General features: G+C 34.1%; 5 protein-coding genes across 6 annotated transcripts; 3 read left to right on the top strand and 2 right to left on the bottom strand.

The window, feature by feature from the left end:
• Positions 1–24887: 24887 nt before the first annotated feature.
• On the bottom strand, positions 24888–34732 carry LOC112025386 (probable sodium/metabolite cotransporter BASS4, chloroplastic). Its single transcript, XM_024058055.2, has 15 exons — positions 34467–34732; positions 34098–34203; positions 33871–33978; positions 33701–33768; positions 32727–32805; positions 31727–31785; positions 31565–31633; positions 30285–30398; positions 28575–28596; positions 27994–28061; positions 26955–27040; positions 26090–26219; positions 25773–25874; positions 25590–25690; positions 24888–25126 (listed from the first exon to the last, which is right to left on the bottom strand). Exons 1-14 carry the CDS (start codon positions 34668–34670, stop codon positions 25616–25618), a joined length of 1290 nt encoding a protein of 429 aa, XP_023913823.1. The 5' UTR covers positions 34671–34732; the 3' UTR covers positions 24888–25126; positions 25590–25615.
• A 2464-nt stretch (positions 34733–37196) lies between these two features.
• Positions 37197–39723, bottom strand: LOC112025371 (ferredoxin, root R-B1). 2 transcript variants are annotated; one of them, XM_024058040.2, is made up of 2 exons: positions 39452–39723; positions 37197–37951 (listed from the first exon to the last, which is right to left on the bottom strand). In XM_024058040.2, the coding sequence occupies exon 2, from the start codon at positions 37935–37937 to the stop codon at positions 37473–37475; it is 465 nt and encodes a 154-aa protein (XP_023913808.1). In that variant the 5' UTR covers positions 37938–37951; positions 39452–39723; the 3' UTR covers positions 37197–37472. The 2 variants fall into 2 exon arrangements, with proteins under 2 accessions (XP_023913808.1, XP_023913807.1); XM_024058039.2 differs by having other exon boundaries at positions 39479–39711.
• Positions 39724–53835: 14112 nt separating this feature from the next.
• LOC112025366 (small ribosomal subunit protein eS25w) lies at positions 53836–56143 on the top strand. Its single transcript, XM_024058030.2, has 4 exons — positions 53836–53951; positions 54064–54138; positions 54447–54581; positions 55842–56143. The coding sequence occupies exons 1-4, from the start codon at positions 53949–53951 to the stop codon at positions 55953–55955; spliced, it is 327 nt and encodes a 108-aa protein (XP_023913798.1). The 5' UTR covers positions 53836–53948; the 3' UTR covers positions 55956–56143.
• Positions 56144–59257: 3114 nt separating this feature from the next.
• Positions 59258–62154, top strand: LOC112025387 (replication protein A 14 kDa subunit B). The gene is made up of 3 exons (XM_024058057.2): positions 59258–59533; positions 61313–61571; positions 61910–62154. The coding sequence occupies exons 2-3, from the start codon at positions 61316–61318 to the stop codon at positions 61972–61974; spliced, it is 321 nt and encodes a 106-aa protein (XP_023913825.2). The 5' UTR covers positions 59258–59533; positions 61313–61315; the 3' UTR covers positions 61975–62154.
• A 2917-nt stretch (positions 62155–65071) lies between these two features.
• LOC136061087 (replication protein A 14 kDa subunit B-like) lies at positions 65072–67333 on the top strand. The gene is made up of 3 exons (XM_065759999.1): positions 65072–65187; positions 66492–66750; positions 67089–67333. The coding sequence occupies exons 2-3, from the start codon at positions 66495–66497 to the stop codon at positions 67151–67153; spliced, it is 321 nt and encodes a 106-aa protein (XP_065616071.1). The 5' UTR covers positions 65072–65187; positions 66492–66494; the 3' UTR covers positions 67154–67333.
• The last annotated feature ends 4756 nt before the right edge of the window (positions 67334–72089 follow it).

Genomic DNA, 72089 nt, shown 5'->3' with positions numbered 1-72089 from the left:
AAAGGCATTACCTTGTAGCAGTAAAGCCCTTGGCTTGTGATGAAGGTAGTTTTTTCCTGGTCCTCTTTTGCCGTATTTATCTGATTGTATCCCAAGAATGCATCCATGAACGTCAGTAACTTATGCCCTGCTGTGGAATCCATCAATTGATTTATCCTTGACAAAGGGAAACTGTCCTTTGGGTAGGCTTTGTTTAGGTCCGTGGAATCTGTGCACATCCTCCATTTCCCATTGGCTTTCTTTACCAAGACGACATTGGTGAGCCAATCTGGGTAGTAGACCTCAAGAATAAAACTCATCGATAATAGCTTGTTGACCTCGTCTGTGATAGCTTGGTTCCATTCTAAAGCAAAGACTCGTCATCTCTGCTGGATAAGCTTCCTCTCGGGGTCTACGTTCAGCCTATGTAGGATAACCTTTGTGGATATCCCTATCATGTCCTCGTGGCTCCATGTGAAGACGTCCAGCTTCTCTTTAAGGAACTGGACTAGTCTCGACTTCATCTCAGGACTCAAAGTCGTCCCTATCCTGGTCGTCTTTGTTGTTTTTCCGTCAACTAACTCCACTATCTTTTGGGCTTCCACTTTCTCTTTTTCTTTCTCCTCGATCATCCATGTATGGTTTTCCTTTACAGTTAACATGGCCTGGTAGCATTCCCTGGCTAGCACTTGATCTCTTTTGGGCTCGCCTACATTATTTTCTGTTGGGAATTTTACCTCCAGGCAATAGGTGGACGTGGCTGCCTTCCAATGATTGAGTGTATGCCTCCCAATGATTACATTGTAAAAGGAAGGATAGTCTATTACTAGGAAGTCTAGTTGACGAGCCAGTTGTTTCAGGTAAGACCCCACTGTGACTTGATAGGCCAAGAATGTATTGACCTCTTGTGATGAATTAATTGATTAATTAGCCATGTTTATTAATTAATCAAATTCACATGGAAAATACGTGGTAGCATAAACAAATCACCAATTATCTAAAGTACGCTACAGAAAATAAATTGACATGGTGATTTGTTTATAAATGGGGAAAACCTACATGGCAAAAACCCTACCGGGTGATTTTAAGGTCATCACTCCCGAGAATCCACTATTATTAAAACAAGCGGTTACTAGTAAAGGAATCCAAGTACCTTATACTAGCCTATAGTTGAACCCTTACCCCAATACCCAATTGGACTTGTTCTGAAGTGAAAATCTCTCCTTTCAATACACGGCTCCCAGTACGTGACTAACTAATTGTGCGAATCCTAGTACGCGACTTAATCACCAACTTGAGAAGGATGTTAGCTGCAAAGTTCTTCAGTTTATCACATGATAAAGATTAAGAAATTGCTTGATCACAAAACCCTATGGTGTACAAACACAGCAACTTCTTCAAGAGAAAGAAGAACTAGGGCAAACTAGGTTTTCGATCACACTTTTCTTCACACTTGTAGAATTATGCTATTGTGCAATTGTGCGTAACCTTTACGACCCTTAAAATAATCTTTATATATGTTTAGGGTTGTGAGAAAAGAAAGCCCAAACAAACATTCACGGATTGGATGAAAAACAGCTTTGAAAAAAACTGAGTTTCATAAACCTTGATAGATAGCCATCTATCAAGCTAGCTGTCGAGTCACGGGCTTCAGCAACTTTTCAACCTCGATAGATGCTAGCTATCGAGGTTTAAAATCCAGCACTTTCTCACTTGATTCTTGGACAGACTTGCATGGCTTTAACACTTGAACTTGAAACCTTGTTTCTTGAAGCATTAAACACATCCTTGATCTACCCAAATACAAGTAAAATGTGTTTTGTCAAAGGATTAGCCAATTACATAAAATAGTGACATATGTTCCTAACATTGAATCACATGTCCTAACAATCTCCCCTTTTGGCAATTCATGACAAAACCACAACAAACAAATAAACATATGAGAGAAGTCATAAATCACTAACTCATATTCACTTGTTGAATACAATAAAATCTATCTTAACACAAACTCTTGAAAAATTTTGCAAGAAGAGAGTTTATGGTAAGAAGACTTTGACAACCTATATTTCTAAAACACTTTAAACAAAACTAATCACAGCATCTTAGTGCGAAACAGAAATATAAGATTGCATACAATATATAAGAAAAATGTGTATAAAGATAGAAAAATAACAACACTTGGAGAGCTAGGTGAAAGAACATACATCAAAGAATATATAAATCAAATATAAATACAATGTATGTCAAAATGGTCACAAGACTAGTATACAAGATGTAATGTATCTAAAATAGAAGAGAAAAGAAAAGATACAAAAATTCTCACTACATCCCTCAATATACACTCCCCCTATCTCCTATACTAACCCTGCCCCTATGAGTATGACTACTCTCATCTCAAAACTACTCTCCCTTTTTGTCATAAGTGACAAAGGGCAAGTATATCAAGTAGACATCTCATCATCACTAGGTGAGCCATCATCATCATCCTCATCAGCATCATCAGCACTGCCAGAGCCATCGTCTCTCTCATTCTCAGAAGCCTCGGGAGAAGGAGAGGAAGCCACTGTAAAACCACCCATCACAGCCTGTCATTGTGCGATACGACCAACACAGGTGCTCACCTAACACAACTCATCACTGAGAGTATCAAGGAGAACATCCATGCGCATAGGCTATGCCATGATGGCCTCAAGTGTCATTACACCCGCTGAAAAAGAAGAAGTAAAGGTGGATGGAGTGGTAGAAGTTGGAGGAGCTATTGTCTCTGTTTGGGGTTGCCTTGAGTGAAGCTGTGCAAGACTTTGCTTAACGGTAGCAACGTCAATGGCACATATAAACGTGAAGTGGGGAGACTTGAGACAGGAGACAGAAAAATGGTGAAAGAGCCATGTGATAGCTGAAGGAAAAATGAGCTTATCACGGATTGCCATATCCTTATAAACATCTATAAGGGAGAGTATGAAGTGAGAGGGAAAGTAAATAGTAAGTCCCTCAATGAGGGATAACAAAAATCGAGCACGAGGCTCTGTGATAGTGTTACAGTGAGACAATGGATGGAGAATGAATGTCATCACCATGTTAAGGAATCTTGAACCTTTAGCAAAGGCCGAGCAAGCGGTGTTTTGTTGGTCACCCTAAGAAGATAATGTCTCACTAAATAGAGACAGAGTTCGTCTTTGGACACTGTCCTCAAAAGCTCATAGCCAGGGTAGTCAGGATGCGCTACCCTAGGCACGTGTAGTACCTTGGATACAATACCCGGAGTGACTACCATGCGTATACCCTGAATGCGAGTAACAAACTAGGTTATAAAGTAATCAAATTTGTGCATATTGGAGTAGAACTCTTGTATGATCACCGAAGGGCATGTGACCGAGATGCCACATAGTGACTCCCAACCCCTACTGTAGATGACAGTGGGTAGGTCAGTGTCAGAAAAATCTAACAGAATGACTTGGCATTCCGAATGAATGCCATGTCGTGAAAAGTTTTTTGAGAAGTCTGATTTGGTCTTTTCATCATGGAACCGAACGTGAGATGGAGTGGGGTCAGATGGAGAAGAAGAAGAAGATGTCCCGGAATGAAGAGGATTTCGGGACGGAATTGATTTACGTTTAGGTGCCATGACGCAACTAACATAAGAGGGAGAGAAAGAGAGAAAGAGAGGGAGACAATTAGAAAAGTACCAAACAAAAAATATATCAAAATATATAGAATTGAAGTTACGTATGCATGAGCACGCATGAACATGTGATATGCAAATATAAATTCATCATGGGCTCAGCCCAATCCAAACCTACCAGCACATAACATAGCAACAATGTAAACACACATCTAAAATGCATGAAACATTGTTATAATGCACATGTGATGCAATGCATGAAGTTTAAAGATCATTTTAACAAAAACCCATCCCAAAATTTTAACAAAAATTCAAAAGTTTTGAAAAAACTCAAACAATTTCAAAAATCCCAAAAGTTAGGTCAAAGATCATGAAAATGCATGATAAAGATGAACAGAGTATCATACCAGATAAGGAACAAAGATCTTGAGATAAAAAATGAAGTGAGGAAGAAGTTTAGAGTGCTTGAGAAGTGTTTTGGGAGGTGAAGAGGTTGAAAGTATCGAGAGAGATCAAGGGAATGAGATCTGAAATCGTGATGCCTCTTTATATAGAAACTTCATAAAGCTCAATCGATCGAGAGCTATCAAGAGCTATTGAGCTTTAAAAAGGCATGTTTTAGCTATCGAACCAGCTATCGAGGATCTAATGATAGGTTTTCAAAACAATGGAGCTCGATGGATCAAGGTAGCCATCAAGTAGCTATTAAGGAGACAGAAAGTTTCTTGATTGATCGAACTAGCTATCAACAACTATCGAGATTGTGATAAAAAGAAGCTGAAGGGTCTCGATAGATAGCCTAGCTGTCGAGAGATATCGAGAAGCTATCGAGATTGCTTAAAAATAGTTTTTTAAATAAGAGAAAAACACAAATATGAATGCAATCAAGTATGCTATTCAACCAAAGATCCAAACAACATTTTAAGCCTTTAAAAACATCTTTCAACATGAAAAATGTCAAGCATTTAGATCCAAAACACACACACACATTAAACAAGTCTAACCAATTTTATATTTCAAAAACAAGTTTAAACAGTTTGATGAGCATACATTAACACATGTATTCCTTGTGATGACCAAATCACATTGTACCTGCACATGTATCAAAAGTAGCAAAGAATATTGCGTGTTGTGTGTGAAAAATATTGCAAGATTGCATTAGTGTCTACATGTTATGATGATTTAAGATATGAGAAAATCACTTTAACTCACACACTATCATAACTATTTGATGGGGATTATCACCTTCGAGGTACATCTTATAACTCATACATCTCTTAGAATACACGCTTGCAATCATATATAAAGCATTTTGATCTTTTTGCTTTTATTTTTCTTTCCATATTTTTCTTCTAAGCAATCCATGCATAGGCATATATGAGAGAGAAAAGAAATACCCAATGATGTTAAGCATTTGACATTCCACTTTTGCTATGCCGAAGCATACAAATGTCATTTCATGATCGGTGGGCAACAATGGTGAGATGGTTATTTATGTCATTCTCTTAGGATTTTCTAGTCTTTCTTGTCAAAAAGAGTGATACTAGTGTTAAGTACAAGAGATTACTTAATCCTACTCATCACAAACACGAGCCACAAAACTCACTTGCTTAGTTATGTATAGAGATGCTCATCAAAGCTACAAAAGATACAAAATTTAGAAAATTTTGTTTCAATGACTATCCAAGGTACATAGGTACCAATGTACACAAATACACACTGTTTTTATATTTTTCTGATTTTTCAATTTTTTTTTTAATTTTATATGAAAAACAAAATAAACCAAAACTGAAATGAAAACAAACTAAAACAAGTTAAACAAAGCAATGCATAAAACTAGACTGACTCAAAATAATAAAGCAAAACACACAAGTAATGCAAAACAAAAACACGAGAGAGAGAGAGAGAGAGAGAGAGAGAGAGAGAGAGAGAGAGAGAGAGAGAATAAGTGACAGAATCACTTGGAGCCATTTTCCTTCCACACCTTGGAGGAACCTTTCCATTTAGTAAACCCTTGATTCAATGATGAGGGGGAAGAGTTAAAACCGTTCAAGTTCGAAAGGAATATGAGGGCTTTGAGAAGATCTCTAAGAGGAGCAAAAGAGGATGGAAGCTAATTCTGGTTTCCCGACGTGATCATGTTGTTACTCTGTTGAGTGGCTAACCACTTATAGCAAGTAGGTCGAGTATGTCCAACTGCACCACAATGATGATAGAAATGCTACTTTTTTTGTTTAGGCTTTTGATTATTTCCCTTCTTAGCCCTAAGGTTCTTAATCTCTTTCTTATCAAGCTTAAAGGTGCTCCTAAGATAGATTTACCCTTTTCTATGTTCTTACTAGCTAATTCATTCTTAACATCATTGTTCTTAATTTCAACATTATTAGCAGCAGGAACAAAAATAGTAGTACTAGTAGAAGCAATATTAGAAGAAGATAAATCATACCCTAAACTAGTTCGATTAAAAGCCGATTTCTGAAGACTGAGCATCTCATCGAGCTTAGCACTTGAAGAAGTCCTTTCCAACTGAGCTCTAACTTGGAATAGTTCTGCCTCAAGCTTTTTGGTCTTTTCAACCAAGAAATTATTCTCAAATCTCAGTGCTCCAATAGTCTGATTGACTTCATCAAACTTTGTAGAGATTTATTCTCGCTCAAGCTCCTTATCACTAAGCTTCTTGGTGGCCAACCTATATAACTTCTCATGCTAATCAGAGACCTTGTATAACTTTACATAGGCTATATGGATGTTATCTTATTCATCCATCTTTTCAAACTTAGACTCCACCAATTCATCTTCTTCATCTACATCTTCAACAATCCCTTCGGTAGGATTTATGGTGGCAGTGAAGGCATTTAGGATTCCATCATCCTCATTATCAGAGTCATTCTCAGGCTCAGTGTCGCTCATGGTAGCAGCAAGTGCCTTGCTTTTTCCAATGGTCTTGAGATAAGTAGGGTACTCTTGTTTCATGTGACTAAAACCTTGACACCCGAAGCACTTTGGTCCTGAGGGTACAGTGTATAGTCCTTGTCAAAGCCCTTTGTCTTGGCTCTTAGACTGAGAAGAACTTGACTATCTACGGTCCTTGTCAAAGCCCTTTGCATTGGCATTCTTTATGAACTTCTTGAATTGCCTGGTGATGTAGGACTTCATCTTAGAATCTTCATCATCAGAAGACTCATTAGTGTCACTGCTTTTGGCCTTTAGTGCCATACTCTTGTTCTTGCTCGATTTCCCGATCCTAGACAAATCCAACTCATAGGTCTACAGATTGCCAACTAGCTCAGTTAAAGGAATTTTGTCAATATCTTTTGATTCCTCAATGGCAGTGATCTTGGCATGGAATCTCTCGAGTAGAGATCTGAGCACCTTTCTCACAATCTTGGATTCAGGTATGGTTTCCCCAAGATTAAAGGGTAAGCTCACTATGTCTTTGAGCTTGGCATAGAACTCATTGAACAACTCATTCTCCTCCATCTTGATCTTTTCAAAACTTGCAATGAGCCTCTAAAACTTTGAATCCTTGACAACCTTGGTTCCCTTATAAGTTGTTTGGAGAATAGTCCATGCTTCCTTAGTAGTTTCAGTGGGATATCTTCTTGAACTCCTCATTCATGACTGCACTGAATAGAGCATTCAATGCCCTACTGTTGAAGTTTTTCACCTTGATCTTAACATCATCCCAGTCAGCCAGTGCTTCCATAGGCGTAGTCCAGCCTATCTCCACAGCTTGCCACACTTTCTCATCTAAAGACTACAAGAAAGCTCTGATGCGTACTTTCCAGTATGCGTAGTTAGTGACATCAAATAAATGAGGTATAATAAGAGACTGTCCTCTATCCATGACAAACAGGGGTTAATGGATTATACAACAAAGATTAACCCTAATCAGGGTGTGCCTGCACTGATACCACTTGACAGGCTAAGAATGACCCCTTGTGATGAATTAATTGATTAATTAGTCAAATTTATTAATTAATCAAATTAACATGCAAAATGCATGGTAGCACAAACAAATCACTAATTATCTAAAGTATGTAGCGGAAAATAAATTGACACAGTGATTTATTTATGAATGGGGAAAACCTACACGACAAAAATCCTACCGGGTGATTTTAAGGTCACCACTCCCAAGAATCCACTATTATCAAAACAAACGGTTACAAGTAAAGGAATCTCAGTACCTTATACCAACCTACAGTTGAACTTTTACTCCAATACCCAATTAGACTTGTTTTGAAGTGACAATCTCTTCTTTTAATGCACGGCTCTCGACACGTGACTAACCAATTGTGCGAATCCCAGTACGCGACCTAATCACCAGTTTGAGAAGGATGTTGGCTGTAAAGTTCTTCAATTCATCACACAATGAAGATCAAGAAGTTGCTTGGTCACAAAACCCTATGGTGTACAAACACATCAGCTTCTTCAAGGGAAAGAAGAATTAGGGCAAACTAGGTTTCCAGTCACACTTTTCTTTAAACTTATGGAATTGTGCTCTTATGCAACTGTGCGTAACCTTTTACAGCCCTTAAAATAATCCTTATATATGTTTAGGGTTGTGAGAAAAGAAAACCCAAACATACATTTACGGATTGGATGAAAAACAGCTCTACAAAACTGAGTTTCATAAATCTCGATAGATATCCATCTATCGAGCTAGCTGCTGAGTCACGGGCATCAGCAGCTTTTCAATCTCGATAGATGCTAGCTGTCGAGCTTTAAAATCCAGCACTTTCTCACTTGATTTTTGGACAGACTTGTATGGCTTTAACATTTGAACTTGAAACCTTGTTTCTTGAAGCATTAAACACATTCTAGATCTACACAAATACAAGTAAAGTGTGTTTTGTCAAAGAATTAGCCAATTACATAAAATAGTGACATATGTTCATAACATTGAATCACATATGTCCTAAACATGACCGTCAATGTTAGTATGCCTTTAGGATACATTCTGTCTCCACTGAAGTTGACGAGTAGGGAGTCAAAGGGACGCAGTCTCTCGGTGGCCACCTTCAACTGTTGAAAAGCATAAAGGTATATGATGTCCACAGAACTACCGTTGTCCACAAGGATTCTCCTCTAGCATCTTCCTCTAAGAACAAGATATCCCTGTCCGTCCGTCTTTACTTTAGGGGTGGTATCCTATGGATGCTGTTCACTTGTCTTTAGTATGACTTCTTGAGGGATCTGAACGACCCCCCCTATGGATAGCCCTCCTATGATCGTCTTTATTTCTCTTATTGCACTATGCTGACAATGTGGCTTATGGTCGTTGTACCTTGGAAAGGCTTCTGGCTTGTCTCTGCCATCATCCCTGGGCCTGTTGAAATCTCCCTTCTTTACAAATTTTTATAGCTTCCCTCTATGTATGAGTTCTTCTATCTTCTCCTTCAGATATCTGTAGTCTTCTATGTAATAGCCGTGATCTTTATGAAAACGGCAGTATTTCCTCTTATCACTGACATTGGGTGATGAGTGCAATGGCCTTAGCCACTTGAGGTAGTGCTCATCTTTAATCTATGCCAGAATTTTATCAACAGGCATACTTAAAGGAGTGAATTTTACCGTTCAAGGAGTTTTATCGTCTTTCCTCTTGTTCCTGTTAGTACTTTGACAATTTGCCCACTCCCTTTTCCATCCTCTCCGATCATCTCTCTTTCTTTCCCTCTCATTAGGCTTTTCTACCTCTTCGATGGCTGCTAAAGCGTCCTCAGCGTTCATGTACTTCTAAGCCTTCAGGAGCATTTCCACCATTGTTCGTGAGGGATTCTTCACGAGCAAGACCACAAACTCCCTGGACTTCAACCCAGCTTTAAAGGCCGTCAGCTGCACTTTGTCATCCACTTCATCCACCTCTAAAGTTTCTCAAGTGAAACGCTTCAAGTACGATCTTAGGGTCTCATTTTCTCCTTGTTTAATTGTAAGTAGGTGGTCTGCTAGCCTTTTTAGGTTTTGTCCTCCAACAAAGTAGCATAAGAAGGAGCAGCTCAGCTGCTCAAAGTCATCGATGGACAAAGTTGGTAACTTTGTGAACCATTCCCTCGCAACCCTTTTGAGGGTAGTCAGGAAGGAATGACATAATATCTCATCAGGGGGTTGCTGAAGACCCAACGTTGTCTTGAAGGTGTTAAGGTGATCCAAAGGATCCTTCAACCCGTCAAACAGTTCGAGCTGTGGTAGGCGAAACTTCAAGGGCACTGGGCACTCTAAGACTGCTGTGGTGAAGGGTGAATCTGTCCTCCTGATCATATGATCTAAGCTTCGGTCTGTTTTTTCCTTTATTGCACTCCTCAACTCGTCCATCTCCTTTCTCATTTCCCTGAGGAGATCTGGGCTCAATTCTTGTGGGGTGGTAGGTCGTCGGTGTTTGTCCCTTCTTTGGCTGTCCCCATCATCATCCCAGTTAGTCCCAGACCAGTTCTCCTCTTGCTGTAGCTGCAATCTCATTTCTTGGTTTTGTAGGGTAAGCTCTTCCACGCTGGCTGTAAGTGTTTGGATTTGCAGAGCTAATGTTGCAGAATCCTGGGGAGTGTTGGTCTCCATCTTGACTTGTGAGTTGAATGGAACTACGTCCTCGAACCTAAGTACGAAAATATCGTCCCCACAAAAGGCGCCAAACTGATGAAGCAAAAATCGTTAGTCAAGTGGACTTGTCCAGATGAGCCAGCAGCCTCATCCATGTACCTGAAAATGTCGCACAAAGCCTTCTTTAGGTGGTCACCAGTGTGCTGCCTACCAAAGAGTCTCCGATGATAAAGTCAACGTATGGAAGTTTCAAGAGAGTATCAGAGATTAGAGTTATGACATATTTTTTGTATTTTAGATTGTGTGTACCTTGTATTGGTTCTGTGGAGTGTTTATATATGGTTCCACAGCATCTAGCCATTTTGGCTTTTATTGTGGCTTTAATGCCTCTCTGGGTAACGCTTTCATGCTTAGTAATGCAGGCTTTGATGGGCTTCCAATGGTCTATACAATTGGTCTTGTAACCATCCGAGGTATTGTCTATTACATTAAATGACTTTCCTCCGTTCGTCAGTGACGTGGAGAGGTGAACGGAGATGTCTGATTAGTTTGTCTAAGCAAAAGGGTTTGTTGGCCCCATCACAGTCAACACATATTTAAATAATACTGAACACTCACCTGAAAAGCATCCTGGAGTGGTGAAATGGATTGCAATAGCTAAAAGCGCCGAAATTTTGTATTCTAAGAGAGTTTTTGCAATTGGGGTTTGTTGTTCTTCTATCAGATATTGATATTGTATATTTGCAAAATTCTTTTCATTATCTTTATCACGATTTAGATGTGAAGTCCATGACTGATGGTCATAATAATATGAAAGCTTATGGGTATAATGATGTCTTTGATGAACCTGCAATGGGTTGGGCTCGATATGCTCATACAATGCAGATATGGGTCTATAACTCTGGTTTCTTCTATTCAATTGAGCTTCTGGTTTCTTAATCATTAGACCAATAACTCTGGTTTCTTAATTTTTACAAAAACCTTACCTTTTGATTTTATTTCCTCTTATTATTTTATTTTATTTTTATGTTTTGAAAGGAGAGAGACATAAAAAAATGACTAAAATACACATTTAGCCTCATTTTTAACAAGATGGGTAACAGTACTCATACTGAGCTAATCTCAGGTGGGTAAAGTGTCAAATTTCAAACCACGGATAGATAACTTAAATTTTGTTCAAACCACAAGTGGGTAAGTTCGAATTAGCCCTATATATATATATATATATATTAGTAACATAGTTAGCTTTTTAATAAAAATAGGCAATATCTATTGAAATAAAAGTTCATCAATTTTTTTAAAAAGAACAAAAGTGAAAATGGGTGAAACTGTGAGAGTTAAGTCCCTTAATGAGAATTCATGCATGCTCTTCATTTGTTCATATGCAATTCATGAATTAATCATATGTTAGATCTTAAATTGTCATTAAATCATGAAATAGTATGTTTGTTCTTGCCATGTTCTTATATTCTCAATCATGCAATAAAATGTTTCTTTTTTAAATCTTTTCTATGGTCATATGTTAATCATCATCAATTCCATGCCAAAACATGTTTCTCTTTTAATTTCTTGAGTCAAGATGAAGTCATAATTTTTAATCATTAATTGTATGTAATCACATGTTATGTTCGTATGTTCCATTGCATAGTTTATTTTATTTTATTTTATTTATTTTTTATTCATGTTCACATGTTTCAAAATTTGCAGTTTTAATCAAGATAGTCAATTTCGTACCGGAGTGTGTTTCAATTTGACTAAGGGAACTATATTTCAGTACCGGTCAATAACAGTGTATTATTTGAGAGTTACCGCTATATGTGTGTGTGTGTGTGTGTGTGTTAGAAACAAAATTTAATAAATGAAAATTTACTATAATATATATTTTGTAAAATGCTAAAAATATTACAAATTTTACTAATATAATTGGTAAATATTTATAACATAATAAATAAATATTAAAATTATTTTTTATGATTAGTGAGATATTAATTTGTAAAAATTTAATAGTAAAATCTGTAATATTTATTTATACCATCATTTGTAACTCTCTAAATTGCTCTCTCTCTCTCTCTCTCTCTCTCTCTCTCTCTCTCTCTCTCTCTCTCTCTCTCTCTCTCTCTCTCTCTTAAAAAAAAAAAAAAAAAAGGTATGAATAGTTATGTGTTAACGATGTAGCCATGTAGGCCACGAGATTCGTACCAATTGTGAATCTGCTATACATAGCTGTTGGATCATTAATTCACAAATATTCATACTGACTCCAGCAGCGACGTATCACAATTGGTAGTAATGGTTGTGGCCTACATCATTAACTCAACTTGGGGGTCAAGGCCCAAGGAGAAGAAGATCTTACATTTAAAAGATATGAGGGGACTTTAACGTACAAAATAACAAACAAAAAAAATTACACTTTACCTTTTTAAATTTTTAAAATGTATGATTACTTTCCTAAATTATAACTCATATTTAACTTTAATTTGCACCTTGCTTTTTAGTACTCATTTCTCTTTCCCTTTCCCTGATGTATGTGTCTTGTTTCTCAAAAAAAAAAAACTTTGCACTTTGCTGTCAATTGGACTGTTAACAACTCAATTTATATCATTATTGTGTTGTCACATTATTGCACTAATTTTATTTGTAATAAGGTCTGGTTAATGTATGCCTTAAGAGCATACATTAACTATTTATTTTGAGAAAACTTTTATGAAGAATTGAAAACGCTGTCAAAACAGTTAATCACTTTTTCATTTTTCTATAAAAAATTTCCTAAAATAGTTTACTAATGTATGCCCTAAAGGCACAAGGTTTATAAAACCTTGTAATAAAACACTAACTCGGTAACTCCTATTTTTTTTTTCTTTCTTTTTTCCCTCTTTTTGTAGGTTGAGACTATCAGGTGATCATCTTATTATTAGGTAAATTTTCAATGGTGTCTTTTTATAGTATAGATAGTGTTTCTTTTATTTGTAATTTTTTTCATACAAATGTTTGCTATAAAATATGTATCTTAATATGAAAAAATTTAAAAGAAAAAAATAAGATTAGAATAATTAGTTGAAAATCAAAAAAGATCTCTTGATAAAATTGATACTAGCAATAAACAAAATATAATAGAAAAATTAGGTGAAAACCTTACAATGGTAAAAAAATAAAATAAAATAAAATTAATAGATAAGAGCTGGAAGATAAAAATGGAAATAATTATAAAGTTAAAATTCAAAAAATCTTATCTAAGATCGACTATGTCACAAGAAAAATTAAGTGAGCTAGCTAAATTATCATTTGAAAAAGAGATGTTAGGAGAACTTGAATATAAAAACTTAATTAATAATTTTGCACCTCAAAGACAAGAAAAATATATTTAAAATAAAATATTATATATAAATTTAATAATATTTAATAGAGATATAAATAATAGAAAATACCATTTTAAATAGTGTCACCTTAGGCCCCAAAATACCTTGAGTCAGTGATTTCAATCATATTACCTATGGTACCAAAATACCTTGAGTCGGCGCTTTCAATCATAAAATTACCTAGTTCTACCATGGAAGAAAACTTGAGGTTCCCTATTTATAGTAAGAAAAAAAAAAAAAAAACCAAAAAGGTGTTGGATATAATTATAAGCAAAACACAATAAGATGTGATAGACAAAATAATAAATAGATACTGTATATATAAGATAAATTTTGTAAAATAATTAAAAACTCACAAACTAAATGTGTGAAGAATGAATAATACAAATCAAATATTGTGTTTTACATAATCTCTTTAAAGCAGATTTCACCCCTCACACAATTTGCAATGCTTAGAGACTCATGGACATTTGCCTTCCAAGATAAAATGATCTACAGCCCGAAGAAAAAAGCAATACAAGATTTGTGCTCTGCGAACTGAACTATGTCTCTTTCTCTCTCTTTGACTCGAATGCGAATGCACAAAATATTCTCTCTAGGGGAGTTTCTCCAAAAATTTATTTTTATGAATAAGAGACTATGAAATAATAAAATAATTAAATAATAAGGAAACCGAAAAAACTCACTGAAATCGACCGAAACCAAAACAAACTGAAACCGACGGTTTTTCAACTATTTCAATCGATTTCAGTTGAGAATTTCAAAAACTGAAAATTTCGATTTCAATTGGTCAACACTTAAAAAACTGACCGAAACCAAACCGATAGACTGTACTCATTACTCACACATTCGAAGAGATAATCTTCTTAGAAGTCAGGCTTGCATGAAGCCACGTTCAGTCTTGGCCTGGCCACTAATAAAGGGTCCCCAGTTATTCCAGGGAATTAATGCCCTCACCTTCTGTCTTCGAACATCATTGTGCATTGTACAATATATATGACATTTTGTCCTTGTCCTTGTTGCCTCAGTAACAGTTAATACATTTTAAGTTGCTGGGCCTACCCCAACAATGCTGGGCCAGCCTTGGTTACCGACCCTAGGTCCTTACAGCTATCATGATGATCACAGTGTATAATACTCTGTACAATAAAACAAGTTGAGTGCAAAGTAATAAATGCAATTTTCATGGAAGTTTCGCCAGTGATACTACGGACTGCTGAGCTACCAACTCAATAATTCCACAACCAATTTTAACGACAAAATTTAATTGAAAAATTGTTTACAATTCTCATCTAAGTCTACTATAGGCATTATTTTTTTTTCCAACCACTAACAGCTAGCTATCTAAATTTTATTGTGAAATTATTATAAAAATTTTGTACTTAATAGCTTTATTCTTTGGATTTAAGTAGTGAAAATGTTCTACTTTAATGAAATATAGTATCTGTTTGAATCCGCGTTTGTTGCGTTTTGCGTTTGCCTCTTTTTTTTTCTTTTTCTTTTTCTGCAGCAATGTTTCAGAGATGACAAATTTCACTATTCATGCTACTATTTATGAACAGTAGCCGTATATATTTGACTTTTCATCAATTTTTTAATTAAAAATAGGTCTCACGATACTATTCACACATTTAAAAATTATTTTGCTACAGTGTTTTTAGTTTTCAGTTTTCAGCAAAAATAAGTTGTATCCAAATGGACCTATAATATTTTAGTATGGCTGGATATTAAAATTTAAGTTGAAATCAGACAAATCAAAACTCAAACCATGTACACCAGATATATATATATATATATGAAAAATATACAAAACATAATTTAATAAAAAGATTTAAATTACATAATTATAATTTTGTTTTATATAAATGGGGAATATGTTATTAAAATGACTTTTTTTAAATATAGCATAATTGGTTTACTAGTTTGAGCATATCCAAAAATATGTAAAACAAAAATATACACCCTCATTCCATAGAACACTTATAACATGTTACATTTGTAGACAGGGAAAATTCCCGACCTATCACAAGTTAACACGTCATACTATTAAGTCCACAAAATACGGCCAATTACAAAGCGCCGCGTATTGCTGCTAGGTTTTGCTATCATTACTCAAAAACCAACAGAAATTTGCCAAGTGTCATGCAAAAACCAATCACACATAATCAGCTTCGCACGTGTAAGCGATGACATAATCAGCCTCGCACGTGTAAGCGATGACATAAGCGGACCAATCAAGCTCTGCCACATGTCACCAATCAAGCTCTGCCACATGTCACCAATCAAACTCCGCCACGTGTCGCTTACCTACTCCTAAACTCCTATAAATAGAAGCCTTCCTAAGGCATTTGAAGGGGGATCTGAGGAGGAGCTGAGGAGATCTAGAGATTTGGAGAGGGGACCAAACCATTTGAAGCACTCAGAAGTCCAGAAGCTCTGCCGGAATCAAGCTCTAAAGCCTCCAAGAACTTCAAGAACTTCAACCTTCAAATACGAAGAACATTCAAAGCAGAATCATCCAAATTACCTGCCTAGATCTCAAAGTTCACTGGAATCAAACTCAAAAGCCTCCAGAAACCTCAACAAACCACAAATCAGTGAAGCTCTACGGATCAAGCCTCTAAAGCCCCGAAGAACTTCCACCACAAACCTTCGAATACAAAGAACATTCGAAGAGGAATCATCCAAATCATATTCCTAGATCTCAAAGTTCACTGGAATCAAGCTCAAAAGCCTCCAGAAACCTCAACAAACCACAAATCAGTGAAGCTCTACGGATCAAGCCTCTAAAGCCCGAAGAACTTCCACCACAAACCTTCAAGTACGAAGAACATTCAAAGAGGAATCATCCAAATCATATTCCTAGATCTCAAAGTTCACTGGAATCAAGCTCAAAAGCCTCCAGAAACATCACAAACCACAAATCAGCGAAGCTCTACGGATTCAAGCCTCTAAAGCCCCGAAGAACTTCCACCACAAACCTTCGAAGACGAAGAACACATCAAGAACACGAAGAACACACGAAGAACACGAAGAACGTGAAGAATAAGGGATTTCTAACAAGCTCATAGCCAGAGATTCATTGTAATTCTGTTTCAACAATCTTCGATCTATCCCTCAACCAAATTAAAGGATATTTTGTGTTCAAATCAAAATCACATTACCACAAATCCAATTAACAAATCTTTCAAGGAGATCGAATCAGAGGATAACTCTTTTGTAATCAACAGAGAATTGTACCACACAATCATCAATACAAATTCGCATTTGTACAACTATTTTACTTGTTTGACTTATTTCGAACCGAGAAATTTAGTCGTCCACAACATTTAATTTAAATTAAATTATTATATAAGTTTAGAATTGTAATTTTTTTTTTCCAAATATAAGTATAATGTCAATATTATTGAAATCTGAATTTTAAGGCTATCTTTTGAATGTTTATCATTTTTATTGTTTTTTATGGCCCATAGCTCTCATTTTTAATGCTTATTTTATTTCTATTTTTTAATCCAAAACCAAAGAGTTTGGCCTAAATAGAATAAAATTTCATACTTTTCAACTCAAAAATTAAAAAGAAAAAATAAATAATTTTGAGCCCAAAATTGAAAATGCAACCTACAAAAAGAATCAACTTAAGGCCCAATTAGTCCAAAATAGACCGAAATGGATTTAATGGATTGAAGTGGACTAAATGGATAGAATTGGATCAAATAGACTGAAGTAGAATGAAATAGACCGAAGTGGAGTGAAAGGGACCGAAGTAGCTCAAATGGACCAAAGTGGACCAAAATATTATACTGATGTGGTCAAAAAGAGTGTAGTAATAATAAATGTTACGCTTCAATTTTTAGATATTTTATAGACTTGTAAGACTTGTATGTAGTAAAATTTGTACTAACTACAACATTACTATAAAATAATTATGAATTTGTTTATTATATTGTTAATGTGAAACTAACCAATTATGTCACTTTGTAAATTTTTTTAGTTGGTAAAGATATCATTTAAATGTGCTTTTTACTATTAAAATTTTAAATGAAAACATTCATAAGATGCATTATTTAAAGATCTTGTTTGATTAATATTGATTTAAAAAAAAATAAATGACTTCATGTACTAATAGATTTGGACAAAATAATTAAATTAACACATTTACTAGATCTTACAATTTAAATGGACCAAATAGAACTAAATGGATCGAAATGCTACGCTGATATAGTTCAACAGGAGTGCAGCAATAATAAATACCACTCTTCAACTTTTAGATATTAAATATATGAGAAATGTTGACAGATGTCCTAAGGGCATTAGTTTAGGAATTGTTTTTAAAGACATTTTATAGAAAAATGATAAAGCAATTAATTTTTTTAACAGCTTCTTATATTTCTCATATGATGTCAAAACTTTCTTAATATAGTTTATTAACAATTACTCTAAGTACACCCATTAACATGACCCTAAGTAGATATAGTGGGAATGAAACAAGGATTTATGCTACTTTATACACGAATTTTGTACCAAGATTCATCTTATTCCATCCTCTCTCTCTCTCTCTCTCTCTCTCTCTCTAGCATGGGTTGGCACACGCATGTTGAAAAGGGGCACATTCAACTTCATAGAATTGACATCAATTTGTATTCTTTTGTAATTAGAAGAACGTAGTTACGTAGCCATTACAAGATGAATATATACGGACTAGTCCTGAGGAAAGAAAAAGCGTTAACACCAATAAGAATGAGAAATAGTATTGACTTAATTCAGATGTTATGCAAACCAAAAATGGAACAATGTCCGTTCAAAACTTGAGGCCTTATGACGAGATTGCTCCTCCATAACCATAGGAAAAACCTGGGTTCAACTTCAAATCCCACTCTGTCACTTGTTATAAATAAATAAATAAAAATAAAACTTGGAAGAGTGATATATCATATATGGACTCAGTCTCTACCTTCTAATTTCTAAACCTTGTTCAAACTTGTTGGTGGTACTGCTAAGTTAAAGATTTGCATCAAGTTAAACAAGTTTCGATCATCTAAAGTTTAGAGTACTTTACACAGACGTTAATATCAATCAGCCTCAGAACCAAAAGAGAACATATGTAAAGGAAGAAAAAGCATAGTGCCAATATGGCTTTGCTATGGCGGGAGAGAGAAAACCTCAAGAAGTTGAAATGAGTAGTTGAACTAAGACAACGTACCTCTCTTCAGTCTTCACTAGTAGGAGCTTATATGCATAGAGCATATATAATAGGAACAATAAGAAGAAGAAAGAATGAGAAAAACTACATGCGAAGGCCTAGAATTTATACCAAGATCACAGGAATTTAGTTTTGTCAATTAAAGTCTTAAATTTATAAAACCATTCAAGTCTATTTATCATAAAATTATTAGGTATTTTTAGAGTATAATAACATGACATTCTCTTCTTACATGGATGCGAATTCTACTATGAATTTAATTAGTAAATCTCATATCATATGAGATAAACGAGTATTGAATAATTACTCATATCCATCACTTTCTCTATTTAGTGGCTAAATTCTAACTAAAATACATAAACCTTAAAGGTTGACACCACAAATTCCAACTCAAAAACCATATTTTTATGTTGGGCAAACCTTAGATACAGTACCTTAAATTCCCTACTTAAAATTTTGACAACGGTCTAATTTAACAAACTAAGAGCATTCACATCAGCATGTGTATTTTACACATACATTTTTACACTAAAAACCTACTTTTTTCTATTTTACACAATCACTTTTACAAAACACCTACATCAATTCATTTATTTTACAAGATATTTCAATAAAATATTCATTATACTCTATTTTTTTATTATTTCTCTCTACCTACCTGCCTTAAATACCCGCGCTCTCTCTCTCTCTCTACCATTTTCTGATTTCTTTTCTCTCACTCTCTCTCTCTCTCTACACCCATCTCTCTGGTCTTCTCTTCCAAATCACAAAACCCATCCGCCACAGCTCCGATCCACCAAACGCCACCGATCCACCACCAAAGCTCCGCATCACTGATCTCCACAGCTCCGCATCACCGATCCACCACCAAATCACAAAACCGATCCGCCACAGCTCCGATCCACCAAACACCCCCGATCCACCACCAAATCTCCACCACCAAAGCTCCGCATCACTGATCTCCATAGCTCCGCATCACCGATCCACAGCTCAGCCGATCTCCGAGCTCCGATCCACCACGCTGAAACCGATCTCCGATCTACGCTCCGATCCAATCTCCGAGCTGATCTACGCCACCAAACGCCGCAGCTCCGAACCACCGCTCTGATCCACCACCAAATCTCAGTCGATCTCCGATCTACGCTCCGATCCAATCTCCAAGCTGATCTACGCCACCAAACGCCATAGCTCCGAACCACTGCTCCGATCCACCACCAAATCTCAGCCAATCTCCGATCTCCGAGTTTGTGTATCTCTGTGTTTCTTTTTTTTTTTTTTAAGCAAGTGTATCTCTATTGATTTTTCTGGATGTGTTTGTGTGTGAATGTGATTGTGTGCATCTTAGGAAAAAGAAAAAGATGAGAAGTTAGTTTACTGAGTTTGTTGAGCCGGAGAAGAGAGAGAAAAAAACTAGCGAACGGAAATTATTAAAATATTCTTTACACGAGCTACAGTAACCGTGTATATTTACACGGTTACTGTAGCTCATGTAAAGAAATACACATTTTTATACAATTTTAGAAGAGCTGATGGAGAGCATTTTTGAACAAAAATGTGTAAAAACTGTGTTTTACATGATTTTAAAGGCACTGATGCGAATTCTCTAAGGAAACGGGGTTAAAAGGTAAAAATATCTTCTTTCTTTTTTTTAATTTCCTTCTTCCTTCTTTTTTGCCGTACCTGCAAACGGCTTTTCTTCCAAACCCATAACCTTTCTCTTCCAAACCACCCATGACCCTTTTCTTCCAAATCCAAAACCCATATTTCCTTCTTCCTTCTTTTTCCTGTACCTGCAAATGGCTTCTCTTCCAAACCCCAAACCTTTCTCTTCCAAACCACTCATGACCCTTCTCTTTCAAACCCAAAACCAAAAATAAATAAATAAATAAATGAACAAAGTTCTAAACTTTGACAGCTAAGAATTTTGAAACTCAACACCCCTCCTGATGTTTCATCCGAAAACCCAGTTTCAAATCCAACTCATTAAGTAAAAAAATCTAAACTTTGACAAAGATAGATATGTGGGTCCCAAAGGTTAACACGAAGGGAAAAAGTTTAACCTGTACTTATGCTGATGTTGAGTTTGAACTTCAGCTTGATATTTGGTCTTACAGGTATCAAGAGGGTACAAGACGGTGGTGCTAACAAGAGCTCCAATGGCCCCTGAAGTGGCCTCTGACAAAGATTTGAGGTTAATGCCCACTTTTAAAGGTTTATTCAAAGAATATCTCATACCTCTCTCTCTCGGTGTGTGTGTGTGATCTGTGATTCTTTCTTTTCTAATCTATTATTCTTTCTTTCTCTCTATCTCTCTCTCTCTCAGTGTGTGTGTATGTGTATCTGTTTTAGCTTTATTGATGTTAGGTGTGAAAGTTTCGGGTATAGCTGAAATGGGTCATTTTTTGGTTTAAACCCAGTAAATTTGGCTTTTATTTTTTCATTTTTCCTGTTTGGTTACTAAGAAAATGAGGGAAAAGGGTCTTTTTGGGATTTTTTAGAAAATAACCATCAAACCCAAACAATATCATTAGTTAGGCAAACTTTCAAACTAATTTCGTTTCTAACAATTCGAGTCCTCTGGAGTTGAGTTCACTGTAGCTATTCCTGTTTTGCCAGGAGCTTAGGTGGATGTAGGCCAGAAAACGAGTCCAATGGACTTGCTTTCTATACATAGAAATCGAGTCCACTTCTATGCATAAAAAATGAGTCCATTGGACTCGATTTTGACGTTCCTCCCTTGCCTATAATGGTTGAAGTCTACCCAAAGACACAGCAACAACGAGGACTCCACACAGCCACAGCACAAATAAGAATAGAAATCCAACCAAGTCCAATGAACTCAATTTTCAGGCCTACGTAGAGATTAAACAACCAACGGACTTGCATTAAATCCATGGCAATATAGAGACGAGAGTAGAGCTTTAGTTTAAGTCCATGGCAATATAGAGAATACCGACGGACATGCTCTGTTTTACTCTCCACAAAACAGAGCATACCGAATTTCAATTTTCTACTCCTTCCTTTATTTGTATTTTTTGTTTCTGAATTTTAAATTAAATCTCGTGGTTGGATTTCTATTCTTGTTTGTGCTATGGCTTAAGTTGTGTGGAGTCCTACTGAAGAGCTAGTTTGTGTGGAGTCCTCGTTGTTGCTGTGTCTTTGGGTAGACTTCAACCATGACAGGTAAAGGAGGAACGTCAAAATCGAGTCCAATGGACTCATTTTTTATGCATAGAAATCGAGTCCAGAGGACTCGCTTTCTATGCATAGATTGGACTCGTTTTCTGGCCTACGTCCACCTCAGCTGCTGGCAAAACAGGAATAGCTACAGTAAACTCGACTCCAGAAGACTTGAATTGTTAGAAACGAAATTAATTTGAAAGTTTGCCTAACTAATGATATTGTTTGGGTTTGATGGTTATTTTCTAAAAAATCCCGGTCTTTTTCGGTTTGAAACCCAGTAGAAAATGAGGCAACGCTGGTTCTTGCAGTACAAGAAAAAAAAATTTTAATTTTAACGCTGTTAATTTGGAATGTTAAATTAGACAGGTGTCAAAATTTTAAGTAAGAAGTATTGTACTTAAGTTTTACCCTTAATGTTTAATCAATAGTTTCTCTCTTATTTTTGTTCCATTACTTTTCAAAATAACAAAAACAAATAATGGATCAAGATAGATAAATGATCAAATTTATGAATAGTTTCATAAATTTGAAATTTTAATTAATAAAATTAAAATATTTAGAACTTAATATAAAATATTATATAAATTATGAGCCCTTTTTTAAGTAATTTGTCTGAAGAATTTAATTATAAACCTTAAAATTAAAGTGACAACTCCTTGTGACCATACAAGCTCTGTCCATCTATGAAAATCTTCAAGGTTGCATTGGAAATTTAAATTTGGATTTGGATTTGGATTTGGATTTATATTTTAAATCAATAGATTTGAAAGGTTATAATTTCAAATCCAAGAATTTTAAAGGAAATGGATTTTGTCAAATCCAAATTCTTGATCTTTTAAAACTATCCAAACAAAATATAGATTTTAATCACTCAAATCCAAATCCATGCAACCAGATTTCAATATCCAAAGGCACCACAAGATAAAACGAGCCAAATCACAAGTATCACATGCACATGCACTACTAGCTAAAGCATTTGCAGCCTCGATTTTCTCCCTGGTTGTGAAAGACAACAGTGTAGAAATTGTTTCCCGGAGAGCAGCTCAATCTTGAAAAATCATCTCCCCTACGTTATAAGTTGAATTAGATGTGTAAGTTTATGTTTAAATCTTGTTATTATCAGCTGGGAGAACGTGAGTCAAAAGCATAATTAAGTTTCAATTTTCTCTAATATTTATTGGGATCAGAAAAAACATATATACCTGGCTCACATCTGAATTCGCAAAGTGCAACCACCCCCCCCCCCCCCCTCTTACTTCTTCCTAAGCACCCTCATGATCATGGTCCTCACTCAGTCATGAATAATATTGACCCAATCACTTTTTCTTTTCCAACTTTTATTAGTATTAGCATTAGGCCTAAACTACACACACACACACACACACACACCGGACAAAATGGGCTTCTACCCTGTAGGGAAATGCCCATTTTTTAAAACTCGATTTATGATAAATCGAGCTAGAAAAAAAAAAATTCTAAAACCCTATAGTGGCATTTTAATGAGCCTATAGTGACGTTTTTTAACTCGACTTCAATGAAATCGAGTTATAAGCAATTTTTTACCTATAACTCGATTTCATTGAGGTTGAGTTAAAAAAACGTCACTATAAGCTCCTTAAAACACCACTATAAGGTCTAACTTGATTTATCATAAATCGAGTTTTAAAATATGGGCATTTCCCTATAACTCGATTTCATTGAGGTTGAGTTAAAAAATGTCACTATAAGCTCCTTAAACACCACTATAAGGTCTAACTTGATTTATAGTAAATCGAGTTTTAAAAGATGGACATTTCCCTACTTAGTTTGGAAAATGGGGTATAAAGCTAATTAATTTGCCTGAAAATAGCAAAAGCCCGTTTTGTCCCACACACACCATACAAGATTTAACATCTCCAAAATAGCCATGAAGTTTTCAAAATGATTAAAAAACCGTTAAAAACTTTAATATTAAAAAAATCAAAATATTTCCATAGATCTCTAAAATGACAAAATATTGGAAAAAATTTCAAAATGATTAGAGTACCCTGAAAACCTCCCACCATCAAAAACAAAACTTGAATGCCTTTAAATCTCCAAAATGACCAAACATTCTAAAACCACCAAAATAATTATATATATATATATATATATATATGAAACCTTCAAATAACCAAAATATCCTTGAACCTCTAAATTGACTAAATACTCCCTGAAAAATCCTAAAACGATCAAAATACTCAGACCTTCAAAATAACTAAAATATTCTCAAAACCTCTAAAATGATCAATATCACCACTAACTTCAAAATGTCCATAGATTATAATCAAATTAAGATTCGAATCCTCCTCCGCCATTGTTATAACAATCAATTATCAAAAAAAGAAAATAAACACTACTAGCAGAAAGATATTTGTATTGTCTTATTAGTAATTAATGTGAAATCCCAGAGCTAGGATTTACCACGACCAGCCTAATCAGCCACATATTTTAAGGGTTAAAGTAAAACATGCTTGAATCAACACGTACAATTTCTTGTCAATAGAATAGTCCAATGGCAAATAACACAAAACCTTCTGAGGGAAATCTTATATGAAATTCTAATCATTGCTGTCGTCTATAGTTCAAAATTTTGAATGACCAAAGGTACATCCTAAAAGCCTAAAGCTAACGAATGAGGATTTGCATAAACAAATTGTGTAGCACCTAGTTTTAAAGACACAGTTGTCAATCTCCATTATTGGTAAGTTACGCACCTGATGGGTTTTAAATCCCTAAGCTCACCGTCCACCTAACTCTTACAAGAAGAGGGGTACTAGTCAAGCTAGAGCTCATTGGTGAGAACAAAAAATAAAATTTAACTTCATGAACCAAACTGACTATTGATCAAAACTTAAGGGTGTAAAAATGAATTTTGAACTTTATTTTTCCTTCTCTTCTTCTGATTTTCTTTTTACCAATGATTCATCTTAAAGTCAATGTAAAAGTTTCAGCAAGAGCTAAACATACATAACATATTTAAATGAAGTACTACTGAGTTAAACTATCCTCATATGCCGTATCATCAACATCATTACAATTAAATATTTCAATATGCACATCACATTTTAAAGAAATTCCTTACATATAGACGCAAAAATTAATTGTGCATGGTGCAGTTGCGAGTAATATCCCCAACAGAAAGTGACCCAAAAACATTTTGTCCCAAGCATTGTTCATTCTGGCCACCGATCACCAGCCTTGGTGCACACTTTTCCAGGATCTCAATCAAATCTGCACCAAGTAGGAAAACAGTTGAATAGCAATCAAGCCTAATGCTAGCACAAGGCAGTGGAAGTAAAATGAAATTAAAACCAGCCCATTTTGATGTAACCAGAAGTCCAGTCTGTAGTTTCAGAAACGTGTTCTCAACCCCTAGTGACTTAACAAAAAATAATAAAGAAAAGAATAGCCATTGTGAACCTGTAAAGATTTGCAGTTAAATGTAGGGATGAATTTTCCATTGAATTACACTCATTTTAGGCATTTAAATAATAAAAAAAACATGCAAAACACAAGCTGCAGAACAATATTCAAGAATCACAGCCAAAATCCCACTAAGTGAATAAAAATAAGAATAGACGGCCAAAATCCCACTGAGCAACTTATTTCAATCCCTTTTGAAGAATAAGCAAAATGCCATCTACTTGCACTACACAACAGCACGAGCACTTTGGGATCAGCTAAGAAAAGTGACCTGTGTCAATCGTGCTATTACATTACTCAGTTGACCTTGGCATTGCTGGATGAGAGATCTTTCGGAAGCCAGAAGTTAACAAGAAAAGAATCCATAATAATCTACAACAGAAATTTATATGTCAGTAATAATAAAGAAGAAAAAATAAAGAAAAACACAAAATAAGGATGAGACGTGACTAACCTGATTTAAATGTGCTGCAACACAAGGAAGAACCAGCAAACCAGATTCTCCAAATGCACCACCAAGCTGCTCCACAACCGCCACCATCACAGGAAGAGTTTTCTACAACACCATGGCAACCTGTCAAGCCTCAGTAATATTTTCAAAACAAAAGCAGCTACTGAATAATTTTTATGTATACCCCCTTTTTCCCCCACATTCACAGATCAAAGTGCTCAGATAAAGTTTTTTTTTGTAAAAGAGAAACCCTCGGTATGGTTGCATTATACTTGTATTTATTGAAAAAATAATAATTCTCAGCTCAAATCAATAATCACCTGGCTTGCAACAAGTACAAGAGCACTGGCATTTTCTCTCTTGGAAAATATTGATTTGTCACCACCAGAGACAGCTGAGAAGCTCTTTATAGCAAGAGCATTAAATGCCAACAAGATGATATGCAGAAGTCTGCAGTAAAAGAAAATAATCCATTTATTACTTGATGCAATTATGCTAAAAGCCCAAAAAGTTAGTTCCTCAAAAATGGAAGCCAGACAGCTAGTGATTTGACATTACATATTATTCTACTCTGACCTATGTTAGCACAGCTATTATTCATTCTGGGCTGAAGCCAAATCTAAGAAACAGATATGAACCCAGACCAAGTTAGAAGATACAACACAAATGCACAACTGTTCATTTATATAACTAAAGGCACAACTTTTGGTTTCTATGTCAAATGCTGGCTGAAATCAAAGAAATTCCCAATAGCAACATTGGAAGCTCAGTAAGAAAATCGTCAAAATAAAATGAAATTTCACTGTGTCACAGTTTCCAAATAGCCTATTTTATTATCATTATTTTAAAAGAAACCACAATGATCTTAGATTGAAGCCTATATGGTCCAAATCTAGCTGAAAGTAGTGCATGGAACTATGGATAGACATAATATCTTACACCCTAAAAACTAGTCAATGTTGACAGCAGCCTTCACCTATGGTCCTAAAAATTACAAAATCTTAAATGTCCACTACAGAGGACGCCATTTGGTCCTCAAATAGAGTGCATGTTAGGTTATTAAATTTTCATGGCAAGTTGACAACAAACAACCTGCTGGAAAGGAGGAAACTAATTTAACAATTTGTGAATATTATAACGAAGTAACATATGATACTCAAAAAGGAACACAGGTGAAGAACATACGCCCCCATTCCAATAGCTACAAGAAAAACCGCAGGCTTAACCCTTAACAGCAGTGACCTCGACCTGCTCACTTGTATCCATGGTACCTGAATAACCATTAATATTTAACCCATAATCACTTCTAAACCCAAAAGGCACATGCATGTCCCATGCCAACAGCAAATAAAATCTAGATTTGCCTCTATAAGAACTATTTCTGAAAACTAAAAGAAGTTCCCAAAATATTTTGAAAATATAATTATGCACAGGAATTGCACACCAAAGTATCAGATTCATCAGAACAATTCTAATACTAACCAATTTTCCGACAGTCGTGATAATTATTAATTACATGAATTATTATGTAATTTATGAAATAGTAAAAGAACATGGATATTGCTTGTAAGTGATTACTTATGAATCATAACTACAATGTATCCAAACATTTTAGGCAAAAACAATGTAGCCATGCATTATATCAGATTCTAAGTGAACTGAAATAGGTAATGAAAATATTTTACAAAAAAGAAAAGGCACGTTATGTTTTGTAAATTATATATGTAAAAGATCCTAGGTACAATCACACCATTATTTTTTTTTTTTATAGGTAATATTTACACGCACACATATTAGGAGAAACAACACAGGAAGTATACAAGAAAATCTCCCAAAAAACAAAAAGGAGAGCCATTAAAATTACTAAATACCAAAAATTAATTGGAGGACGTAACATTAATAAAAGTGAATTATAAAATCAAGCTTCTGCATTAAATTTGGCATGTAGAGATCTTTGCATGATCAGAAAGGGAGTAAAATCAAGCTTACACCACAAAAAATGAATTAGTCATAGATTTCATTAGAACCATAAGATATATGCCAAGGCAGAAACCTCAGCATTAAATAGGTGAATATCCAAATGAATGAAAGCCCCGCATTGTCAACCCAACATCTTAAATGAAAACTAAAAAACTTATTATTGTGGAAGCAGCATCTAAAGTATTCATTACTTAAACAGAAGCAGAAAACAAAACAAAAAGACTAAACAAGTTATAGTAATTACTAGACTGAGGAAGAGTGCACTGAGCCTCGAAAAAAGTTTACGGTTTTGATCAACAAAGTCTCCCAAGCCTGCAATGCTCATTTAATGAACACTAATTAGAAAAGGTACTTAAGAATGTCAGCGTCTTATAAAAACTTGGTATATTAAAATGAAACGGAGAAATCTGAGGAAGGAAGGAATATTGTATTTTCATAGGTGAATTTTTTAGAAAAAAATATATAAGTAGATGGAAGGAAAGAATTACTTAACGAGTGACCAATGAGATAAATATGTAAAATTATATGTCATCCCTTCTCAATTTTCCACTCCATGGCCCTCCCTCCTCCCCCTTTTATCCACCCTTTCCCTTTTCCCTCATTCCAAAGAGTAAAAAAGCACCACCCACCCTTCACCCACTTTCCTTGCTCCATTCTCCTCTACCTTTCTTCAGCTGCCAAATAGACCTACTTTCTTTTTTTTCCCGCTCTCCCTGAACAGCTATTTTAACAATATGTACAAGAGAGGCTCCACAAGCTCAATTTCATCTACCACAAAAAGGGCCAACAAACTTCTGAATCAGAATGAAAAAGATAAACACTCACCTTTAAAGGATTCTCGAAGGACCTGTTGACAAGAAGAATGAATTACTAACGGAAACAATATTAACACAACAAGGAGGTTAAAATGCAATAATGTGATAAAACTTCCCTGATGAAACAAATTCACATGCAAGAACCCAAGAACTAAGAGAGTATGTATCACACCAGTTTACACCAACTAACAATAAGACCCAAAGCAATGAAGCTTGCTTGCAACTTACAAATACACAAGGGAAAAAAGGAGATTGAAAGTACTGCAGTTGCATGCCTAGTTTTTCCTGTTGACCTTCTAGAGAGGAAAAAGAAAAGTAAAACCAGAAGCTAGACAGCAAAAGAACGCTGAAAAATAAACAGACCATTAGAGATAAAACAAGCATCCCATCTCAGTTAAGACCAGACAACCATGAGTTATCCAAATTCACATAAGACATGGATCATTAAGTGAATTAGGAAGAGAAAGCAGAACCTGCCACATTCTAAAACACGGAACAATGAGGACAGTCTCATTCAAATCCCTCAATTAGACACTGAGGAATTTATAAATAAAGAATTGTCTTAAATCCATAAAGAAACTACAAGATAGTGACCACATATAGGAGACAATAGCACTAAACTTTCCTGATGCACCTACTGTGCAGCTTTCCTGATACAAATCAATTTAAATGGTTTCAATCCAACAAATGTGATGCACATCCCACGTCTATCTTCAAAGCTAGAAAGATCTAAACATATATTCTAAAATTGTGACTCTCGAAAAGCCTAAGTCATCAGTTCCCTTGGTAATTTCAATTTTCAAATATATTATAAGTCCCTGTCCACCTTCAACCCTAACAAATCAAGGCATCATCAAGATAGGACAGAAAACAGAACATGTTTGTCAAACAGCTATTTCAAGACACTCAAAACCTCATGTGGCATGGGTGTGTATGTGTGTGTGCTTAAAGACAGCTATTTAACATCTATAGACATCATACAATATGCCAGTGTAACAAATCCAAAGGGTACAGACAGATAAAGACATAACAGTACAACCAAATGGCTTCAATAAGAACACCAAAAGCTTTTGAATGATTCTTATAAACAATATTATAAGTGATTTTTCAGCCTGAAAATCTAAAAATAATTTTACAACTCTTCTAATTCATACCAACACCTTATTAAATAAAAAAAAACATTTGTATTAAAGTTGGAGCATGCCAAATGCATCATATTGTATGTCAACTCAGTCACAGATGCTTTGAAGCTGCATTCATGTTTCAATGAGTCAGTTAACAAGAAACAGTCATGTCTAGCTGAACCCAAGTGGTTGGGACAAAGCTAAGTACCTATAAGAGCAACATATGTCTTTAAAATGAATAATACTCCAAGATTAGATATGTAGAATGATGACAGTCCAAGAACTACTCCAAATTCAACTCTAGGCAGTTCAATAATATAATTAGAATGTAAAGGCAATAGTCCAAGCTTCTATACATGTGTTCAACAATATGACATGAAAGAAAAGAGGATGTTGTTGGTGAACAAACTATATTCTCCAAAAAGGGAAATTCCATAACAAACTGTCATGCAATCCATCCCAAGAATAAATAACTTTCTTAAGAAAGAAATTGTATTCACTTAATTGTATTCATCTTGAAGAAACAATATCATAAGATAAAAAGACACTGCTACAGAAATTTCCTTATTTAACAATCTGTGAGGAAATTAAATTACCTTTCCCAAGATTAGGGGGACTAATAGTGTGAGAACAAGGCTCCTAAACAGTTGCTCAGTTGGAACAGATACACCAACTCCATCAGCAATGAATTTTGATATGGAAAATGGGATCTAAAAAACCATTAGTGTACATGTAGTGAGGACACAAAAATTAAAATCTGATGTTAACAAGACATACTGAGGCAATCGCATTGTATACAGACAAGAAACCAATGACTCAAATTTAGCAGCTTTTAAGCCATATACAACTTCAAACCATATGAATATAGACATCAAGAAAGAAAATAAAGATATCTCCTCAGTTAAGGTTCCAGCAATGTAGTGATTGTTATACTACACACACTTAATTGCAGGAATATAATTATCCACTAATTATTTACCAAAGTAATTTTTATCTTTCTTAATCAAACAATGAAATCACCAATTAGCAAAGTCTTGATTTTTACTGGAATATTCTGTATGAAAAGTATAGATGAAGAAAAACGATACAGCAAAAAACACTTCCCCTATGGAGAGATAAACATACCAACACCCTCAGTCAGGACATATAAGTCTAAGGAGCTCTTCCTTGATCTTTTTTTAACATATTAATTCAGCTAAAAAAAGGGAAATTATTTTTTAAAATAAATAATAAAAATCTATTAATAGAAAGGGAAAAAGGGGCACAATCCTGGTACACTGGAAGACGAAAAGCCCAACAAAAGTAGAAAATAAAGATTAATGGAAATTCAGAGACTTACAATAAGTACAATTGCATTGAGATACCCCAAGGAAACTGGAAAAGAACAGACAGGCAAAGAAAGAGAAGAAAGAAGAAGTAACTTCTTTGATGTATAAACAGATTACACTACTCATTTTTCTGATAATATAGAGGCAAGAAAAGTATAACAAAAACAAGAAACAGATCCTTTTCCTCAAGATCATTTTCCACTAAAAATATTTTCATTAGGAAAACATTTTACACCTAAACAAACGGAGACAAGTCCCAACTCCTTTTTTTCTTCCTACAGCTAAGATCTGGCTGCCTAACTCAGAACAGATGATTACAACATTAATTTATATATAATACAACAGAGCTAAAGCACTGCAATAAACTTTGCATATTAATAGCACTAAATTGTACTTCAAAGATACTGATGTTCTGCACAACTGCTAAGATGTGTTATATGCATAATGATGAAACAACTGTAGCAAATTCTCCAAGAACATTATAATAGTACGTAAATGTAATGACAAAATTAAAAGTAATGCTGGATATATAACTCCCTGTAACTTACAATCAAAATGCCTAACATATTAGATATTACTGTCATTGCAAGGGCAAGAGCAGAATTCCCTCCAGCAAGCTGCATTTGAGGAATGCAACACTCTGTAAAACTTCAAACATAAAAATTTAGAAATAAAACTAGGAAGGAGAGAAAAATGAAAAACTAGCATACATGAGTAAGTGCCACTCCACTGGATAATGTAGTTGGCATACAGCTAAACATAGCCAATCCTGTAGAAAAAGACAAAGTATAGAATAGTTTGCAAATAAAGTAGAGACAATAACAAATGACTGCTTCACAACTTTGTGAACCCCACAGTAAGTTAGAAACAACACGAGTATTTTTTAAATCGAGTAGCCAGAATTAACAGCATCAAGTTCAAAAGAAAAAAAAAAAAACTACTTCACACTGTAAGGTGTGTCGAATGTTAGAAGAACGCCTTCTTAGAGACACGCATTAACAAACACATGTACATTCATATAAAGGTGCCCATGTCCATGGACACATACACACTAGCATTAAGAAGAGGACTGCATGCTCTCTCTCTCTCTCTCTCTCTCTCTCTCTCTTCTATATGACTATACATATGACTCAGCAAAAAAAATAAAAAAGACAGTACACATGTATGTATTTATGCATGTGTGTGTATGTAGAGAGAGAGAGAGAGAGAGAGAGAGAGAGAGAGAAGAGAGGATGAATCCAGTGACACTATTGTAAAACTAGCTAATCTTTTGCATCTATATAACTTAAGTGGTACTCATATTTCAAAATGCTACCATTAGATTCACACATTCATTCTTGCCCCCCCCAAAAAAAAAAAAAGCAAACAAGGTCAAGAGTTATCCTATCTATATACATTGGCAAATTAAGTTATTAAACAAAGAAATGCGAAGCTATCGAGTAGCAATTAACAACAGATCAATTTGACACGTGTGTAGATATTTAAAGACCATATAAATCCAAAAATGGTTTTCAAAACTATAAAAATTATTAAGAGATGCATGAATAATGGTTTTACACTGGTGTCAATAGATCCCTCCTACATATAATTTTGTATATACATATACTTCCTACATGTGCACATATGTATATTTTTATATTTTGTGTGTACTATGTATGTTATTTGTGCACTTTGTACCAATGCTATTAGAAAAATGAATTTAATAGTAACCTGTAACAAATTCTTGAGGGTGCAACTGCATTTGCAATATTGCCCTTGAAAAGTAAGGAGTAATCATTAGAATGGAGACCTATGATGAGAAAAGGAGCAACAAGTTAATAACAAATATGCTTGTCTAGATACAGCACCAATAAAAGTCATATTCATAAACTGCTAATGTTCAATAATTATGCTACCAAAGAGCAGTTGCAATATGCAATAAATTATATACTATATAGCCCACCACTTAAAGAGGAAAAGAAGCTGGGATTCTTGCCAATGGCCCTTGGGTCAAATGGCAACTCCACCCCCATGTGACTGAGATGGGAGATGGGGTGTGAGAACTTAACAATTAGGAAAAGAAGAAGCAGACAGGCTCTATTTTAGGCAGCTTGCTTCCACCACCAGCAAGCATCTGTTGAACAGTCTAAGTTGTTGCAAGTTATTTACAGTTAGGCATCAAACACTAAGTACCTTATAATGACAGGAATTAATTATATATATTGAGGGTTAGTAGCTATTTTGATAGATAGAGCACTCAAAGCATAGAATGTAGGAATCTACAATATGCAGATATGCTTGTTTCTAACCTATGCTCTTTACTGAATGAAAATTAAAAATAAAATATTGAAAGAATTATCAAATGTGGTGGACAGTATTAGTGACCTTTCATTGCTTATTTAAGGATCATTTAAGATAATGATATACATGAGAGCACAGATATTTCTCTTACCCCTAATCCTTCTACTTTTATTTTTCAGTTACCAGTTGGATCTTATTCAATCTAAGACTTGCTTTGCATATATTTGGGTTTTCCCCTCTTGCATATTTCAACAAATTCTTAGCAGAAGTTACTACCTACTTCTAAAGCTTAATTAAAATAAAATAAAAACCTTAAAAAACGAGAGGATAATAATCATTTAAAAAATATATATATATATGAACCTCAAAATGCAAGATGGCAGATAAGAAATTCAAGGTCATACTAGCCCAAAAACTCCGACAGGCCATGCTTCAGCGGCTGCACCAATGTCTCCACTACGCAACGTCAACCCTATCAAACCACCCGAAAGTAAATAAAGATATAAAACTAAACACGTTTATAGTGAGATGGCGATCAATATAAACATTAAAAATAGTAATGCTAAACTCAAACCTGAGATAATAAATATCCCAAATGTGCTAACTTTTGATAGATAATATCTATCTGCAAGACAACCAAGGCCCGGATTTGCAAGTCCTAATAATACTCCACCAACAAGAGCTGCACGAAACATTACACAAACCAACAAATTTCTAATCAATAAAAATGACATGGTACTAACACATTAGATTAGATAGCCTCAAACGCATACAAAAATTTTGTACATCGCATCACATTACCCAATGGAAGAAAGTTTTTCGAAACGAAATTCAACAGCGGTTTTGCCCAACTTAACCCACTTGCTGAACCCGAAATCCGATCAACTTTATCCCCATTACCATCTCTCTGGTGCACAATTGAATCAAAATTCCTTTAAACAACAGTACAAAATCACATAACCAATTTGTGACATTTCAGTCTTAACTTCCAAAACAAACAAAAAATTAGGCAACATGCAAAAGATGCTTCCAAAACCAATTTGCTTGACTAATTTTCAGAAGTGAATGGAAATTGTAAATTCGATTTTATTTTTTTCCTACATTTTCTCGGTAACCAAACAGATAAGAAAAGCAAGTAATTGAAAGAAATGGAATTGGAGGAGGCCGAACCTGATCGGAGCGGTCCAAGGCTGTGATGGGTCTGCGAAATGAGCGGTCGCGATTGAAAGTGATGGAGGGGATGTGGAACAGAGAGCGATTCGAAGGGAAATGCCGGCTCAGGTGACGAAGCGACGGCGTTTTGGTGGTTGGAGGAGTAAGAATTAGGGTTTGAAGTGTTCCCGCCATTGGAACGGTACACAGTGTACTGTACATTCACAGTCCGCGACGAGAGAGAGAGAGTGTGAACTGTGTGTACTTCAAAATATATAGAAATTTTCAAATTTCAGTGAAATATATATTGAACGACACGGCATTTTTAATCCAGTTTGCTATTTAATTTTATTTCGAATTTCAGCTCATCACTAAACAAACAAGGTTAAATATTTAACTTAGTTTGTTTTCTTGTCAAACAAGTTTTAGCCATGTTCTCGAAATTACTTATTAATTTATTCTTTCATTATATAGTAAAAATATTTTATCCCTTTATAAATTAATGAATTTTTAGTATTTTACTACAAATGGACTAATTATATACTAATATATAAACTAAAATTAATAATTTAATATCATATGAATTTATTTATAAACAAACTTACACAATTCAAAATTAAGTCTATATAAGTATTTATAAGCATATTTTTAAATAATTGTGCAAATAAAAATATAATTGTATATAGTTAAATGTAGACTCAATGTTCATAAGTCTATTCACAAACATATTATTATGCTTAAACTTGATTATTTGATAATCGAGTCTAAATTTGGGCTAGAGCTTAGCTTGTTTGCTAAAAAAACAAATATAAGTGAATCATTTACTAAGTCAAACTCAAAAATTTTTTTTTTTTATAGGAATCGAGCTTGAGTTATTAATAAACAGCTTCGTTTATTATATATCACCAACACCCTATACGATGTAATGCATGGTAACACTTGACCTAAGCTTTGCCTAGTATTGTGCACGCACGAGACAATGTCCATAATATTTTTCACAATAATTAAGCGGTTTATATAAGTTTTTATCTAAACTCACTGTTGATATCACTTTATCATGTATCATTAATAACTCATCACACACGCATCTTTTGCATTTGTACTCAACACAGAGAGTTTCACCAACATTTCCACACCATCCATGCGATCTTGTGATACAGTGGACCCGGTTGAACGCTATCTCAAATATTATGTAAGATATGAAAAAGAAAAAAAAAATTTTGTTGATTTTTTGGTCCGGTAGCAGGACGATATTTATTACCAGGTGTGTTTGCTTGCCCTGGCAGAATTTTCCCAAGGTGCTATCTATGTTATACCATATAATATATTCAAAAACTTTATCTTGCAAAATTTAAATAAGTAGGAAAATTAAGTATCAGGTCGAGATATTTTCATTTTTTGGTCTACTTCTTTTACAGTGAATTCAAATTTTGTTGTATCATATTATAATATGAAGAGATTTCATATCCGTGAACCTTAAAAAATGTAAATTAACATCTTTTGCAATTTTTTTTTTTTCAAGTAAATAGACCTCATAATTACTTTTGGGAAGGATCATCATTCAACACTTGATTTTCATGCAAAATGATTCAATGTCAAGACACTTGCGCTTTTGACAATTCAAACTCACCCAAACGGCCAAAACCAGTAGATACTTTCTCCCAAAATCTTATATCAACTTAAATAATTTTAATTCATTAGAAAAGTACTGCTAATATATATATATATATATATATTTATTTATTTATTTATTTATTCATTAGAAAAGTACTGCTAATATATATATATATATATATATTTATTTATTTATTTATTTATTAACAAAGTAATTCAATACTTTGTTTGAATTCATATTATAATGTGAACAAAGTACATTTGCTTAGCAACAAAATTTTGTTGTATGACCCACACAAGGGAATTAATCTTGGTTCTCTGATTCCAAAGTTGGTGCTAGCAGAAGGCGAGACATCATGGTATGAATACAGTACTTGTTCACCTACAATGTCGGAGCTGTTATGAACTTATGATTGTGCTGTCTGTTTATCGTACCATTTTGCTGAAGAGGAGGATACTGATGTGGTGTAGTAGAAGTTAAAAAGGGGTTTGAGGAATGATGGTTGGAGCTTCCTTGTGATGCATTTACAGTACAAGTAGCCAGTAGGCCTAGTACATGGACAAAGTTTTGCATGCACTTAATGGGCTCGAACGCAAGATCTTACAAATTCCACTTTAAGAATGTGTCATTTGAGTAATAGCCCATTGACACTAACTGTGTATATTAACGACTGAAAGATGGTTGAAGTTTGAAATCATAATCTTATTACATGAGAAGAATGTGTCATTTGAGCTATTCATTGACACTATCTTATTACATGAGAAGAATGTGTCATTTGAGCTATTCATTGACACTGCCTCCACATTAATGACTGGTTGTTGTTTGGACTTTGGACAAAGACAAGATGCGGCCAGATCAATTGCACCAAGCCAACGTTCATAGGGCTACTTTTTTTTACTTTTCGCAAGGTTCATAGGTATAGTTGCTAGTTGATTTTCCCATGTTTTATTTGTGGATTAAGACCTTTACGAATTGCTTTGAGAGGTTAGTTTCAATACAGGTATGAAACATCACGTTTTTCACACGACATGAGCAGGTTAGTCTCCTATTTATTTTCCCAAAATTTATTGTTCCCTTCCTAAACTTCAAAAAATCTCAATCTGATTCTAGGGGTATGCCCATTCAAATCAATGTTAAGCCTAGTCAAAGTCATATTCACATTATGCAACATGGAGAGCTTTCTCAGGTACACCAGACCAGTTCATTATTGTTGATCAACTTTCAAAGAAATCATGCTTGGACACTACTGATTGATTGTCATCAATCGGTAATTCTGCATAGACTAAGGAAAATAGCAGCACTGAAACTAAACAGCCACACTACCATGTGGCTCAGAAATAGAATACTAGTCTCGGAAAAATCCATAATCCCCATTCAGGGTAATCAACAGGCTAGGTACATAACATTACTCAGAAAAGATCACCTTCCTTATGCGTGTGTATCACACAGTCTGAAGACGGGTATGAGACACAAGTCAGCACATAACCCTTCTCCATCTGCTTGTCATCCAGAAATGATCCATCTGATTGATCCACCGATCCTGAAACCAACTGCCCAGCACAGGTAGAGCAGGCCCCAGCCCTGCACGAGTAAGGCAACTCCAGTCCAGCATTTTCAGCTGAGTCAAGGATGTACGCATCATCAGGGGCATCAAACTCATTCTCTTCACCATCTGGTCCAATCAGTTTCACTTTGTATACTGCCATTGCAGACATTTTGAATGGAGAAGACTTCAAGCCAAATCTTTTGGAGACACTCTTTACAGAACCAAAGGAAGATGGACTCTTAATTAAGGCGCAGGATCTGCTCGGGGGTGGAATTTTGGGCAAGCAAGACACTGGGACTCTCACAGTCGACATACTCACAGTTGACATATCCACACTTGAACCTTCACAAAAAAATAAATTTTTTATTAATATACAAATATTTGAGTCAAGCAAATAACTCTATATTTGAGGCCTACTTCTGAGTTTTGAAGGACAAATGCAAAGGCATTCTATATCTTCATATTTTAAAAGAAGCCTCTGTTTTATGCATAAGGATGCACATTTTGAAAGCTCTTCATAGTTTTTCTTTACTTGAACCTAAGATCTAGCCCAACCCTGCCCCACCCCCTCACCTAGCCAGGGCCCAAGGTCAATCTAGCAAAGCAACTTTTCACATGCAAAAAGGTATAAAATCCCCATGGGAGAAATTAGAAACATATGTGCCAAGATGTTATTCAACCAGTTACAGCATCTTGTCTGAAAAATACTTCTGTATTTTGATGGAGGCTATCAATGACCCAATAATTTGTCATGGTTATATCTATAAACAAGACCATTTCCTTTGACAGCTAGTCACTCAAACTTTGCTGCATTTCAAGTAATAGAAATACAGTTCAATAAGTGACAACTTCTATATGATTAAAGATGGTGATGCTCACTTGAAAACAACCTTCATTTACCACTTGCAATTTGAAAATATCAATCTCATCTTGAATCAATTTCATATCATGTCCAACAAGCAATTCAAGCACAATGAGGTCAAAAATACCACGAAACACAGTTTGAATGATAATAACACACTTCTCATCATTTCATTAAACAAAAAAGGGGATTTCTAATTTATCTAAAATAAAAATATGTTATTAAAAAAAAAAAGGATGTTTGGACATAAAAGATGTGAAATGCCAAATAATATTTATGGAACAATAAACCCATAAAAGTAATAACACGTTCAGGCTTGCAAACTTAAGAGACATCATTTAATTTCCCCAAACTTCAAAATTAAGTGCCTGTTTCACTGTTTGACATTGTTGTAGGGAGTAGGTTCTGAGTGTTTGGCAAATTTCAATGAATAGCGCTTGATTTATATATCATGAAAAGTAAAATTAGCCTTAAAGCACCAATTAAAATCTTTTTTGTGGGTTTGCAGACACACTATTTATGTTCTGAAAATAGCTTTAGAGCTCTTAAAGCTCTTTTTTGGCCCCTAAATCTCCACCTAGATAGATGAAGGTTTAGACTCTTCTTCTTTTTTTGCCTCTAAAACTTACAGAGTGAAAAATTTTCTGCCAAATAAAAAAAAAAAAAAAAAAAAAAAACAGATTTGACATACTATCAATTAGATAATTACCATTAACAAAATAGACCCATAACTAAAAACGCAGCAGATTAACCATTGAAGAAAAATCACAGCCTATTAGTATGAAGTATTAACTAAATTGATAAAACAAATAAAACACAAATAAAACTTAGACCAACAAATTGATAAAACAATATTGATCCTCAAACTTGAATCCTGCTTCAGAACCATATGGACTACAAAGATTAAAAAATAAAAACAAGAAAGAATCCAAAGAGTTAAAAGAGCAATATAAATGGGATGGAGAAAAATGAACAAGTACCCAAAAAAGGTGAGCTGAAGATCTTACAAGATTATGTGAGAACAGAATCCTAGTATAGCGTGTTGGGGGCGGAAAGTCCAGGTGCGAGGACTGCGACCGAGTGTGCCCTAAAAAGCAAAATGGTAGTGGGTGATTTTGTGAACAGCGACGTGTTTGTTTTGGTTTTATTATTATTATTATTATTATATATGGACAGAACAGTGAAGTGAGGTGTTGTGATTGGCATTGGTGAGTGACGTTTTGGGTGTCGTGCCGTGCGGGACCGAAGTTGGGGGAGTTTTTAGTTTTGTTGTATAGTGCACTAGTATCTGTATTTTTGCCCTTGCTGGAATGGAAAGGTTGGTGGGAGAGAGTCGGTGCCTTTCCGGATCTAAAATCCAAATGAAAATTTCCTCTTTTGTTGGTGGTAGAAAAAATGAAAAAGAAAAAAAAAAGGTTGGACTACGGTTTTGGTGTGATCAAAACAGCACCCTAATCACTTTCGAGTTAAGACCCCATATCACAATTGCTGATAAGCTAAATGAACGGTCACAAAGTGGAGTATAAGGGATCGCAACATGTTGCTAGTGAGAGAACTCAAACCTATGTCCTAAGACATGTTTGCACAAGCCCTTACTACTAGGCCCACCATGTGTTAGTCAAATGAAAAATTCTAAGGCCACATGATTCACAACTTTTGCACAATTGTCCACATGACAGATTATAAGAGCATTAGCATCAGTATATATAAATTTTCATGTCTATTTTAGTATAAGAAACTACTTTTTCTATTTTACATGGACACTTTTACAAAACACCCACATAAGACTATCTATTATACACCCATTTTTATTTAAATAGTCATTTTTATTCATTTTTTATTATTATTTTATCTTCTAATTTTTTGTCCTTATCCCTCTATCTTTTTTATTTTCTCTCTATCTCTTTAATCTCTCAAACTCAAATTCACTCACATTCTCTTTGTCCTTATTTCTCTATCTCTGTCTCTATCTTTGTCTCTGTCCTTATCTCTCTCTCTCTCTCTCTCTCTCTCTCTCTCTCTCACAAACAGATTTCCTTCCTTATAACAAGTACCAACCTCCTCAAGTACTAATCCACCGATCTAGTCGACCCAAAAACATTGATCTCCACCACCGATCCACTTCCATTGACCCACAAACAACATCTATGCCGCCAATCCATAAGCCATCAGCACTAATCAACCGATCCACAAGCCACCAACGCCAATCTGTATGTGTTGGTGTGTCAATTTCACAACAGTGCTATCTATTTGTTAGTTTGTCTGTGTGGAGTGTTTGTGTGTCTCTGTGTTGGTTTGACCTTGTGGTTGTGTCATTGTGTAACAAAGGAAAAAGAAGACGAGGGAGAAGAGAAGAAGTCTGAGTTCGTTTCAAAGGGAGAAAAGAGAGAAAAAAAAAAAAAAGGAGCCAAATTGAAAAATTAATAAAATAATAAGATGCAAAGTTACAGTAAGAGCACTTGCATAAATTGGTGCAAAATAGAAAAAGTGTTCATTTGTACACATTTTTGTTCAAAAACTACCCATATTAGTCAATCTGTAACACTGTTCATACTTCATATGCAAAATTGCTACAATAATTGTGTATATTTACACGATTACTGTAGCTTTCTATCCTATTATTTTAAACTTTTTTTTCTCTTCTCTTCCTTGCCTTGTTAGACTCTCTCTCACCCTTTCTTTAATGTCAAGAAGAAGAAGAAGAAGAAGACGAAGATGAAGACGACCACCAACATCCACCCACTATCACAACTAACCACCACCAACATCCACCCACCATCACAAATAACCAACCACCACCACCACCACCACAACCAACCCATTACAAAATCAATTTAATCCAAACACAATCAACCCAAAATTAATGAAAATCATCACAAACCCAACTTAAAACAAAATCAACTCAAAATAAAACATAACAGAAAATCCATTTGGCAAAATACAAATCAACCCAAAACCCAAGCTAATGCTACCATGAAATGCTTGTTGCTACCATGAGAGAGAAAGTGTGAGTGTATTGAGCCATGGAGGCTTGATAGAGAGAAATTTTTTCAGATTTGAAGAGAGCACTGGTTTGATATATATATATATATATAGAGAGAGAGAGAGAGAGAGAGAGAATTTTTTTTTTTTTTAGAAATGAAAAAGAAGAAGAAGAAAGAAGAAGGAGAAAAAGAAACAGAGAGAGTATTCAGAGAAATGGAGTGTGTGGTAAGGTGGTGGGACTGTGTATGGTAAATCTGAAATAATAAAAAAATGTGAGAAAGTATTATTTAAATAAAAGATGGCGTATTATAGAAAATCTGATGCGATCATGCGAGTGTTTTTGCAAATTGGTTGTGTAAAATAGAAAAATGAGGTTTCTATTATAAAATAGAATGAAAATTTTACGCATACTGATGCTAATGCTCTAACCATGCATATATGCACGATTACTATAGCAAGTTTGGATATTTACAAAGTTTTACAAGGTCTGATGCCTGTGTTTTTTATGCTATATTGCGTAAATTTGTGCACTTTTGTATTTTATACCCACTAATGCAATTGCTTAAAGTTTTGGGTCCATGTAAAAGTGACAGTTAGTCATTCAAAATCTATCATGTGGAAGTAAGTTCCTCCAGATCTCTAGAACATGCAATACATTGTATAGTAACAGAGTGCAACCACCTCGCAACTCTAGCTTGTAGGTACCAATTCCAAGTACCTCCACGCTAGCTCTATTTCCCACTTTAATGTCTCTACTCCCAACAAGAATCCAATGATACTCCACAAATTCTACTCTATCTCTTACTACATATTTTGTTGCTACAAAGTCTACAGTCCACATAGGAGCAGAATTAGCAACAAGGACATGACTAGTTACAAAAGCATGGTGAGATGTAGGAATAGGTGTTACCTTTTTTTGGCTCAGTGCAATCACGAGCAAAATGTTCTTTCTTTCGGTAGTTATAACAAGTCAACTTAGACTTGTCCTTCTTTGCATGCTTTCCTCTAATATTACGCTTGACAAACTTAGCCTTCTTAGGCGATGGCCCAGTAGGTCTCTCTTATCCAAGAGTGTAATCAGGTTGCTTGAGTTAGGCTTAGACCTTACGCAAGCTGGTTTCAACTATGTATATAGAACTAATTGGCTTGGCTACTTCAAGGCGCTTAGCTTTCAAGTTCCAAGTGACGAGCCATATCATTAAATGTTTTGATGTTCTCATTATGTATCATGTTTTGACACATGGTCTCTCATGAATTTGGTAGTGAACGAATCACTGCTTGGACTTCTTGTTCGTCAGTAAGGTTGTTTCCAGCTGATTTGAGCTCTTGAATCATGCAGGACATCACCCTAAGGTGCTGGTTCATCGTATGTTTAGAGCGCATCTTATATGAATCAAATTTCATTGTTAAGCCATGCAGTCTAGTGGCTGATGTTCCTCCATATCTTAGCTTAAAAGCTTTCCACATGTCTTGTGTAGTTGTATACTGCTCAAATTTTCCAATTAGATCATTGTGCATGCTACTCAACATAGTAAAGCGCACACACAAATCTTTCTTGTGCCAACTTTCATAGGTAGCAAGATTACGTTAGTGTTGCTCATATTTGGATATGTGCCATTTAAATCCTATTGTATGATGCTATGTATGACATTATGTTGTGATTAATAAAGTTTTTTATTATTAACTAAAATAATGGTAACATGAATATTTGGACATTATCATATAGTTCATGAGATGCATAGTATGTGATTTATATGATTTAGTTACAGAAGATATAAATCACAAGTTCTTTGTAAACTCGGAATTTTAGTTCGTAGTCAGTGATAAAATTGGGTATTTCATCTGCGAAGACTATAACATATCAATTAAAATGATTTGTCTTGATCATGGAAGTGGAGACTTCTAGTTGATATGTTGATATGTTTTAAATGTTAAGACATATTGAATTGGACCGCTATGACATTTATTATTCTACTAACGACTGTTAAATGAATAATAAATCTCACGACTTCTATTTACATCAACATCAACTCTTAATCCTGAGAGAATAATAAACCTGATTATGAAATGTAGGTTACTTCGATATATTAAGAATGAGATCTAAAGTCACGATCAAAACCTTAGTATGTTGGGCAATCACATTTAGCGTTAAAGGAACATATATTTTCAAGATGAAATTCATAATCTCTTAACAAAGATATAAAATATTCCCTTAAAATAAGTTTAAAAATGTTCGGTTATTCAGAGTGTTAGGCTTAACCACTTTAGTAAGGAGTTACTAAAGTATATATTTATAAAATTGGATTTCATAAATATATGATGAATAAATTAAAGGATCAAACTGGGTATTCAAAGATTAAGATGTAGTAATCTTCAAAGTGGCAGTCAACATTTATGACTTTATATTACTACAAATATATTTAATGAAGGGGTTGTATGTATAATAAAGTTTTGAGATATAATTTATTAATAAGGGCTAGAGTGCAATTATATTTATAGTGATATTAAATATAATTAATGGTAATTTTAGGCTTGTCAAGAGTTGGCAAAAAGGCCCAAAACCCATTGGAGCTAATGTCTTATTTGTTCCCTTTTAGTCCCACTCTAAGCCACATACTAAAGCCCAATTGGAATGGCCAAAAAGGCTAGTCTAATTAAATAATCAGTTATATTTAAGGAGAGAAACATGCAGAATTTTATAAGATAATAAAATGGTGTGTATGTGAGTGTAAGTCACTCTCTTATTCTCCCTTAAACACATACATATAAACTGATTGAGAGACCCCACTTCTTGGGCATAAGTGAAATTAGAGCGAAAATTAAAAGTGTTTCCAAGTACTTCTAATATTTGGTTTTGAACTTCACCGCACTAAGGTACGCTCTCTTTTTCTTAAATTCTAAAATTTATATAGTACATGTTATCAATTGTGAATGAAGTAGATCCGTTAATTTTTCGCTGCGTATGTTTTGTATGTGATACAAACCATGTTTTTCCAATAGCTCAGTGTTTCCCTCATTAGGTTTACTCAACGAATGAGTCAAAGTCTCCAAGACTTCTTGCTCATTTAGCATATACTGGATTTTGTAGCGCTAAATATTGTAATTTTTACCATCTAGTTTCTCTTTTTTGTTAAAGTCAACAATTGTAGCTTTGGAAGCCATTTCACTACAAAATTTCCCAAATGAGATTTTACACATGCATTCCAAAAATTTTGACGTTAGATCTAAAATACACTTAGATAATCAACACAAGTCACAAGATCGAAAAATTCGCTAAGCTTCTTAATCATCTCTTGTGCCACTAGTGTTTGTTACTAAGCTTTATTTTAATCTATTCGTGCAAAATTATGTATGGGAGATAACGCAACTCAATCATATTCCCATTATTCCATATTTCAATTCTAATATTTACAAAAAAATATTTATTGAAAATAATTCACCGATTTTATCAATTAACTATTAAGCCAAATATGCTATTACAATTTAAACTCATGAGAGTAGTTCATATAGGCATCTCATTATTTCACTAAGAAATAATTATTGCTTTGTCAAGTTAAATATAATATTTAACATTGTGTAAATATTTTTAATACCATATTTCTCTAAGAAATAATAACGGAATTAAATAATTTAAAAAATTAAATCAATCAGTTGATTCAATTCCACATCATTCAACATTTCTTAAAAATATATACACCACCAATACAAGGCTGTATCATCATTAGTAAATTGGAATTTGCAACCACCCTTTAAATCCAAGAATTTTATCTTTATGGTATTTAAACTAGAAACATTATTCACATGTCATGCTACACACCTTAAGAGCAATTCCAAAACAAACAAAAAAACTTTCAAGCCACAAGAAAATTTATGGCACCACCATCTTATTTCATATTCATGTAGGTTGAATGACAACCAAACAAGATAACCGTTTCTGGCTTTGTGTTTACTGTCCTCAAAATTTTATTTATTTATATATTTGTTACGTTAGACGCATGTATTTCACTCTGCATTTTTGTGTGTTTAATTGTAATACTAATAGTCCATGTAAACTGTACTAGGCAAGTGGGACTCTATGTAGTGCTTTATGTAGAGGACAAACCTCTGTAAAGCTAACAAGCTCTGTACACTGTGCTAGAGAGAGTTGGTTTTGTTGGAATTGGTTGTCTTCAACCTCCAGCCTTTAAAATTCGGTTTAAAACAGAAACTTTAAGTACTTATATCTTTTTCATTTCAAATCCATTTTTAACATACTATATACCAATTTAAAGCTTATAACATATAGATTCATAATATGAAATCATATTTTGCAAATAGAAATCATATAAGAGTAGTTTTGTCCTTAAAGTTTCGGTGTAAGTTTTTTAAAACTATATCTTATGGCACACTCAAATATTTGCTATGAAACTTAAGGTAGATATTAATACATGTAATATAAACAACATATATTAATTTCAAGGCACCAAATGCTCAAAATCAAAATTTGCCATTAAAGGCCATGTGAGGTGCATAAAATTTCATAGCATATTAAGCATAAAACACATTTTCAACTAATTATATATGCATATAACATTGAGAACAACTTATGAACACTCTGATACCAATGTAAGAAACAGAGACTTTGCAACAAAATATAAACAATCAGTTTTTTAGCATACCTCTCTTGGCCTAAATTGATAATCACACAGGAGTTTCAAGATTGTTCTACGCTATCCAAAGCTAGCCTCCACACAGACCAGCAATTCAAACTCATTCTAAATTCTAGTTTGTATAAACCAAAAACCAAAAATGTTTCTCTAACGGTGTTGCACACTACTAAAACACTACTAAAGTGATGCAAACATAACCCACAACCAAAAAACCTCACAACACTGCAAATACTATGAGAAATAGTGATTTTGTTTTCTGTGCAATGGGTACCACTCTTAGTGTTTATGTACACACCACTCCATTAATATTGAGTGGGATAATGGGCTTAGTGGGGTAGAGTAACAGTTCAAACCATTACTCTATAACTCTTGAATATTACAATTATCCTGAGGTATACAGAGGAACATGCTCGCTTTGGGTGTCCTTCCATATTCTTTTCAGTTTCTAACACTAATAATTGTCTGGGACATTTTTGAGACAAGCTGAAATGCTAAAACGAGCCCACAAAATGTGGTTAAATAAAGGGATTCAAGCTCAAAATTCAAATATTTAGTGAATAAAGGTTAGTGGTGTTGGAAATAATTTAGTAAATAAACAAGTTTGATACAACAAATACTATCGTAAATAATTAATAAGAGTGTAAAATAGAAATAACAAAATAAATATATGTAAATTGAGGAACAATCTCACGATGCTATAGAATCGCACAAAGAGCATTGTCCTTCAAGGTTGATTTGTGCTACCGGAAGTAAAACTTTGTGTGATTTGTTCTCTTGGCTAAACAACCCCCTAAGATTAGACTATAACATCAACCTTCGTGATGAGCACACTTCCACTTACGGAGGTTCAAGAACAATCTAATGCTTTTCCTTAAGATAAGTATAAATTGTAGAAAAAATATGTGGGAGAGAATGAGAATTGTCGGGCATGAAAATTTTTCCCTTCGACAAATGTGTGGTAATTGGGGAAGGGTCAAACCGAGACTCGATAATGGGCTTGAAGCATGACCTAAAGGCTATCGGGGAAACTTTTGAGAAATTCCCTTTTTAATGCTCTTTGCTTAGGTTAGGCCCGGCAAAGACCCAAAACATTTCCAACAGCAAACAAGTCAACACAAATGGAAAATCCCAGAGCAAAAAGAAACATCCCAGTAATAAAATATTCCAACAGCAAAATAAGACAAAACTGAATAAACCTCCAAGTGTTTGTGATTTCATAAATTGAGTAAAGTATACATCTCCAAATTCATTATTTGAGGATCCCATTGAGAGAGAATCCTCCATTATAATAACACAACAAAAAGTTTCTATAGTCATAAATACATTACAGCCTTCAATTGTAAAGAAATAGACAAATATTATGGGATCCATTGTAACAAATGATGAAGAAAGCTTAGTGTGAGATGAAGGGAGAGAGAGATTCCTGCTAGTGCATCAAAATTACTTTTATGCTAGGATATACTCATAATATTTGTATATGTAGTAAGTAGTAGGGGTCATTTTGGTAGTATAAATGAGTAGTGAGAGAGTATTTAGCTATATTGTTGGGATTTTCTATTGATAATGGATAAGTATTTATGAGTAGTAGTGTGAGGGGTATTTATGAGCTAAGGACTGAAGAGCTTAGTTTTACTAACTTGAGAACTAAGAACTCAGAAGCTTAAAACCTCATTAAAGAGCTAAGAAAATAATTAGAGCAAGAGAGTAAGTAGAGAAGTTATGAGAAATTAGCCTTTCTCTTGTGGTTTGGTGTGTCTTGATGTGAGGCTCTATTTATAGCTGATTCAAGGGGTATTTAGCAAAGAATCGCAACTAAAATTTGTCTCAATTAGCAATAAATCTTCTAAAGATCCATCCTAGGATTTGGCCAAGAATTCCTATGTCTAGCTTTAAGAAGTATTTGTTATTTCAGGTAATATTAACTGGAGGTTTTGACTTAGCATTAAATGCTAGATTGTCCTCAGCCAATGAAATTAGAGCATGCATTAAGGCTAGTGATCTTGTTTATTTACTACTAGTATTAGAGTTCCTAGGGTAGATTGTGTCATCCCAAGCCAAGTGTCAATCTTGGAGACTCTTGCTAGAAACTCGACTAGAGATCTCCTCGGTGCCTTCCAAACCATATTTCCCTAAGTTTCACCATTAGGCTTCATATGCTTGGTCATGAATCAAATAATACATATTTTTAGTAAGATAATGAGTTGTTTAGTAGTAATTCCAGAAGTTTAGGTCTAGTTATGGCTTCCTTTAGCTTCTTAATCGAATTTGTTGGAAAGAGAGAGGAGATGACCGACTTCAACCTTCATACATCAACACAACCTTTATATTTTGTCAACATCATTAGAAATCAGCTTGCCAAGGAAGGGTTTAAGCTCAGCTTGACATGTGGCCCCCTCTGACCTGATTTCACAAGCTGAAGGTGATTGTAGTGGGTTCCAATTGTTAGTCTAGTTGTGCCAAAACTGAATTGTAATTGGCCAAACCATTTTAGTCATCCGCACGAACTTTAGTTGTTAAGGTTTGGCACATGGACTGGATTATTTCGGTTGGGCCTTGTCATTGAGCTTTTGGGCTTACATGTCACTACAAAATAAAAGTTTTGCCATGGGTTTGTAATATACATGGACTTTTGTAATTGAAATTTTTGTGTGGGAAAAGTAAGTATAATTCCCATAAATTTGTAGAAAAATATTTTTATGAGATGGATAATATGTTATAAATAATTTATGTTTTCCATGGGTTAGGATATTTGCTAGGACATTTAGCATGCTAAAATATGTTGTTGCCAAAGATTATTAACTTTGGGCTTTGAGCATTATATAATATTGGCGTAAATGCTCTTTTCGTCCTTATATTTTGGGGTCATTTCTATTTTGGTCCCTACATTTCTATTTTACGATTTTTAGTCCCTAATCCAATTAATGCTTGTTATTTTAGTCCTTTCTGTCACTCAACTAACAGAAAAAGCTGACGTGGCAAATGGAGTGCACTGTTAACACAGTAAATGCTAACGTGGCGAATAAAATAATAATAAAAAAATTATTTATTATTTAATAAATGCCAAGTCAGCATAAAATAATAATAAATGCCACCTCAGATCCATGTCAGTTTAGAATTTTAAATTTTAATTGATAAATTTAAAAAAAAATAAAAAACATAATTAAAAATAAAAAACACATGAATTTAGATCTAACATCCTCTTCATCAAGAACACGAAAGAGCATAACCTAGAAAAAATCAAACAAACCTAGAAAATCAAACACAAGAACACAAGAAAATCAAACTTAAAAAAATCATAAATGAATATAGAAATTAAATAAAAATAAAAATAAATAAAAAAGTCTTCTGCATGCTCCAAGCTCTCTCTCCATGAATAATATAGAAATTAGGATCTCTAATTTATCAATTTCTAATCTCCAAGCTCTCTTTCTCTCGGTGAAAATCTCAAGCGCTCTCTCAAGGTGAAGGTGGAGGTGGTTGATGGTGGTTTCGGGTTAAGTTGGATCGGAGGTGATTGAAGGTGGTTTCTGTTGAAGGTGAGCTCTCTCTCTCTCTCTCTCTCTAAATCCATGGCCAAAATCCCAACTCTCTCTCTCTCTCTAAATTCATGGCCGAAAACCCAGCTTTCTCTCTCTCTCTCTAAACCTTAGCCAAAACCCAACTCTCTTAGACCGAAAACTCGACCCTCTCTCTCTCAACCTTGGCTGAAAACCCAACTCTCTCTCTCTAAACCCATGGCCAAAAACCCAATTATCTCTCTCTAAACCCATGGCCAAAAACCCAATTACTCTCTCTCTCTAAACCCATGGCCAAAAACCCAATTATCTCTCTCTAAACCCATGGCCAAAAACCCAACTCTCTCTCTCTCTCTCTCTCTCTCTCTCTCTCTCTCTCTAAATCCGTGTCTATTTGTAGTTTCGGATCTTGGGTTTTGTTCATTGATTTGGGATTTGAGTTTTGAGTTTGGTTTCTTAGAAAGCATAGGAAAATCTATGTTGAGTTTTGTGTTTGGGGCCAAAAAATCAGGGTTTGAGTTTTGTCTTTGTGTAATTGTTGAATGTCTTTGAGTTTTGTCTCTACGTTATTGGTGAAAAAAAACTGGGTTGAGTTTTGGGTTTGGGTTCTGAAATTTTTTCTATTTAATTGTGGGTTATGATTTTGTTGATCTGGGTTTCCACCTTGTTCAAATTTGGTTGTAATTGTTGTATTCATGGGTTGCTGTTAGATTCAAGGCCCAACTTTAGATTTGTTTTGTTTCTTTTTTGTGTTTGAGAAAGAGAGAGATGAAGATGGAGAAACCAACGAAATACCAGATCTAAAGAGCATTTATGATTTTTCTAAGTTTGATTTTCTTGTGTTCTTGTGTTTGATTTTCTGTGCTTGTATGATTTTTTCTGGGTTGTGCTCTTCTGTGTTCTTGATGAAGAGGATGTTAGATCTAAATTCATGTGTTTTTTTTTTTTAATTCTGTTTTTTTTTTTAATTGATCAATTAAAATTTAAAATTCTAAACTGACATGGATTTGAGGTGGCATTTATTATTATTTTATTATTATTTTATGCTGACTTGGCATTTATTAAATAATAAATAATTTATTATTATTATTTTATTCGCTACGTCAGCATTTACTGTGTCAACAGTGCACTCCGTTTGCCACATCAACTTTTTCTGTTAGTTGAGTGACGGAAAGGACTAAATAACAAGCGTTAATTGGATTAGGGACTAAAAGTGGTAAAATAAAAATGTATGGACCAAAATAGAAATGACCCCAAAATATAAGGACGAAAAGAGCATTTACGCCTATAATATTTTTTCCAAATAATATTTAGGCTTTATTAGAATAATTGTTTGCCCATAAATTAACAGTTTTGGGTTTTTGATAAAATGTTGCCAAACTAGTATTGGACTTTTCGTAGAATGTTGCCAAAATAATATTTGGGTTTCTAATAAGATATTGCCAAAAGTAGTATTTGGGCTTTTAATAATATTTTCAATATTTTGTAAAATATTGCTAGGTGTAGGCTTGGGCTTTGATAAATACTACCAGGTGTTTCTCTTGGGCTTTGTAATAGGTGCCGTGTAGCAATGGACTTTGTAAAGTGCATCATGTAGTTACGCGCTTTGTAATGGGTGTCTTGTAGCAACGGATTTTGTAATGAGTTTTGTGTAGCAATGAGCTTTATAAAGGATGTTGTGTAGCAACAGACTTTGTAATAGGTGTTGTGTAGCAACAAACTTTGTAAAGAGTGTCGTGTAGATAAATGAGTTTGAGCTTTTTATAGAGATGGTATAACTTTATGGCCCAATTTTGGTAATGATATGAGAAATATTTGTGTGAGCCCAATTTTGATAATAATATGAAAATATTTATTTGGGCTCAATACAGGAAATATTTGTGGGGCCCAAAATAATTTATGAGGCTTGTATGTAAGTGGGCAAATGAAATTAGGACATGTGGCATGTGGAAAAAAATTGTACCTCAACGAGAATAAAATAGTGTATTTGAAAATATAGAGTAGTAAAAAAGACTTATTGGAAAGGGTGTGATGATAAATATTATATAGGCTATTCATGATAATAATGGTTTATAATTATTAGTTAGTAATAACCCATAAAAGCCCAATGGCTAGTTTATCCATTATTTCCCAATGACTATTTTATCATTTATTGCCCAATGGCTATCAATAATAATAATAATAATAATAATAATAATGTTTGAAACCCATATCCACACCGACAAGTGGTGCATCACAAGAATGAAATCATAGTGCAAAATAATAATGAAATGAAAAATATGCACAATACATTAAATCTGGAACTGTTTGCACATATAGAAGAAAGAATAATTTGGAAGAGGTTGTGAAAGAGATAAAGAAGAGTCGTTGGTACTACTATTTTCACCCCTATACCTCAATATTTTGTAACTCTCTCATGGTTGAATGGGATTTTGTTCTGAAGTTAGGGTTTAAGAGGCAAATCATGGCTTGCCTTGTTTGATATGAAAGACAAGTTCTTATACTAAGTTTTGAGTGTTCTTAAATGAGGCTTTGGACCCCATATATGTCAGGCAAATGGTTATTTTAATTGGCTTTTGTTTGGATGAAAAAATGATTTACCTTTTAGAATAATTTATGAAAAATTTTGTACTAAGGCCAATAGCTGCTTTTCCCTAGCTAGTTCTTGGGAAGCTGGTTTTAATGGTGTCTAACAGCCAAGGTTAGGAAAGGGTGCTAGCTAAGCTAAAGGGGCTAAAATAGATTGGTTATAATGTTTAGCGACATACAAGCTAGAAGCCTAAAATTTTGGCTACCAAATCCTTTTCACGAACCTTAGGTGCTACAAATGTCCTTAGACCACTTTGCAACACTCATGTTTTGGGCTCATACAAAAGCAGGGACAGACCCATTAAGGGGCGGGCGGCCGGGGGGGGGGTGGGGGGGGCAATGATTAGCTTTTTTTTTAGAAACCTTTTTAGCTATTTTATTTTAAAGTTTATAATTGGCTCCCCTCAAATTTTTGGATTGGTCCAAATAGCCCAAAAGAAACTAATCACTTAACCCTTTCTTTGAACTCATGACCCCTCCATAATCCAAATACAACACAACAAAAAATCCATAAATCATTAATATTATAATCCAATAACTCTTAACCAAAAAAATCTCATAGGAAAAAAAATTCCCTTGTGGGGGTGACAATAATTTATATAACTTTTTAATTGATTTATAAATTATGGGAAAGTCAATTACAATATTTAAATTTTTTTCAAAAAATAAAATGCAAAATTCTTTTAGAAGTCAATATTGATGATGTAGCATTACCAACTCTTACTATTAATATCCCAATTTTTTAAAATCTTCGAACAAAATTTTGAAAATTTCATTAGTGTGATTTTTAGTTACATCTAAAAGTATGAGTTTATCATATTGGTGAGTTGGTCAATATGATAAAATCAACATATAAATTCTAATTATCAAAAATTTGGAGATTCGAAATCCTCTTCTTTTTTTATTCTTCTCCAAAAAGGTTTGAATATCATATTGTAATTTTGAACTTTTTTTGTTCATATTATTTCCTTCTTGACTTAAATATTTATGGTAATAATGTGCAATTGTTTTGTCTACCATGATTTTTTTTTTTTTTAATAAACCATGTCACTTGAAATTTTTTTGGTTCATGCTTTCGCTCCCTTAGGTTCAAATCCTGGTTCCGTCCCTGTACAAAAGGCTAAAAAAAAATCTACTCATACCTTCTAAACTACACTCTCAAACTCCTTTTATGTTAAATAAACTTGAGCCATGTTTAAAATAATAAAGTAAATTTTAATATATAAATTGGGCCTACAAAGAAGTTGAACTTACTTAAATCAGGCTTGTAGAAAATATGTTACAAGAATGAGTGTCAACAATAGTGCGGTAGATATTCAATTTAAGACATCCAAATTCCAAATTTACATTACACTTATTACCCACGAGCCACCCACCTTTTTTTATTTTTAAACTCTTGAAATATTGATTTTCTTTGGACTCTACGTCTGATTAATCAAATTTCAATGAATTAAATAATTAATTCTGTCGAGTTCCCTAAAAAAAAAAAATTTAATAGTCAAAAACCGGAATACACCTATTCTAGAAAATACATTTCCAAGTCCATGCATCCAAACACCCGACCCCGCTTCCATTCCATCTCAAAAACCCTAGCTATCTCTCAGCCGCACAAAGTACCTATATAAACCTAATATTTTCCCACTTACTCTCACATTTTGCTCTTCCATTTTGCTCCGCAGCGTCTTCTCCCAACTCACACACCCTAGAAGACCTAGAAATCAACTCCGAGAGATCATCCAATGGTACAAACCCTAACACCTTATTGCCCATTCTAGCTATCTATTTTCCTGGGAAAATCGTTTTCTGGAATTTGGTTTTTCATTTTCCATTGTTTGTTTGTTTTTGATGATGTAGGCACCGAAGAAGGAGAAGGCTCCTCCCCCGTCCTCCAAGCCCGCTAAGTCCGGCGGTGGCAAGCAGAAGAAGAAGGTAAATTTAGGGTTAGGTTTGAATTTCAGTATTTTCAAGGCTTATTATCGATCTATATTCTATATGATGGTTATAATAGGACGTTGTTTTTGTTTTCCAGTTGTGGGTTTAGGTTTTTGTTGGATTTGTAGATTTTAAGGATTATTGGGACAAAGGGTGTTGGGAATTTTAATGATTTTGGTAATTGGGGTTTTGTGTTGAGATTTGGAATATTTTATGTGGTACTGATTTTAGGTTTAATTTGGTTTTAGATTTCTGTGTAGACTCTCATAGGTTGTTTGGTTTCTTTTTTTGGCTATTATATGTAGAAATGGAGCAAGGGAAAGCAAAAGGAGAAGGTGAACAACATGGTTCTGTTTGATCAGGCAACCTATGACAAGCTTCTTGTTGAAGCTCCCAAGTACAAGCTTGTCACTCCTTCAATCTTGTCTGATCGCATGAGGGTATGTTTGAGATTTGCTTTTTTCGTTGCCATGTATATGTTTTGTTGGCTGGTATTTATGTTTATTTGTTCGTACTTGTTAATGTGAATTCTCTGCATATAAAGTGTGGTAACTACAGAAACTCCCACAAAGCAAGCATGCTTGAGTAATACAACCCAAACTGTACACTAATTCTAATATACACTCTCCGAACCCAAGTAGTGAAACAAAGGGAACCTACTTTAATGGTCAAATACTGAATTTGAGGACTTTTTAGGCCTCTGTAATAGATTCCAAGCAATATCTGGGTACTCTTCGCTCTCCAAAGCATTTTCTTAAAATGTTGTTTCATCTTTTTGTGGGCTGTCCCTTTTTACCATGAAGGAAATGTGAGTAAGTTTTTGATTTTCCTTTTTCAATTACAATGAGATTTTCAAGACTAAAAACTGGGGCTTTCCCTTCTTTCCTATGTTAATGATGTCACTGCTATTCGAGTTTTAATAAGTAGCCAATGAGCTATGGCTCAAACAGGCACTCTATCCTTCCACAAGAATGAGGGGAGGGTGAGGTGGTGTGATCAAATCATTAGGTGTATGTGTAACCTACCAATAAAAAAACACATATTTTTGTACTGTGCCTTTGGATCTGATCATTTTTATCTTTTTTTTTTCCCTCTTTATTGTTACCTCCTTCCCTTGTAAAACCAAAGTGGAGGTTAATGCCATGCTTCAAGACCCACTGTGTGTATAACTTACCCATAAAAAATATTACTAGTTTTAGTACTTGTATTGACATCGTTCCAGAAAGGTTGTGTAAGATGGTGTAAAGGATGAGAAGAGAGTAAGGAAGTTATAAAACCATGTCATTTCCTCTTTTTGATTCTTGGAAAAGAATGGGTAAAGGAAATGGAGCATATTTTAAAAGCTAATTTAGATAATAAGTTTTAAAAACATATTGCAGTGATATGTCACTTATAATGTATCTTTTCCTATACACGGACTGAATCCTTTGCCCCATTTTTTACCCTAAGAGGTAGCAGGTTGGTTAGGGACTGCACCTAATGAAATGGAGGTTTCTAGTTCAAATCCCTCTTTACCCCCCACTCCTAGGCACAAAACTTATAAAAAGATCTTTAGTGTTGGTTTTAACTGCTGCGTTGTGATCATTACCTTGAATTTTGTATTCAAGACAAGTTGCTTTGCTTGCCATTAGTTTAGGGCTAAATGTACATAATAAATGATGATTATTGATTGTTTTTTAATACTGCCTTGCAATTTTCAGATTAGTGGATCTCTAGCACGCAGGGCAATTAAGGATTTGATGGCAAGGGGTGCGATCAGGATGATCTCTTCTCATTCCAGTCAGCAAATCTATACTAGGGCCACCAATACCTAAATGATAGAATTTTGTTCTCCGGTTGAATATGGAAAGCTAGTTGTTCCATTTAACTTTGCTTTTTAAATTTTTGTTGGAGAGCTATTATCGTCATTTGCAGTTTGAATGTTTAATTTCTTTTGTACTTCATACTCAGTTTAATTTTCTATGGACGTAATTTTCTATTCAGTTTCCCAGTTTCTATTTTAGTTATGAGACTTTCAATGTTGAATTCTGCCATATGCAAGCTGTGCACGGTCCAAAAGTGCATGGAATGTTAAGTTTTGATCTTTAATGTTCAATTCTTGATGAAGAATGTTGATTGTAAGGGACTAGCCCGCGGATTTGTAGCTAATGAAGACGTAAATTGTTGATTTAATCTCTGGGCCAAGAAACTCATTAGAGGTTTTTGTGCCATTTGTTTATTCATCAGATCTAAAATCATGGTCAATTTGTAGCTCTTAATACTGGTGACCAAATTGACTGGGCGGGCTACTTTATTCTATGATAGGCTGAATATGTCAAGTTCGGTTTATTCATAAGTGATGTTCAAGTAATCAATAGTATTTTAGGAAAAAGGTTGTCAAAAAAAAGAAAGTATTTTAGGAAAAAGAGAGATTATTTTACATAAATACTGCATATAATTTGCAAATGGAAAATAATCCAGCCTTTTTACCGACAATCCTTTTATTATTATTTTGAAATTGATAAGCCATGGACAATCGAGAACTGACTCAACTTTTTGCTAGTAGTTTTTAATTTTAAGTAGGTTTTAAATATGTGTTTATTGTACATTTTATCTCAGTACACTATACATAGTTTCATAAAATTAAAAAAATAAATAAATTAAACTGTACACAGACTTTGCGTACACATTAGCTTTTGGCCTTTTAAGTAAATGGTATATTTGTCAAAACATGATATTATATTTGTCAAAATTGTGTCTTGAATCAAATTTTTTTTTTTAAGTAGTATATTTGTTAAAACATGAATATTGTGAATCAATCTTATGGTAAAATGCACAAATACTTAATAAAATAAAAAAATATAAATATATATATATATAAAGGATATATTTACTATAAATTTTAAATATATTCCATTAATGACTAATTTATTTATTAAATATATAATAATTTTTAATAAGCTAATTAAATAAGTCAAAATAGTCAAAACAATGTCAAAGTTTGGAAAATCTTTCAACCAATCAAAATATGACTTGACTCAAAGACTTTAAAAGTTGGGAAATGTTTAGGCGAAACTCAGTATCCATTTGGGAGGGCTTTTTCTGAGAAGTGATTTTTTATAAAATAATTTTTTTAAGAAACAGAAACAGTTTACTAATACATATACATACATACATACATATATATATATATATATTAAAAAAAACACACACACAGCAGGAAAAAGAAAACTATATTAAACTATTAATAATGTTTTTTTTTTTTTTGAGAGACAACTATTACGTGAATTTCAGTTAGTTTAACTGGTAAAATTTCTGATAGTTGAATAAGAGATCTGAGATTCAATCTCTGCCTACATAAAATATCGATTGATATCTGGATCTGATAATAAAAAGTTATCATCAAAAGTGGACGCTGTAAGAGTATTATGCCCAGTAGAATATATTGGGCTGAGAGCCCAGTCCAAGGACGCCTAATAGTCCGAGGATGAGTAAACGTGTTATAGAGGTCAGCACTAATAAATAAAGGAAAGGATCTAGGCATGATGTTCCAGGGAGGTGATCCAAGGAGGAATGCTTCCTTGGCTGAGCAAAGCTGAGGTCAGGATTTGCAGTCTGACATCAAGAACAACATTTCGGACAATTTTACTGATTAGGATAAGTATCAAGAAGGAACATGACAGAGGGAGGCTATGAAATATCTAAGAGAAAACTGCTACCACCGTATTAAAAGTTCTGTATCTAACTCTCTGGCTGCATTAATGAGGAAGTGATACTAGAATACTCCCAAAGACTTCAAGAAGGTGCTGATGGGACAATGATTAATACCAGCAATATAATCTACACGTGGAGGATGGAGATAAAAGAAGGAATATAGTATAAAATAAAAAGAAGACCCTGAGAAAAAGGGATCGAATAATTAAGAGAGAAATACTATAGCAATAAGAACTGTACTTGTAATCAACTTTAAGAATTATATAGAAAAACTAATCTCATCGGACTGTGTTGATGACGATTTTCATTAGATACAACCAGTTCATTTTTATTTTATTGTCATTTGGATCCACTATAATCATTACCCAACTCATTGGAGCTTAGTTTTCCAACTCACTGTCTACAAATTCTTTGTATTGGGTTATTTGGGCCTAGATCCTCTTAACTTTTGGGTTTAGGATTTAAACTATGTCCTTACAGACGGTAAAGGTTGAAACTCTCTTAATTTTTTTTTATTACTATGCTAAATGATAAGGATTGGGGAATTTGCAATCATTGGTTGGGATTTAATCCTCCAAACTCAAAAAATGATAACCTGTTTCCATTGCATACAATTGGTCTCTTGTAATCAGTTGGCCCTTGTACATGTAGTGGGTCGTTGCATACCACCTCCCCTAACTAAGCCCCTTATTCAAATTTTTTTATCATTATGAGTAATGACATTAGAGCATTCTCGTCAGCTCTCTCATAAAAAATGCCATTTTGATACACGAAAAACCTACTTTATCATTTTAGCACATTATTTTACAATATCCCATTTATCAGATGTTCTATTTTTCAATCTCATACATTAAAATAATATATACATCACATTAAAATATCATTAAAAAAAAAAAACCAAAAGCGTCAAACCGAGCTCTTGTGACTCCAAGCATAAGTGACGAGTCGCAGATGGAGAAGAGACCTATATGAGCGTGAGGAGGAATCGCTGGGCGGCGTCGCGGACGGGCTATTTGGCATCGTCGAGGCGCTCAACGATGGAGGGGATGAGGGTGGTGTTGAAGTGGAGCTTGAAATGGTCGTCGGAGAGGACGGCGGCGCAGTCCAGAGCTTGGAGCGCACCTTGGGAGATTTTGAAGTTGTTGTCCGAGGAGAGATGTGTTGGGTGGCGAGAGAAAAACTGAATAAAATAAGCATAAAAAAATGGCATTCTCATCCGTACGCTCTCATATTTGAGAGCGTACTGTAGCATGTTTCAAATTTTTAGCACAAATAACACACCTAATGATACTTTGTTTTTGGTGTGCCAAATGTGCTAAATATTTGGCACTTGATACATTTGACACACCTGATGAGAATGCTCTAGCCGTGTGTTTTAGATAAACTTCTTCTTAACTTCTTATTGATTTATTTACTTCCAAAACTTATACGCTAAAAACTAAAAAGCAAATCCAATATTCACAGGCCAGCCAAGCCAAGCAGCCAAAGTCCAAGGACTAAATTAATGATGAATTCACATGTTCCCGCCTAAATATCCACTACTATTTTGGAGTGCCTTTAAAATCCCCGCCTTTTTATCTCTCTCTCCCTCTCTATAGAAACCTGAAAGTCTGAAACCCCAAAATCTCTTTTACTTTTAGTACCGATACGAATTCGCTGTACCCATCAGATTCTCTACCATTGGAGCAAGCTATTATAGGTAAAGTTAGAATCTTTCAATTTTCTCAATCAAGGGTCTAGATTTTAGAAGCAGATAATATGTATGTATGTGTAATGGTTGTTAATTTTTCATTCTGTACTTTACTTGGAAGTTGGATCAGATCTGAATTCTGAATCTCAACCTTTCTCTTGTCCTTTTCCTTGCCTTCCAACTGTTTGATGTTAAGCATGATTCACTAACCAATTTTGTATTTTTGACATCTGGGTTTTTTATTTTGTTACCCTTCTTAATCTTTAAGATGCTGAACAAATATTTTTAGACATTAAAGTTATATATATATATATATATATATGTGTTTTTTATTGTTTGCTGTATCTTTTTTATTGTTTGCTTGGTTGTGATTCTCGTATAAACTATAACTCTGATGTTGTCAACTATGAGTGGTTGAAAAAAAAGGGTAAGTTCCACTCATAGTTGCTCACTTTAGCAAGTTAATGGAAAAGTTGTGATCGTAGAAAAGCTGAAGATATAAAAGTTGTTATCATTGTTGTATGAAGTGTACCCCCGTTTGGTTTATGTGATTAGTCACATAGATAGAGTTCTTTCTTTCAATTTTGGCACTCTCCTTTTAAGGCGCTCTTTGTATATACAATAAGAAGAGAATTGTTTCATATGGGGCTCTAAAATACGATAGAAATATCCTTAAAATACAAAACCGATTAAGTATAGTGTCACTCTGTGTTAAGTTCCTACTATTCTCAAAGCAAAAGCTAATATTGCGATTGCATTCTTGTTAATAGCTACTTATAGTAGCCAATTAGTTTCTCAATCAAGGGTCTAGATTCTAGAAGCAGATAATATGTATGTATGTGTAATGGTTGTTAATTTTTCATTCTGTACTTTACTTGGAAGTTGGATCAGATCTGAATTCTGAATCTCAACCTTTCTCTTGTCCTTTTCCTTGCCTTCCAACTGTTTGATGTTAAGCATGATTCACTAACCAATTTTGTATTTTTGACATCTGGGTTTTTTATTTTGTTACCCTTCTTAATCTTTAAGATGCTGAACAAATATTTTTAGACATTAAAGTTATATATATATATATATATATATGTGTGTGTGTGTGTGTGTATCTTTTTTATTGTTTGCTTGGTTGTGATTCTCGTATAAACTATAACTCTGATGTTGTCAACTATGAGTGGTTGAAAAAAAAGGGTAAGTTCCACTCATAGTTGCTCACTTTAGCAAGTTAATGGAAAAGTTGTGATCGTAGAAAAGCTGAAGATATAAAAGTTGTTATCATTGTTGTATGAAGTGTACCCCCGTTTGGTTTATGTGATTAGTCACATAGATAGAGTTCTTTCTTTCAATTTTGGCACTCTCCTTTTAAGGCGCTCTTTGTATATACAATAAGAAGAGAATTGTTTCATATGGGGCTCTAAAATACGATAGAAATATCCTTAAAATACAAAACCGATTAAGTATAGTGTCACTCTGTGTTAAGTTCCTACTATTCTCAAAGCAAAAGCTAATATTGCGATTGCATTCTTGTTAATAGCTACTTATAGTAGCCAATTAGCCCATTTCATAATACAAAGGCTAATTTACCACATTAAGAAATATTAATGCTATTTTGAAAACTCAAGTAGAGATGTTGCACTGATTTGATGATCTTTAAGGAATTTGGTTTCTTAATTGATTGAAGGCATGTATTCGTGCCTTTTAATTTGGCCAATTTGGGAAATGTGAAGTATAATTTTACTGCAAATTCAAACCTACAGATCTGATGCCGGTTTACAATGCTTGTCACTTTTTCAGGATATGGATACATCAAGCCCTTCTGTTTTTGTCAATGCAGAGTTGTTGCGCATGCATGTAGGAAAGAAGGTGCGTGCAGTGGTTCACGTTATTCAATCTGACGGTGAAATCACTACTGGGAAATCAACAGATGAGCAGCAATTGATTGTGAAAGGACTGCCACATGTATCTCTTATGAGTTATGTTGAGGTGATTGGTATTGCTGAGAGTGACCAGTCCATTCGCGCTGAAACATGGACCAACTTTGGTAACACATTTGGTACGAATTACTTACAATAAAATCTTTGGTGTTCTTGCTATTGCTCATACATTCATTGCATTCATATTGAAATCTCATTTGGAGTAGCCAAATTTCTTTAGGTTCTTGTATTGATTCCTTGGTTTTCAGCTTACTTGAATTCCAAACAAAGTATAAACTTAATTAAGGATTTTCATACAATTGAGTAACAAATTCATGATTATCCTGTTATTATCTCTCTCTTGCTCCCTCTGCTTGTGTTGTGTTATACTTGATATAGATTCAAACATCAACACGGTGCTACATTTCTGACTTCTGCTACCAGGCATCTGATTTCTGGAACCTCTTTTTTTTTTCAGACACACAATCGTACAATCAGGTCTGCCAACTTGCAAATGGGGAGTTTAAAGGTTTGTTTCTTTAGGGAGCTGATCCTTGAACTAAGACAGGTGGGAGTGTAAGGAAAGGTAGTCTAGTTATAATTGTGCAAAGTTGGTGTTTAAGATGGACAAATTATTACATGTTTATGGGTGCGAATACTATCCAAAACTTTGATTAAGCTTCTGTATCTTATTAATGAAGTTTTCAGGTCTTGTATCCTCTTAGTATAGTTGAACGGTAGTACTATTTTTTGTTCTTTAATTTACTATAATTAGATAACATCTCTTAATTCCATTAAAAGGACCCCTTCCTGTTTCAAAAGGCAGGGATCTCACCCTACTGGTACTATAACAAGTTTACAAGTTGACGTGGTAATCAATGTGATTAGTGTCATATTAATAATATAAGTAAAATTTCAAATTAGTTCTGTTATGTTTAAAATGTGTACTTTTTAAAGGTTTTATGTAATAAAATTTTCCAAAGATATACCTTATGACTTCAAATTAAAATCACATACGTTACAAATTTGGAAAGAGGCTACATGTCATGCAACAATGCCTTTGCACATTTCCCCCAATCGTCATATCTTTTATAGGAAAGTGTTAAAAATATTTCAAATTTTACTGAATAATTTTTACAAATTGATGTGACAATAAATATAATTGGTCTTATCAGATTTAAATAAATAAATATGATTGGTGAATTTTAAAATATAGCAAATGAAAGTTTGGATTATTTTTATTATTATTCGTGATTAATGACATATTGATTTATAAAAGTTATATTGAAAATTTGAAATATTCTACATCATTCTTATAAATGAGGGGGAAAAATTGTATGCCTCTTTGATGATCAATTGCAATAAAACTATATGATCAATATTGTTTTAGTAATTGGTACAAGATGACTTGAGACGATATTTAAGATGTTGGCAAATAGGCTAAAAATTATTAATCCTTAAACCATATTGGAAAATCTAAGGGGTCCGTTTGGTTGGAGTGGCAAAGTGGGAGAATAGAAAATAAAAAGAGGATAGAAAAGTGGGAGGATAGAAAATATTTTAGTTTTTTCTCTTGGTGTTTGGTTTAGGGTGGAAAAGTAGAATGATAGAAAATGTAGTTTGTATAGATTTACTTTTATGTCCCTACTAAATTAAAAAAAAAGTAGCAAATTAGAAAAAAAGAAAAGAATGAAAGTACACGATAAAAGAATGAAAGTACACGATAAAAAAAAAAAAAAAAAAAATTTATCATCAAAAGTGGACGTTGTAGGAGTATTATGCCCAGTAGAATATATTGGGCTGAGAGCCCAGTCCAAGGACACCTAATAGTCCGAGGATGAATAAACGTGTTATAGAGGTCAGCACTAATAAATAAAGGAAAGGATCTAGGCATGATGTTCCAGGGAGGTGATCCAAGGAGGAATGCTTCCTTGGCTGAGCAAAGCTGAGGTCAGGATTTGCAGTCTGACATCAAGAACAACATTTCGGACAATTTTACTGATTAGGATAAGTATCAAGAAGGAACATGACAGAGGGAGGCTATGAAATATCTAAGAGAAAACTGCTATCATCGCATTAAAAGTTCTGTAGCTAACTCTCTAGCTGCATTAATAAGGAAGTGATACTAGAATACTCCCAAAGACTTCAAGAAGGTGCTGATGGGATAAGGATTAACACCAGCAATATAATCTACACGTGGAGGATGGAGATAAAAGAAGGAATATAGTATAAAATAAAAAGAAGACCCTGAGAAAAAGGGATCGAATAATTAAGAGAGAAATACTATAGCAATAAAAACTGTACTTGTAATCAACTTTAAGAATTATATAGAAAAACTAATCTCATCGGACTGTGTTGATGACGATTTTCATTAGATACAACCAGTTCATTTTTATTTTATTGTCATTTGGATCCACTATAATCATCACACAACTCATTGGAGCTTAGTTTTCTAACTCACTGTCTACAAATTCTTTGTATTGGGTTCTTTGAGCCTAGATCCTCTTAACTTTTGGGTTTAGGATTTAAACTATGTCCTTACAGACAGTATAGGTTGAAACTCTCTTAATTTTTTTTTTTTTACTATGCTAAATGATAAGGATTGGGAATTTGCAATCATTGGTTGGGATTTAATCCTCCAAACTCAAAAAATGATAACCTGTTTCCATTGCATACAATTGGTCTCTTGTAATCAGTTGGCCCTTGTACATGTTGTGGGTCGTTGCATACCACCTCCCCTAACTAAGCCCCTTATTTAAATTTTTTATCATTATGAGTAATGATATTAGAGCATTCTTGTCAGCTCTCTCATAAAAAATGCCATTTTGATACACGAAAAACCTACTTTATCATTTTAGCACATTATTTTACAATATCCCATTTACCAGATGTTCTATTTTTCAATCTCATACATTAAAATAATATATACATCACATTAAAATATCATTAAAAAAAAAACAAAAGCGTCAAACCCAGCTCTTGTGACTCCAAGCATAAGTGACGAGTCGCAGATGGAGAAGAGACCTGTATGAGCGTGAGGAGGAATCGCTAGGCGGCGTCACGGACGGGCTGTTTAGCATCGTCGAGGCGCTCAACGATGGAGGGGATGAGGGTGGTGTTGAAGTGGAGCTTGAAATGGTCGTCAGAGAGGACGGCGGCGCAGTCCAGAGCTTGGAGCGCACCTTGGGAGATTCTGAAGTTGTTGTCCGAGGAAGATGTGTTGGGTGGAGAGAGAAAAACTGAATAAAATAAGCATAAAAAAATGGCATTCTCATCCGTACGCTCTTATACTTGAGAGCGTACTGTAGCATGTTTCAAATTTTTAGCACAAATAACACACCTAATGATACTCTGTTTTTGGTGTGCCAAATGTGTTAAATATTTGGCATTTGATACATTTGACACACCTGATGAGAATGCTCTAGCAGTGTGTTTTAGATAAACTTGTTCTTAACTTCTTATTGATTTATTTACTTCCAAAACTTATACGCTAAAAACTAAAAAGCAAATCCAATATTCACAGGCCAGCCAAGCCAAGCAGCCAAAGTCCAAGGACTAAATTAATGATGAATTCACATGTTCCCGCCTAAATATCCACTACTATTTTGGAGTGCCTTTAAAATCCCCGCCTTTTATCTCTCTCTCCCTCTCTATAGAAACCTGAAAGTCTGAAACCCCAAAATCTCTTTACTTTTAGTACCGATACGAATTCGCTGTACCCATCAGATTCTCTACCATTGGAGCAAGCTATTATAGGTAAAGTTAGAATCTTTCAATTTTCTCAATCAAGGGTCTAGATTCTAGAAGCAGATAATATGTATGTATGTGTAATGGTTGTTAATTTTTCATTCTGTACTTTACTTGGAAGTTGGATCAGATCTGAATTCTGAATCTCAACCTTTCTCTTGTCCTTTTCCTTGCCTTCCAACTGTTTGATGTTAAGCATGATTCACTAACCAATTTTGTATTTTTGACATCTGGTTTTTTATTTTGTTACCCTTCTTAATCTTTAAGATGCTGAACAAATATTTTAGACATTAAAGTTATATATATATATATATATATCTTTTTTATTGTTTGCTTGGTTCTCAATCAAGGGTCTAGATTCTAGAAGCAGATAATATGTATGTATGTGTAATGGTTGTTAATTTTTCATTCTGTACTTTACTTGGAAGTTGGATCAGATCTGAATTCTGAATCTCAACCTTTCTCTTGTCCTTTTCCTTGCCTTCCAACTGTTTGATGTTAAGCATGATTCACTAACCAATTTTGTATTTTTGACATCTGGGTTTTTTATTTTGTTACCCTTCTTAATCTTTAAGATGCTGAACAAATATTTTTAGACATTAAAGTTATATATATATATATATATATATCTTTTTTATTGTTTGCTTGGTTGTGATTCTCGTATAAACTATAACTCTGATGTTGTCAACTATGAGTGGTTGAAAAAAGGGTAAGTTCCACTCATAGTTGCTCACTTTAGCAAGTTAATGGAAAAGTTGTGATCGTAGAAAAGCTGAAGATATAAAAGTTGTTATCATTGTTGTATGAAGTGTACCCCCGTTTGGTTTATGTGATTAGTCACATAGATAGAGTTCTTTCTTTCAATTTTGGCACTCTCCTTTTAAGGCGCTCTTTGTATATACAATAAGAAGAGAATTGTTTCATATGGGGCTCTAAAATACGATAGAAATATCCTTAAAATACAAAACCGATTAAGTATAGTGTCACTCTGTGTTAAGTTCCTACTATTCTCAAAGCAAAAGCTAATATTGCGATTGCATTCTTGTTAATAGCTACTTATAGTAGCCAATTAGCCCATTTCATAATACAAAGGCTAATTTACCACATTAAGAAAATATTAATGCTATTTTGAAAACTCAAGTAGAGATGTTGCAGTGATTTGATGATCTTTAAGGAATTTGGTTTCTTAATTGATTGAAGGCATGTATTCATGCCTTTTAATTTGGCCAATTTGGGAAATGTGAAGTATAATTTTACTGCAAATTCAAACCTACAGATCTGATGCCGGTTTACAATGCTTGTCACTTTTTCAGGATATGGATACATCAAGCCCTTCTGTTTTTGTCAATGCAGAGTTGTTGCGCATGCATGTAGGAAAGAAGGTGCGTGCAGTGGTTCACGTTATTCAATCTGATGGTGAAATCACTACTGGGAAATCAACAGATGAGCACCAATTGATTGTGAAAGGACTGCCACATGTATCTCTTATGAGTTATGTTGAGGTGATTGGTATTGCTGAGAGTGACCAGTCCATTCGCACTGAAACATGGACCAACTTTGGTAACACATTTGGTACGAATTACTTACAATAAAATCTTTGGTGTTCTTGCTATTGCTCATACATTCATTGCATTCATATTGAAATCTCATTTGGAGTAGCCAAATTTCTTTAGGTTCTTATATTGATTCCTTGGTTTTCAGCTTACTTGAATTCCAAACAAAGTATAAACTTAATTAAGGATTTTCATACAATTGAGTAACAAATTCATGATTATCCTGTTATTATCTCTCTCTTGCCCCCTCTGCTTGTGTTGTGTTATACTTGATATAGATTCAAACATCAACACGGTGCTACATTTCTGACTTCTGCTACCAGGCATCTGATTTCTGGAACCTCTTTTTTTTTTCAGACACACAATCGTACAATCAGGTCTGCCAACTTGCAAATGGGGAGTTTAAAGGTTTGTTTCTTTAGGGAGCTGATCCTTGAACTAAGACAGGTGGGAGTGTAAGGAAAGGTAGTCTAGTTATAATTGTGCAAAGTTGGTGTTTAAGATGGACAAATTATTACATGTTTATGGGTGCGAATACTATCCAAAACTTTGATTAAGCTTCTGTATCTTATTAATGAAGTTTTCAGGTCTTGTATCCTCTTAGTATAGTTGAACGGTAGTACTATTTTTTGTTCTTTAATTTACTATAATTAGATAACATCTCTTAATTCCATTAAAAGGACCCCCTCCTGTTTCAAAAGGCAGGGATCTCACCCTACTGGTACTATAACAAGTTTACAAGTTGACGTGGTAATCAATGTGATTAGTGTCATATTAATAATATAAGTAAAATTTCAAATTAGTTCTGTTATGTTTAAAATGTGTACTTTTTAAAGGTTTTATGTAATAAAATTTTCCAAAGATATACCTTATGACTTCAAATTAAAATCACATACGTTACAAATTTGGAAAGAGGCTACATGTCATGCAACAATGCCTTCACACATTTCCCCCAATCGTCATATCTTTTATAGGAAAGTGTTAAAAATATTTCAAATTTTACTGAATAATCTTTACAAATTGATGTGACAATAAATATAATTGGTCTTATCAGATTTAAATAAATAAATATGATTGGTGAATTTTAAAATATAGCAAATGAAAGTTTGGATTATTTTTATTATTATTCGTGATTAATGACATATTGATCTATAAAAGTTATATTGAAATTTGAAATATTCTACATCATTCTTATAAATGAGGGGGAAAAATTGTATGCCTCTTTGATGATCAATTGCAATAAAACTATATGATCAATATTGTTTTAGTAATTGGTACAAGATGACTTGAGACGATATTTAAGATGTTGGCAAATAGGCTAAAAATTATTAATCCTTAAACCATACTGGAAAATCTAAGGGGTCCGTTTGGTTGGAGTGGCAAAGTGGGAGAATAGAAAATAAAAAGAGGATAAAAAGTGGGAGATAGAAAATATTTTAGTTTTTTCTCTTAGTGTTTGGTTTAGGGTGGAAAAGTAAATGATAGAAAATGTAGTTTGTATAATTTACTTTTATGTCCCTACTAAATTAAAAAAAAGTAGCAAATTAGAAAAAAAGAAAAAAAGAAAAGAATGAAAGTACACGATAAAAAAAAAAAAAAAAAACCGAAGTAGGAAATGAAATATATTATATAAAAAAAAGTAACATTTGAACAGAAAATGACCAAAAAAACACTAAAGACAAAACCCATTTTGCTTATCACACAAAAAAAGAAAAGAAAAGAAAAGGGGTAACGTTGAGCAACAACGCAGCTGCACAAGGGTGCTTTTGTCAATTTTTGTCCTTTCCAATTTTCTTTCCAATTTTGGGAGAAAATATTTTGGTGGCCTAGGGAAAAAACACTCGGGCCTCATCACATTTTTTTCCTTTCTCCTTCCCAACCAAACATCATTTAAAAAGTTGTTTATTCTCATTTTCTCTCCAAAGTTTTCCATCCACCTTATTTCACCTTTAAACAAAAACATCCTAAGAGTTTTTTATTCCAATTATTTTGATCATGAATAATGTACTTTTTGTCTCCATTAAATTTGAAACCTTGCACTTCATGAATATCAATTAATAAAGTAGGACTAAAACTAACGTATTTTCTGTAAATGACAACCTACCCTTATGTAAGGATTTTATAGGAGGATCACAAATTATGATGTTGATCCTCCAATGCTACGAGGAGGCCTCTAGACAAAAGCTAAACCTGGAGAAAACAACACATTTCAAACGTTCAATAAGGGTATGGAAGAAACTCCAATGTTGGAAGGAAAAGCTTCTTTTATAGTTGGGTAGAGAGATCCTAATTAAGGTAGTAGTTCAATCAGTATCGACTTATTTAATGAACTATTTCAAAACCCAAATAAACTAACCATTTGATAGCCATGACGAGGGCCTTTTGGTGGGGACGAAGGCAGCAAGAATGTAAGATTCATTGGATCAAGTGGGNCCGAAGTAGGAAATGAAATATATATATAAAAAAAAAGTAACATTTGAACAGAAAATGACCAAAAAAACACTAAAGACAAAACCCATTTTGCTTATCACACAAAAAAAGAAAAGAAAAGAAAAGGGGTAACGTTGAGCAACAACGCAGCTGCACAAGGGTGCTTTTGTCAATTTTTGTCCTTTCCAATTTTCTTTCCAATTTTGGGAGAAAATATTTTGGTGGCCTAGGGAAAAAACACTCGGGCCTCATCACATTTTTTTCCTTTCTCCTTCCAACCAAACATCATTTAAAAAGTTGTTTATTCTCATTTTCTCTCCAAAGTTTTCCATCCACCTTATTTCACCTTTAAACAAAAACATCCTAAGAGTTTTTTATTCCAATTATTTTGATCATGAATAAGTACTTTTTGTCTCCATTAAATTTGAAACCTTGCACTTCATGAATATCAATTAATAAAGTAGGACTAAAACTAACGTATTTTCTGTAAATGACAACCTACCCTTATGTAAGGATTTTATAGGAGGATCACAAATTATGATGTTGATCCTCCAATGCTACGAGGAGGCCTCTAGACAAAAGCTAAACCTGGAGAAAACAACACATTTCAAACGTTCAATAAGGGTATGGAAGAAACTCCAATGTTGGAAGGAAAAGCTTCTTTTATAGTTGGGTAGAGAGATCCTAATTAAGGTAGTAGTTCAATCAGTGAATGTAAGATTCATTGGATCAAGTGGGACCAGTCATGCATGCCTAGCCCAGGAGGACAGGAGGAGGCAAGGGATTCAGACATCTAAAAATTATTTGAGCAATGCTTATTACACATATACACATGTTTTTAACTGAAATTGTTAGTTCATGCATATGCCAAAAATAACTAAAATTTGAAAGTGTCAACTAAAACTCAACTCACTGTCGAAACTATTAGATGACAGATCCAAATAAGTAAATTTTGTAAGATTTCTATGTGATGTTGGAATTAGCCCAATAAACTTGTTTCCTGATAGATATAAAGAAATAATTTGTGTGAGGTTATCAAGTGATGTTGGAATTGATCCCGTGAAATTGCAATCACTAAGAGCCAAAACTTTCAAGGACTTCAGATTGCTAATAGAATCAGGTAATTCTCTTGAAAAACTTATCTTAGAGAGATTTAAGAACTTCAGGGAACTACTGCTTCATGTATCTTTTATGAGTTATGTTGAGGTGATTGGTATTACTGAGAGTGATCAGTCCATTCGTGCTGAAACATGGACCAACTTTGGTAACACCTTTGGTACGAATTACTTACAATAAAATCTTTGGTGTTCTTGCTATTGCCCGTATATTCATTGCATTCATACTTGTAAATGTTCCATTGAAATCTCATTTGGAGTAGCCAAATTTCTTTAGGTTCTTATATTGATTCCTTGGTTTTCAGCGGACTTGAATTCCAAACAAAGTATAAACTTAATTATGGATTTTCATACAATTGAATAACAGATTCATGATTATCCTGTTATTATCTCTCTCTTGCTCCCTCTCCTTGTGTTGTGTTATACTTGATATAGATTCAAACATCAACATGGTGTTACATTTCTGACTTCTGCTACCAGGTATCTGATTTCTGGAACCTCTTTTTTTTCAGACACACAATCGTACAATCAGGTCTGCCAACTTGCAAATGGGGAGTTTAAAGGTTTGTTTCTTTAGGGAGCTGATCCTTGAACTAAGACAGGTGGGATTGTGGGAGTGTAAGGAAAGGTAGTCTAGTTACAATTGCGCAAAGTTGGTGTTTAAGATGGACAAATTATTACATGTTTATGGGTGCGAATACTATCCAAAACTTTGATTAAGCTCCTGTATCTTATTAATGAAGTTTTCAGGTCTTGTGTCCTCTTAGTTTAGTTGAACGGTAGTACTTTTTTTGTTCTTTAATTTACTATAATTAGATAATATCTCTTAATTCCAATGGAAATTGTCTAAATGTTAGGATGAAATGTATTTAAGTTACATTATGGCCCTATTTCCATTAAAAGGACTCCTTTCTGTTTCAAAAGGAAGGGATCTCACCCTACTGGAAGATGAAATGAATACCAAAAAATTTTCAAATTACTATAACGAGTTTACAAGTTGATGGGTAATCAATGTGATTAGTGTCATATTAATAATATAAGTAAAATTTTAAATTAGTTCTGTTATGTTTAAAAGGTGTACTTTTTAATGGTTTTATGTAATAAAATTTACAAAAGATATAACTTATGACTTCATATTAAATGTACATACGTTAAAAAATTTGGATAGAGGCTACATGTCATGCAACAATGCCTTTGGACATTCACTCCAATCATCATATTTTATATAGGAAAATGTTAAAAATAGTACAAATTTTACTAAATAATCTTTACAAATTGATATAACAATAAATGTGACTAGTCCTATCAAAAATAAATAAATATATGTGATTGGTGAATTTTAAAATTTAACAAATGAAAGTTTGGAATATTATTATTATTATTATTATTATTTGTGATTAATGACATATCAATTTGTAAAAGTTATATGAAAAAATTTGAAATATTCTAGCATGGAAAAAAATGGTGTGCCTCTTTGATGACCAATTGCAATAAAACTATAGGATCAATATTGTTTTAGTAATTAGTACAAGATGACTTGAGATGATATATATATTTTTTTTTGGAGAAAGAACTTGAGATGATATTTAAGATGTTGGCAAATAGGCTAAAAATTATTATTCCTCGAACCATATTAGAAAATCTAAGAGTTTTTTGTCCCAATTATGTTGATCACGAATTAATGTACTTTTTGTCTCCATTAAATTTGAAACCTTGCACTTTATGAATATCAATTAATAAAGGCGGACTAAAACTAACGTACTTTCTGTAAATGATAACCACTCTTATGTAAGGCTTCTATAGGAGGATCATA

Source organism: Quercus suber, unplaced genomic scaffold (assembly GCF_002906115.3).
Source record: "Quercus suber isolate HL8 unplaced genomic scaffold, Cork oak 2.0 scaffold_349, whole genome shotgun sequence".
NCBI classification, from domain to species: domain Eukaryota; kingdom Viridiplantae; phylum Streptophyta; class Magnoliopsida; order Fagales; family Fagaceae; genus Quercus; species Quercus suber.
The sequence above is the reverse complement of the archived record's forward strand: the minus strand, read 5'-3'. Positions and strand labels throughout refer to the sequence as shown.

Coding starts and splice junctions, on each gene's coding strand:
- LOC112025386 (XM_024058055.2), bottom strand. CDS start 34,670: ATGTACAGTACACTGTGTACCGTTCCAATGGCGGGAACACTTCAAACC. Junction 33,769..33,870: donor TGGGATATTTATTATCTCAG/GTTTGAGTTTAG, acceptor GTGGTTTGATAG/GGTTGACGTTGCGTAGTGGA. Junction 25,875..26,089: donor TTGTACTTGTTGCAAGCCAG/GTGATTATTGAT, acceptor ATGGTGTTGTAG/AAAACTCTTCCTGTGATGGT.
- LOC112025371 (XM_024058040.2), bottom strand. CDS start 37,937: ATGTCAACTGTGAGTATGTCGACTGTGAGAGTCCCAGTGTCTTGCTTG.
- LOC112025366 (XM_024058030.2), top strand. Junction 54,139..54,446: donor GTGGCAAGCAGAAGAAGAAG/GTAAATTTAGGG, acceptor TATTATATGTAG/AAATGGAGCAAGGGAAAGCA. Junction 54,582..55,841: donor TCTTGTCTGATCGCATGAGG/GTATGTTTGAGA, acceptor TGCAATTTTCAG/ATTAGTGGATCTCTAGCACG.
- LOC112025387 (XM_024058057.2), top strand. CDS start 61,316: ATGGATACATCAAGCCCTTCTGTTTTTGTCAATGCAGAGTTGTTGCGC. Junction 61,572..61,909: donor CAACTTTGGTAACACATTTG/GTACGAATTACT, acceptor TTTTTTTTTCAG/ACACACAATCGTACAATCAG.
- LOC136061087 (XM_065759999.1), top strand. CDS start 66,495: ATGGATACATCAAGCCCTTCTGTTTTTGTCAATGCAGAGTTGTTGCGC. Junction 66,751..67,088: donor CAACTTTGGTAACACATTTG/GTACGAATTACT, acceptor TTTTTTTTTCAG/ACACACAATCGTACAATCAG.